The sequence below is a fragment of the Peromyscus californicus genome, unplaced genomic scaffold (genome assembly GCF_007827085.1).
Source record: "Peromyscus californicus insignis strain IS unplaced genomic scaffold, ASM782708v3 Scaffold_3__1_contigs__length_106647218, whole genome shotgun sequence".
Classification (NCBI taxonomy): Eukaryota; Metazoa; Chordata; class Mammalia; order Rodentia; family Cricetidae; genus Peromyscus; species Peromyscus californicus.
Window position 1 is genome coordinate 64,851,931 of NW_026294551.1, and position 63,432 is coordinate 64,915,362.

The 63,432-nt window shown below is 47.9% G+C and overlaps 3 protein-coding genes across 12 annotated transcripts; 1 reads left to right on the forward strand and 2 right to left on the reverse strand.

Moving 5' to 3' along the window:
* Positions 1 to 14,878: 14,878 nt before the first annotated feature.
* On the reverse strand, positions 14,879 to 29,240 carry Sh3bp5l (SH3 binding domain protein 5 like). Of its 2 annotated transcripts, none has more exons than XM_052757521.1 (7): positions 29,113 to 29,240; positions 28,043 to 28,653; positions 22,073 to 22,135; positions 21,795 to 21,923; positions 18,377 to 18,538; positions 17,138 to 17,311; positions 14,879 to 16,672 (listed from the first exon to the last, which is right to left on the reverse strand). In XM_052757521.1, the coding sequence occupies exons 2-7, from the start codon at positions 28,223 to 28,225 to the stop codon at positions 16,205 to 16,207; spliced, it is 1,179 nt and encodes a 392-aa protein (XP_052613481.1). In that variant the 5' UTR covers positions 28,226 to 28,653; positions 29,113 to 29,240; the 3' UTR covers positions 14,879 to 16,204. The 2 variants fall into 2 exon arrangements, with proteins under 2 accessions (XP_052613481.1, XP_052613483.1); XM_052757523.1 differs by having other exon boundaries at positions 29,103 to 29,224.
* Positions 29,241 to 36,678: 7,438 nt separating this feature from the next.
* On the forward strand, positions 36,679 to 52,677 carry Znf672 (zinc finger protein 672). 5 transcript variants are annotated; one of them, XM_052757534.1, is made up of 3 exons: positions 36,679 to 36,754; positions 47,973 to 48,018; positions 50,040 to 52,677. In XM_052757534.1, the coding sequence occupies exon 3, from the start codon at positions 50,259 to 50,261 to the stop codon at positions 51,663 to 51,665; it is 1,407 nt and encodes a 468-aa protein (XP_052613494.1). In that variant the 5' UTR covers positions 36,679 to 36,754; positions 47,973 to 48,018; positions 50,040 to 50,258; the 3' UTR covers positions 51,666 to 52,677. The 5 variants fall into 5 exon arrangements, with proteins under 5 accessions (XP_052613494.1, XP_052613493.1, XP_052613491.1 ...); XM_052757533.1 differs by lacking the exon at positions 36,679 to 36,754 and adding an exon at positions 36,868 to 37,282; XM_052757531.1 differs by lacking the exon at positions 36,679 to 36,754 and adding an exon at positions 36,868 to 37,247.
* A 541-nt stretch (positions 52,678 to 53,218) lies between these two features.
* On the reverse strand, positions 53,219 to 60,260 carry Znf692 (zinc finger protein 692). Of its 5 annotated transcripts, none has more exons than XM_052757525.1 (12): positions 60,081 to 60,260; positions 59,574 to 59,761; positions 59,327 to 59,358; positions 58,488 to 58,751; positions 58,025 to 58,073; positions 57,805 to 57,933; positions 57,275 to 57,493; positions 57,110 to 57,187; positions 56,952 to 57,030; positions 56,195 to 56,309; positions 53,794 to 53,893; positions 53,219 to 53,682 (listed from the first exon to the last, which is right to left on the reverse strand). In XM_052757525.1, exons 2-12 carry the CDS (start codon positions 59,747 to 59,749, stop codon positions 53,313 to 53,315), a joined length of 1,611 nt encoding a protein of 536 aa, XP_052613485.1. In that variant the 5' UTR covers positions 59,750 to 59,761; positions 60,081 to 60,260; the 3' UTR covers positions 53,219 to 53,312. The 5 variants fall into 5 exon arrangements, with proteins under 5 accessions (XP_052613485.1, XP_052613486.1, XP_052613487.1 ...); XM_052757526.1 differs by lacking the exon at positions 60,081 to 60,260 and adding an exon at positions 59,939 to 60,050; XM_052757527.1 differs by lacking the exon at positions 60,081 to 60,260 and having other exon boundaries at positions 58,488 to 58,696; positions 59,574 to 59,682.
* Positions 60,261 to 63,432: the final 3,172 nt, after the last annotated feature.

A 63,432-nucleotide genomic window follows, 5' to 3' on the forward strand; every position in this document is an offset into this window, starting at 1 on the left:
ACCTCCAGGCCTCTCCACCAAACTCTGGAATCCTATTCATGTGTCCTAGAGACAGGAGATAGACTCCAACCATAGGAACAGAGTCAGACTCTCTTGGAACAGAAGGTAGGTGTTCCTCTAAAGCACAGACTTCTCTTACATGCAGAGTTGAGAGATGGTTGAACTTAAGGATGCTCTAAAGATGGGCAGGGGAACAGGGCAGGTTGTAGAGAAAAGTCATTGGGAAGCAAACTGGTAGTAGATTCATGGCAGATAATCACCTCAAATTGATATATTGGAACCCTAATGTGATAGTATTTGGAGGTAGGGTCCTTGGAAGGTAATTAGGTCATGAAGGTGGAACCATTACAAAAGCAAGCCCTGATGACCTCTCTCCCTGTGGGTAGACACACAACAGGAAGTGGATGGTTCACAACGTGGAAAAGGCCTCACTATAGACTGTCTGTGCAGGCGTCCTGCTCTCGAGTTTCCAGTCTCCCAGGTTGTGAGAAACAAACTTCCATTGCTTGTCACCCTGTTGGTATGGTCAGTCTTCATTGTCAGCTTGACAGGGCTTAGAATCACCTAGGAGACTCACTTCTGGATTCCAAAAAATCCAGGGAGGTTTTTCTGAAGAGGAAAGACCACTATACCCACCTATAGGTGCAGGATGACCCCTATCAGGATAAATCTCTTTCTTTTAATGAGCTCACAAATCAAAGTATCACATGGCTAGATTAAGGCAGCTTCTCAAACAAACCCTTGTCCAGCCTCAAATTCCATACATCTTGGTGATCATTTTCTATACAGTTGGAATGACTGTTCTGAAACCATGGAGCTTCCCATAGGGTTTTACATTTTCATTATCAATTACATATTTAGGCACAAAGAAAGAAAAAAAACTAGGAGGAATGATTTCTAACAGAATATAGTACAGGGTATAACCATGGTTACCAACTGTCTATAGTACAGAGTATAACCATGGTTACCAAATGAATTATAATACTGTGCGTAACTATGGTTACAACTAAGTGAACAATAGAGAGGATATCTTTTTATTGTAATTGTTTTGACACAATGTCTCATCTTGCTATGTAGCTCAGGCTAGCTTAGAACTCACAAGTCTCCTACCTCAGTGTCCTGAGTACTGGAATTTATAAGCAACACCAAGGGCCGGCTTACGCAGGATCTTGAATGTTCCAACACAAAGAGATGATAAATGTCTAAAATGATATATTGCAATGACCCTAAGTGGACCATTACACATTGCATAAAAGTACTGAATGATGGCCACATGATACAAATTACTAACTATTGTTTTGTGTCCATTAAAATTAAAAATAAGGGGGACATGGGGCTGGAGAGACGGCTCAGCAGTTCCCAGCCACCTACACAGTGGCTCACAACCATCCATAGCTCCAGTTCCAGGAGATCCAATGTCCTCTTCTAGCCTCAAAGAACACCAGGTGTGCACACAGTACACATACATCCTTGCAGACCAAACACTCATGCACACAAAGTAAAAGTAATTAAATCTTCAAAAAATAAAAATAAAGATGGGGAGCAGCGCTGGACGTGATATAACTGTCACACTCATCAACTCACTAGAGTTATGGTTAGTCCCCAAGACCTGCACCAGATCAACAATATCCATCGACAGGTTCTCACTGCACTGTGGGCTAAATAAACAAATAAATGAGAGACCATAAAAGGGGATGCATAAATAAATAGAGAGGACATAAAGGAGGCAGGGGGATGTCTATGGGGAAGAAAGGGTAAGTTGTGGGTGGATAAAATTAATGTGTACTCTGGTTCTAGGAGATTTGATGCTCTCTTCTGGCTTCTATGGACAGCTACACATGTGTGCTGTACATACGTACTCTCAGGCACACACATAAAATAAAATGTTAAAAAGTCCCATTGGTGACGAGGGTTTCTGCTCAGGGCACTTACAAGGGAAAACCAGTTTGCCACAGGGTCAGTATTTATACCTGCTGAGCCCTCTTTAATACTCTGTGTTCCTTCTTTTCACAAGCAGTTAAGACGATGTGCCAAGAGCTTGTTTGGAATCCAGTGCGCACGTTTATGAGCCGTGTGCTCCCTACCCTATGAGTCACATCTTCATAATCTGTAAAAATGGTGAGCTTCAACATCAGTTATCTTACCTGGGGGAAATGAGATGTGCCTCACCCCACTCATTTATGAAATAGTCCAGGAAACAATTTGCCAGTGGACCCACATACCTCACAAATAAGACATGTGAGCCGAGCCCAGGAGGAAGTCCAATATCCTCTCCTGGTTCTGTCGGGGCAATCTTCCCATGTGGGGTCCAGTCAAAGTCAAAGAACCGGAAGAGCTTGCTTTCCTCACATGAGAGTGAACAGCATGCTGAGAAGGCCATAAGTACTCACCTCTCCTTCCCAGGAAGTGTGTGCCCCACTGCCGAGGAGCCCAACCTAGACCCACCCTCCAACCCCAGAAGGCGTGGACAGGTAACAGCTGCTTTTGCACCTGGCGGGATCCCAGGGTCAAGGCATCAGAGATTCCAGAAGAAAAGGGGAGGTGGAGGGGAGGGCTCTCGTCCCTTGGGATGCTACAGGGCGGTGGAAAGAAGGAGGAAGACTTCATAGAGGGAGGTGGGGGTGGGGAGCCAGGGAGGAGCACGGAGAGGCAGAGGGTGAGAAAGAGGAAGGAGGGCTCGGCGTCCTCTCTTCCTCCGGTGCCTCTGTACCACCCGGTGTGGGAGTCACGTGGGCTGAGGCCATCAAGGGCAGGGGGATGAGCCTGGTCTGTCTCCCAGCAACGCTACCTTCCTATCGCTCCAATGGTAATGACTTCCGTTTTGTTTTAAAGTTTATCGGTGTTTTGCCCGTCTGCATGTCTGTGTGAGGGTGCTGGATCCTGCAGTTACAGACAGTTGTGAGCTGCCCTGTGGGTGCCGGGAATTGAACCCGGGTCCTCTGGAAGAGCAGTCAGTGCTCTTAACCACTGAGCCATCTCTCCAGGCCCAGCACTGCTGTTTTTACTTGTGTTGTCTTTAACAACACTTCTTGAAAAGAAATTTGGAACTGGCCCTCAAACAGTGCCCCCTCCCCCTCTCTTTTTTTTCCCAAGACAGTGTTTCTCTATATAGTCCTGGCTATCCTGGAACTCTCTCTGTAGACCAGGCTAGCCTCAAACTCAGAGAGCTACCTGCCTTAAGGGAGGATTAGAGGATCTCCCTGGGAAGGGAAAATAGAATAGATTTCGTGGGTGGACTGGGGATGGGTGGGGTTGGGAACAGGAGGGCTCAGGTGGTGGGGGAGTAAACACTGGGAGAAACAGCTGGAATTGGGGGGCATTTCAGGGACAAGGTGGAAACCCAGTGCAAGGGAAACTCTGTGGGATCTACAAGAGTAACCCTAGCAAAGACTCCTAGCAATGGGGGACACGGAGCCTCAACCAGCCATCTTCTGTAACCAGGCAAGGCCTCAAGTGGAAAGATTAGGACCCCAGCCCAGCCACAAAACCTTCGACTTACAGTGTGTCCTGCCTGCAGGGTGTTCTGGGACCAGAGCCTAGCAGAATTGTCATCAGAGACCAGAGAGACTTCACCCAGCAACCGATGGGAGCAGATGCAGAGTCCTCAAGCCAACCATTAGGCAGAGCTCAGGGAGTTCTGCAGAGGAGGGGGAGGGAGGATCGGAGGAACCAGAGGAGTCAGGGACACCAAGAGCACACTGCCCACAGAATCAACTGACCGGGACTCATGGGGGCTCACAGAGATCAGGGAGTCTGTAGGAATCTGATCCATGTCCTCTGCATACATGCTACGGCTGAGTGGCTTAGTGTTCTTGTGGGATTCCTAGCAGTAGAAGTGGGGACAGTCACTGACTCTTTTGTCTACTTGTGGGACCCTTTTCCTCCTACTGGGTTGCATCAAGCAGCCTTGATGAGATGCTATGTGTCTGGTCTTATAGTAGCATATTATTCGGTATTTGGTTGATATCCATGGGAGACCTGCTCTTTTCTGAGGGGAGATGGAGGAGGGTGGATCTGGGGAGAGTTTAGGTAGGGTGAGAGACTGGGGGAGGGGAGGGAGGGGAAGCTGCAGTTGGGATGTAACATATGAGAGAAGACTATTAAAAAAAAAAAAGAATTGACCCTCAAGATAGCTCAGCAGGTAAAGGTGCTTGCTGCCAACCCTGATGACCTGAGTTCAATCCCTAGGTCCCACATGGCAGAAGGAGAAAATAGACTCTTGTAAGGTGTCCATTAACCACCACACATGTACTGTGGCACTGAAGTATACACCCAAACAAATACACACACAATAAATAAATAAAACAAACAATTTATTGAAAAAAAATTTCATGACCCATGCCTGTAATTCCATCTCAGGGGCAGAGGCTAGAGGGTTGTGAAATTGAGGTTAGCCTGGGCTACACAGAAATTCTGTGAGAGAAAAAGAGGAGGAGGAGGAGGAGAAGGAGGAGGAAGAGGAGGAGGAGGAAGAGGAGGAGGAGGAGGAAAGGAAATGAGCTGAAATGTTGGGGATCTCAACACTGGAAGTAGATGTAGAAGGGTCAGGAGTTCAAGACTAGCCTCTCCCAATAATGAATTTGAGGCAGCCTGGTCTACATGAGAAAAAACAAGAAAAAGAGCCTGAGAAATAGTTTAGGGGGTAAAAATGCTAGTCCTGCAGGCCTGACAACCTGAGTTCATTCCTAAGAACCCACATACAAAGCTGAATGTACACTATGCATCTGTACTCCCAGAATTCCTATGGCAAGGTGGGAGGCAGAGACAGGAGGATCTCCCAGAAGCTCGTAGGTCAGCGGGCCTGGAGTACACAACACAGCAGCAGCAAGCAATGAGAGACCCCACCTCAGAAAGGTGGGAGAGGAAACCAGACTGACTCCTGAAAACTGTCTTCTGACCACTGAACACGTGCCGTGATGTGAATACTCTCCACTCACACAGAGAGAGAGAGAGAGAGAGAGAGAGAGAGAGAGAGAGAGAGAGAGAGAGAGAGAGAGAAAATATAAGAGAATATAAATAATTTTTTTGAGAAAGAAAACCAAAGCCAGGCATAGTGGCACATGCCTTTAATCCCAGCCTTGGCTGTCCTGGAACTTGTTCTGTAGACCAGGCTATTTAGAACTCAGATCTGACTGCCTCTGCAGAGGCTGTTACACAGAGAAACCCTGACTCAAAAAAAAAAAAGAAAGAAGAAAGAAAGAGGGAAGGAAAGAGAGAAAGAAAGAAAGAAAGAAAGAAAGAAAGAAAGAAAGAGAAAGGAAGGAAGAGAGGAAGGAAGGTAGGAAGGAAGGAAGAGAGGAAGGAAGGAAGAGAGAAAGGAAGGAAGAGAGAAAGGAAGGAAGAGAGGAAGGGAGGTAGGAAGGAAGGAAGAGAGGAAGGAAGGAAGAGAGGAAGGGAGGGAGGAAGGGAGGGAGGAAGAAAATAAGTCTAGAAACTTTACAACAGTTCAACAATTTTATCTGGGGGCCACAAATGTGGCATTTTGTTGTTTTATTTGGTTTGTCATAAAGGCAACAGCTAGAATGGAGAATTGTGGAGGACTAGCAAGTCTAAAAAACACAATAAGGGCTGGAGAGATGGCTCAGCCGTTAAAGGCTAGGCTCACAACCAAAAATATAAAAACACAATAAACAGAAAAACCATTGAGGGCAGACAACAGGGAGGGACTCGCCTGTACCTGCTCCCCAGGCTTCCAGTACCTTCTGAAGCACTGGATAACTTCCTCTGGACTATGGTGCTATTTTAGGAACTACGTGTGAACTACCACCATGTGCTGTGGGTGGCATAGGAAGCAGGGAGCTGGTTCTCACATCTGATGTTTGTAGGCTGTCACTTTGATCCAGAACCAGTAAAGCCGCTCATCTGTCCAGAGTTCAGCCTGGCTTCAGAGCGACTCCAACCCAATTCAAGGCTTTTTTTTTCTGATCTCAAATCTGTCCATCTGGCTTGTGTAGAACATGAGTGGACTGTTACATAAGGCCTTTCCAAAGTTATCTTGTGGTTCAAATGTCCTCAAAAACGATCATAAGGATGAAAGGAATCCGAAGCATCCAGCACAACTACTCCACGGCCACCGATAAAGCCCCTGTTTGCAAAGGTGGGCTCCATGTGTGAAGCACCCGGTACAACTACTCCACGGCGATAAAGGCCCTGTTTGCAAAGGTGGGCTCCATGTGTGAAGCACCCGGCACAGCTACTCCACGGTGATAAAGCCCTTGTTTGCAAAGGTGGGCTCCATGTATGAAGCACCCGGCACAGCTACTCCACGGTGATAAAGCCCCTGTTTGCAAAGGTGGGCTCCATGTGTGAAGCACCCGGCACAACTACTCCACGGCGATAAAGCCCTTGTTTGCAAAGGTGGGCTCCATGTGTGAAGCACCCGGCACAACTATTCCACGGCGATAAAGCCCTTGTTTGCAAAGGTGGGCTCCATGTGTGAAGCACCCGGCACAGCTACTCCACGGCCGCCGATAAAGCCCTTGTTTGCAAAGGTGGGCTCCATGGATGCAACGGCAGTGTTCAGGAGTCTGTGCACACACTTCCCAAAGCGGGTCAGCTGAGTCTGGGGAAACTGTTTTGACCAACAACCAAACAGCCATCTCTGAACTTACACATTGTGCAGATGAAGAGGTATTTGTTCAAGAAAATCTTCTAGAACATTGTAAGGGCAGCAAGCACCTGCAGCCCTTCGAGTGAAACCCACTTGTTTTATCCCACGCCCTGGGGCAATGAAAACAACTCCAAGTGGGTGCAGGCAAGCTTGTGGGGCCCCTGTTCCTGGCGGCTCCCAACTGAGGGCTGTGGTATGTGCAGTCAGAGCTTTTAGGGCAGAGCCTGGCAGGCCCGGCTACCCACCCTGAGCGAAGAGCAGAGAAAGAGCAATTCTTCTCACAACAGGAAGAACAAATAAAGAAATTCAGTGACACATCCCCCCCCCTTCACCTCAAGTCCATCTTTGAAGTCCTAACCCGAGGTTTAGGTTTAGAGGGCCAGAGGTCTGCATTGCTAACACTTCCTGATCATGGTGTGGTCCTGCCCATCATTATCTTTTGCAAGGTGGTCTGACAATCCTCAGAACTGTGTGGAATCTTCCAGGAGATAAGCTCCCCATCTGGCTGGCACCAGGCTTCAGCTTTTTCCTTCTCCCAACATGAGATTCTTGGGGAAATTTCAACTCCTTCTCTAGGCTGCAGACTCTGAATCATGTTTAAGATTTGGGTGGTAAATAGGTCTTCTCCTGTGTTCACTGCACCGTGGGCGTTGGAAGTTCAAGCCTGAAAAAGCGCATCCCACACAGCACAGACGTCTCACAGCCCAAGAGTCTTCCAGAGAGCAGCAATGTTTTCTTGACTATTTAGAGGATGGAATAATAGCTTCTGTAGTCAAACCCACATAGATAAGAACTTACATATTTAGTGCCTTGAATTAGCTCTGTACAAGTGGGGGTGGAAAGTAAATTTAACATGTCTAAACCAATACAGCTGTTATTTTCTCTATAGTGCCAACTCAACACAGTAAGATTGGAGACTTTTCTTTTTTTACCAATGACCACACAACCAAATTTCCAAAACTTCAAAATATATGCATGTGTATATGTGTATGTGTATATATATGTATATATGTTAAAATACCAATAATATTAGTATGTTCTGCATCAATAACAGCAGCAGTTTCTAGGTTCTGCAGTCACCTGAACATAACTGTGGAGACATCCAACACATTCCATTAAAAAAAAAAAACCAGTAAGGAACTAGAGAAACAGTTCAGTTATTAAGAGTATTACCTGTTCTTGCAGAGGATCCTGCTTGGATCCTCAGCACCCTTATCAGGCACCTCACAACTGCCTCTAATTCCAGCTCCAGGACATCCGATGCTTTCTTCTGGCCTCTGAAGCGCCTACACTCATTTACAAATACCCAGACACAGACACACACACATACAGTACACACACACAGACAGACACACACACACACACACATCTATCTTTCTTAATTAAACAAAAAAAGATAAGTGAAGGAGAGATAGCTCATCAGTTAAGAGCTCTGGTTGCTTTTGCAGAGGACCTGGGTTCAGTTCCCATCACCTGCATGGGAGCAACCATCTGTAACTCCAATTCCAGGGGATCCAACACCCTCTTCTGGCCTGGCCTCATGAGCACTGCTCACACATGGTGCACAGATATACATGCAGACAAAAGACACATAAAATAGTTAATAAAAAATTTTTAAAAACCACAAAACATGAAAGTTCCATACTGAGCAACTGCATTTTGACTAGCAAATGGCATGTTTCAAGCCAGCTGAGTTCTAGGCATGTGACCTGTCGAATCCACAGGCAAATCCTCAGGCACATTCTCCTGGTCCTCTTCCGAAAGAGAGTTCTTTCCAGGAAAATTTTTTTCTTTTAATTTGGGCAATCTATTTTTATAAAAGCCCTAAGAGTATAAACAAGAATTCATATTTCTTTTTTTTTAAATAATCTATTTAACTTTATTCTATGTACATTGGTAAGAAGTTGTCAGGTCCCCTGGAACAGGAGTTACAGACAGCTATGAGCTGCCATGTGGGTGCTGGGAATTGAACTCAGGTCCTCTGGAAGAGCAGCCAGTGTTCTTAACCACTGAGCCATCTCTCCAGCCCCTCCAGGGAAAATTTGTAAGATGCTTCAGGAATGTGACTCCTCTCCCCCTTGCCTTCTTATATACTCTATTTCCCTCATGGGGTCTTCTTGCATACTCTATTTCCCTCGTGGGGCCTTCTTGCATACTCTGTTTCCCTCATGGGGCCTTCTTGCATACTCTGTTTCCCTCATGGGGTCTGGCTTCCTGTTGCAGTATTAGACATCAAACACCACTGGAGCCAGCAGAGGGTGGGGCCTGTCTAAAACTCCATTTATCAGTGATGTCCCTGACACCAGATCCATAAACCTCTTGTCTGTCAACAGCTGAAGAATTCAGGGAGCCCTAGGAACAGCCCCACACCTAGAAACCTAAGGCAAGCCAAGATAAGCGAGGGTAATAAAGCCGGTGTGACTGTGTACAGTACTGGCACTCTGTACTTACATTTATGCTGTAAGTCACTAGGCGTTTCCCTAAGGAGCCTTCAACAAGCTAATCACACACATCCTGGGACTCACTTCCTTTCTGCTGCTGCGCAGACATACTTTGCATTTTCTTAGATTGTTACCAGAGTTTTTTGTTTATTTTTGAGTTCGATCAAGCCTGAACCTGACAGCCTCAACAAGCTAGGCTCTGCCACCCAAACTCAATATGTCATTTAAAAAGACAAACGTGGGGCTAAAGAGAAGGCTCCACAGTAAGAGTGTGTGCTACTCTTCCAGAGGATGTGAGTTCAGTTCCCAGCACCCACACAGGGCAGCTCACAATTACCTGTAACTTCAGTTCCAGGGGATCTGGCGCCCTCTGCTGGCCTCCTCAGGCACACACAGAAACATACACATAAACAAAAAAAAATTAGATATGTTGATTTGACAGAAACTAAAATCCTCTGAGAGGAGGGAACCTCAAGTAAGAAAATGTCTCCATAAGATGGAGCTGTAGGACATTTTCTTAATTAGTGATTGATGGGGGATGGCCCCGCCATTGTGGATGGGGCCATCCCTGGGTCCTGGGTCCTATAAGAATGCGGGCTGAGTTACAAGTCAGTAAGCAGCATTCCTCCATGGCTTCTACATCAGCTAGGGTCTCCAGGTCCCTCCTACGCTCAAGTTGCTGTCCTGACTTCCTTTGATGATGAATTGTGATGTGGAAGCATAAGCTGAACCAAACGTTTCCTCCCCAAGTTTCTTTGGTCATAGTGTTTCATTACAGCAATAGTAACCCTAGCTGAGACACTAAGACAGGATAGAAAGATGGGGAAACGTAAAGGAATATGGGGAAGAAAAAGAGCCCTTCACTCTAGAATCTGGTTGAAGCCTCCTAAGACAGCAGCACAATTAACATTTACCATGAAGTTGAAGGCATAGAGTTAATATTTCTCTTATATGAAAATACATTCAAATAAGAATGCTAAAGAACCATTAACTAGGTTTAAGGCCAGAATATGTATGACCTCAGGTCAGGCAGGTCTCACCACTCCCAGACCATTTCTGGCAATCTCACAAAAAATCCTCTGTGTTAACTTCGGGCTGTGTCCTGCTGTAAGTCACTCCATACAGTGTAAAAGTTTTTTCTGGCTGTGCCTTGCCCTGAGAGGGTAAGTAGCTTTTGATTCCATTCTAGGATGCACTGAGCAAGGAAGCCATCTGTCCAGCTCCATCCACATGACACAGGCTGATAAATGACTTATTCCTGGGAGCAAAAGGGGTGCCACCTACAAATTTATCAGGGTGACTGAGACTGTAGATGCACATAGGTATATTAACATCCTACCAGGAAGGCCAGTGAGATGGCTCGGCAGTTAGACACTGGCCGCCAAACCTGAAGACCTGCGTTCAATATACTGGATCCACATGGTAGAAAGAGACAGCCCACTCCTACAGGTTGCCCACTGACTCCCCACACAGCCTGTGGCATGTATGCTGCTTCCCCACCCCACCCCCAACACACACACACACACACACACACACACACACACACACACACACACACACACACCTCACTCAGTGCTCTTACTGCTGAGCTATCTCTTCAGCCCCTGGTTTTGGGTTTTGTTTTGGTTGGTTCGTTGTTTGTTTTAAAGATTTATTTGTTTGTTTGTTTGTTTGTTTATTATGTATACAGTGTTCTGCCTGCATGTCTGCCTGCAGGCCAGAAGAGGGCACCAGATCTCGTTATAGATGGCTGTAAGCCAGTATATGGTTGTTGGGAATTGAACTCAGGACCTCTGGAAGAGCAGCCAGTGCTCTTAGCCTCTGAGCCATCTCTCCAGCCCCCTTGTTTTTTGTTTTTTAAGATTTATTCATTTATATTTTATGTCTGTAAGTTCCAGTTGTGAACTGTCATGCTGGGATCCAAACTTGGGTCCTCTCTAAGAGTAGCCAGTGCTCTTAACCACAACACCATCTCTCTAGCCAGGTTTTGGTTTTTTGTTTTTTTTTAAAGATTTATTTATTTATTATGTATACAGTGCTCTGCTTGCATGAATCCCTGCAGGCCAGAAAAGGGCACCAGATCTCATTACAGATGGTTGTGAGCCACCATGTGGTTGCTGGGAATTGAACTCAGGACCTCTGGAAGAGCAGCCAGTGCTCTTAACCACTACACCATCTCTTCAGCCCGGTTTTGGTTTTTTTAAGACAAGTTCTCCTGCAGCTCAGGTCGACCTCTAACTCACTATGTAGCCCATGCGGATCTTGAACTCTCATCCTCCTGCTTCAGCTTCAGTACGGGGATCTCACACTCACCCTTAAAGGGATGTCTAAGGACAGACTACTGTCCAGACACCAGGTAACAATGTCAAAGATACATGAAGAGTAACTGCAGGTTACAAAACTGTGTGATATGAGCCAAATCGAGGCGAGTTTTGCATCTGTAGAGAAGATCTGGAAAGACAGGACCCAAATAAACCACACGAAGACGTGGCTTTTTGTGAGGATGAGAGATGATGGGTCACAGAGGAGACTCAGGGGTCTTTCACTCTTTATTTCATTTTGTTTTGTTTGGATTTTTTTTTTTTTTTTTTTTTTTTTTTTTGGTTTTTCGAGACAGGGTTTCTCTGTGTAGCTTTGCGCCTTTTCCTGGAACTCACTTGGTAGCCCAGGCTGGCCTCGAACTCACAGAGATCCGCCTGGCTCTGCCTCCCGAGTGCTGGGATTAAAGGCGTGCACCACCACCGCCCGGCCTGTTTGGATTTTTTAAGCAGTTGTTACTGTTGTAATCTGAATTCCTAGTATTTTACTAACGTAAAGGCTTAGACAGAATGTGGGCATAGCTCAACGATGGGGTATGGGGTGTACATCAGAGGTGGGGGTGGGGTGTACATCAGTGGTGGGGGTAGGGTGTACATCAGAGGTGGGGGTGGGGTGTACATCAGTGGTGGGGGTGGGGTGTACATCAGTGGTGGGAGTGGGGTGTACATCAGTGGTGGGGGTGGAGTGTAGCTCAGTAGTAGAACATGAATTCAGTAGGTTCAGTCCCTAGTACTATAAAAAAGAATATTCAAGTGCCTGCAAGACTATTTTTCTCTCAGCTCTATTTTTAATCCAAGGTAGCCAGGAAGTTAGCCCTTTTAGTAGCAATATGCAATTTGAATGTTTTTCAAGTTTTATGGATGAAAAATATTTATGTGGTATTTTTTTTCCAACAAGTAGACAATATCTTCTTGTTTCAAAATAAATGTGTCTGTTTTCAAAAGAGTAAAAAGGATAGACTGCGGCCTAGACAGAGCATTCACGAGGCAGCAGGCGGGTCTCCCTTCTCTCAACCCCAGGGCCCTGCTCCTTCAATGAATCCTAGGTCTAGAATGTTCTTTTCTATTTAGGAAAGAAACTCATCTTGACAACCCCTTCCTCCAAGTTATACTTCACTGTGTCAACTGGATGTTTTTGTTTTCATACTATGTGGTAAGAACTGCCTGTCCACCCCAGGGAAGGAGACACAACACCAACAGGCATTGCCTCCCACAGAAAGCTGAACCTTCAGCAGCCGCTACTACTCCACGCTGGACTTTCTGTCTTCCCAGTTCACACCCCTCCCCGCCCCCATTCTCTGTATGACCACATTCACTACCTTACGTCACCCACCAAACGCCCCACAAGGCCTGGTCTTCACTTGGGTGCCTTAGACTACCTGAGGCTTGCTACCTAGTCCAGCCCTCTCTCTGCACACAGGAACGGGAACTGGAAGCCGAGTGACTCGCCCATGTGCCCACAGACCATCGGGGCAGAGTCATGTTCAGTATACAAGACTGGCTTCTGCTTGTTGCTTATACAGCATGACTGACAGCCGGAGAAGCGGCCTCCTGCTCCAAGTTCCAGCTGTTAAGCTGCCAACTACACACAAGAGAAGAAAATGCAAACCCTCTATAACGTTTTCTTGTCGTGCACAAGGGCAGGTGCCTAGATTTAAACATCTGAAGCTGCAGAGACTCAACAAGAGTCACGGGTAATAGTCACTGTAGCATCCATGCTACCCACAGCTGCACTGTGATAAAACTTTGAGATTTCCCCAAAAGACTGAAGCCTTGACTCTGGGGCTTTGTACCGCTCGGTATTGATCTCTTAACCACTGTGAAGGTCAAGTGGGCTGCTGCGGGTTTGGGCTGCAAGAGGGACACACAGCAAAAACACCTTTACAGGTTACCAGGTACAAGTGTGTGTGTGTGTGCTGAGCACAGGGGAGACCGAAGCCCCAGCCCTTCAATAGAGAAGACACCGTATAGAACTCCCCCCAGGGAACATGTGGTGTGACAGTGTGGAAATGAAGGAACCTCATAAATGGGGGTGTGTGCCTGGTCAGAGATGAACTGGTTACGTAAAAAGCACTGTTGTTAGCAAAGTGGGAGCACACCTTTAGGGAGGCTTGCTGTGGGGAGCACCTCAGGAGAGGCTGGTCTTTTCATTTGTAGGAAACACCATTTTCTGACCTTCCTGTTTTCTGCTCACTTACCTTACCTGGCACGTGACTAAGCCAAGGACAAACTGCGTGGAAACAATCCAAGCATTCTCCTCTGAGGCTCCAATGCACCAGGAGCCTTAAGGACCCTGCCTGTCACCAGGGACTGGTCAGCAATTCAAAAGCTCACTCCTGAGAACTATAATTATATTATTCTAAGTTTGCTAAGAGTCATTTTAGGTGTTTTTTTTTTAACATGAAAGAGAATATAACTACTCCACTAAGCTTAACTATAGTAACTATTTCACTACATCCAGCAGAACATCCCATGCCATACTTTAAATGTAGAAAACTAATTTTTAAGTCTGTCCACCCAAAGATGCAAGCCATGCACTCACAGTACTGACAGATCAGGGAAGGTGGCCTGAAAGGAAGACCTGAACAGTGCTTGTCAAAAAGTACCGTGAATGCTCAGTTGTGCTGGCTCCCGATGGCCCTGGGTATCCAGTGTCCACAGGATCACTGTTCTGCTTGTACCTCTCACCTCTGGCCTCCACCCTGCCATCTAAAGCCCTGCCACACTGGCAATTCTTTCTCTCCTGGGCTGACCCATTACCTCAATCCAGCTCTAAAGACTAGATGCCCCAGCTGTAATGGAGACCAAAACCTTTTGATCATGGCTTTGATTTTGAGACAGGGTCTCATGTAGCATAGGCTGGCCTCAAACTTACTATGTAGCTGAAGGTGACTTTGAACTTCTGATTCTCCTTCCTTCTCCTGAATGACGGGACTACAAATGTGGGCAACATGTTACCAGGCACTGGGGAGTGGCCAGGCTCAGCTCCAGCCCAATCTTCACCTCCAAGGCTCCTTGTGGACCCGACTTCCTGGGTGTTTCACAGGTGTCTCCTATCCTTGTCTAAATACACCCAGACCCCTCCCACCTATAACCAGGCATGCTCCAACTCAGGAGTCACTGTCTATGTGAATATGTCATGATACTGCAGTGGACAGAAACCACTGTCTACTGGAAATTCAAGATCCAGTGCCATGCCACATTTAATAATCAAGTCCCTCCCTTCCTTAATACTATGTGCCATGCCAGCACTCTAGAGTCTTTGCCCCAACACTGGCCACTCCAACCCTGCAGTCCCTCTGCAGCAAGCCCACCCCCGGCACTCACTACTGTACAACACAGCCTTCTGGGCACTGGCCCCCCAGCCTTGTCCACCTAGCCTATGTGTGACCACCCCAAAGCTGGCACCTGTCTCCCTCTTCTCGGGTGGTGTGTACCATCTTGACTTCTTGACTGGCCTCAAGAACCCTCTGTGTCACCCTCACTTCTCTTTCAACAGACAGTGATCATCACGGTTACATAAACTATTTTATTTAAATAAAACCAGGACTGACCCTTTCCCACACACACCAGCACATGCGCTCGCACACTCATGTCCTCATTTCTGCTCTTCCTCAACAGCCACCTCAAACCCCACAGGTTCTCATTGTGACCATCCTCAAACCTGAAACCTGGGAGAGCCCATTCCAGACATGGGCGCTCTTCTCCCAGCCCTGGGCAAGCACTCTCCCCATCCTCCTGGTGGGGCAGGAGGTCAGCTCTTCCAAGGCACCCAGATCTGGTGTGGTTTCCCTTCACACAACCCAGGAGCACCAGCACCCAGAGCTGCTCTTTGAGGCTGGGACCCCTCACTTCAGGTCAGCTCCTCAGACAAAAGAAGGGAGGCTCTGCAGCCATGCTTAAAGCGCTCCCCAAAGGTTCCTGGAGTAGGTACTATCTGGTGTGGGGAAGAGCGATAGAGAGCAATTGAGCACCAAATTCCCTGATGCCACCCTGTAGGAGGGTGCCAAGCTCCAGTTCAACCTCCACCAAGAAAAAGCAAGCCCAGAGCCACACGAGGGAGCAGGTGGGGATGGCAAGGTCTCAGCCTTGAGAATCTCACATCTCTACCCTCCAGCATAGACCCCATCAGGGGCCTACTAGCACCTTGGCAATGAGAAGGGCCCAGCCCAGCTGGAGACAAACCACAGACAGGGGCCATTTGGAGTTGGTCCTAATCGCGCGTTGATAACAGGGTTTGGCTCCCTGACCCAACACTGAATTACAGACACAGCATAGCAGCTAAGGTCACAAGGAGTGCACTGACAGAAGGTGGTGTCTTCCAGAGGCACGTGGACATTTACACGTTGCTCACAGGCAGGCTAGGACAGGAGGACAAGAGCACAGGCTGCCGGGACTCAGCAGCATATCTAGGGCACCCTGGGGAGCTGCCTTCTGGGCAGACGGTGGCAGGAACCAACAGGTGAGGGCCTGTCCAACCACTTGGGCTAGGACATGTGTGCTCCCGGGACCTTCCTGTGTCTTCTAGACCAAGTTCCCTGAGGGGAAAAGCCGGACAGAAAGAAGTCGGGTCAGAAGAGATCACAGAGACTCAGGTGCCAGGAGGGAAGAGGAGCCGGGCCAGAGCGCAAGCCTTCTGGGTGGGTAAGGCAAAGAGAGAGCTGCCTCCTGAGAAGGAACAGCGAGAAAGCTAGGGAGACAGGACGGAGACACGGCTGACCTTGCCCAGGAAGGCTGCAGACCAGCTCTGGGGCAGACAGGACTCAAGGAGAAAAAGGCCTGTGGGGGCCCCAATTGCCCAGAGTAGAAGTCAAGCCAGCACACCGGCCACAAAGCTACAGGCTGACGCTGCGCTGGTGCCGGCCCCCTCGGACTCCACCATCACTTCCCCGGCGTCCCCGGCTCTGGGGTCCCAGCTCTTGGCCATCGAGACTGGCATGGTCTGAGAGGCCACGCAGGTGCTCCACTGAGTCACACTTCTGCAGGTCAGAGGCCACGGTGCGCAGACTTAACAGGCTCAGCGTGTCTGTATCTGGGCCTGCACCGGGCCCAAGGCTGCTGCCCTCCTCCAGGCCCCCGCCCTCTGCCCCTTCAATCCCGCTGTCCCCATCCTCAATGCTCTCAAGCCCAGCTTCAGCCCCCACAGGGGAGGATCGCCGTGGGCCCAGGGGGTGAGGTGGCAAGCCCCGGCGCCGGGCGTGAATCTGCTCGCTGATCTGCTCCAGGTTACGCAGGGCCACCGAGTAGCGGGTCTTGGCCTGTGCCACCTGCTGCTCCAGCTCTGTCACCTTGGCCTTGTGCTCCTGTGGAGGGGACAAGTGACCCGTAAGATGGCTTCTGAACCCACTCAGCACTCTTCCCTAAGGTCAGGCCTCCTATCCCGGCCCCGATGCCCTCAGCACCTCTGAACAGCAATGCTTTCTCCAGCCCGACTACACCCTCCGAATGTCCCTCGTGACCTGGGCCCCACCCAGCCTTTCTCCCAGGGCTTCACCCCACTGGCTCTTCCTCCTCCCTTCCTCCATTCTTCCTCTCCATCTGGCTGGTTTGCCCCCATTCCCAGCTTCCATCAATTCTTACTTTCCTCCTTTACCTGTGCTTCTTGATCAGTGTTCTCTACCAGCACAAACCGCTCGCCCCGGCCTCCCACTCCTGCAGGGTCATTTTGAGCACATGCTAGAGTATTGGTTGGTCTGGCAAGGTTTTACCCCCATGCGTCCCCAGCACACCGCACTCCCTCCCCCTGCCCATTCTCCCCACTTAGCTACCTCCAGGATTTGGCTGAACTGGGCCTTGAGCTCAAAGTAGGGGCGGCTCTTGCCAATGGCCCGTCGGAGGGTCTTCTGCAGGGCCTGGACCCGAGCCTCAGCCTGCTGGCAAAGCCGAGTCACACGCTGATGTTCCCGTTCACCTCGAAGACGCTCTTCCTCTGCCTCGTTTACCTAGCCCAGGTTGGGATGGGGACACGCATCAATGAGCTGGCATACACAAATCTCTGGGATCAGCCCTAGGCTGCCAATATATGCACATTGACCTGGGGGAACCTGAACAGAGATGCCTGCAAACTGCTCCCCCACGCCCGCTGTCTACAAAGTGAGACGGACAGGGGTTCAGGGACAGCTAGAGCTTCTTACCATCTCTTTTGGACACAGATCTCAAGCACATGCCTCTGTAAACACTTCTCCCCCACTGTCTTTGCCTGTCATCATCTATATGACCTACCACTCAGCTTGGCTGACACCATGGGAGGGTGCTACAGCCAGCTCGTTCCCTAAGCGTGGCCGAACACCCTCAAGCACACAGCAATTGTGCAGCCAAACAATCCTGGGGCATTGCCTGTGGAAAGCCAGAGGCATGCTGGGTTCTCCTAGTTTCCACACCCTCCCTACCTGTGTGTAGCCCAGAACAGCATGCAACCAGGAGACAGGTGAAGGCTTCAGCTATCTTGTCTCCCAGAACCAGCCAACCTCATAGGTGCTCCCATCCCTATGGCTACCCAACACACCTACACTCACTCATGAGGCCCACAACTGGACAAAGTGTCTTCCCAATGCATTCCAAAAACTGGAAGACCCAGTCACTACCCAGGAGCTGATACATGAACAAGCTGCAGGAGGCAGAATGAGCCCATGCCAGGGTGCCCCCATCCCCAGTCTACTTTAGGAGCCTGGAAATGGTACACAAATGAAATCTCCAAGATACACTGGCAGAGCACAAGACCAGTGAAGGGAAACTTCCTGGAAACAGGACCAGGGAGTCACAAGGCTGAACCTAACATATAAGTACTAAATCCAGAGCCACTGCCTGGAAGCAGCTCATGGATGAGCCACACCCAGAGGAAACAGGAGAGCAGGGAAGGCACTCTACAAGAGAAATGTTATCATGGAAGCACTGGAGGCTTAGCAGGGCAGAGGTAGGGCAGGTTCCACCCTAAATGAAACCAAAGCTGAGGGAAGGCCGGAGTGGGAAAGTGAGAGGAAGGCGTGAGGAGGGGAGCAGCCCCTTACCTTACAGGTAGCATGGTTGAGCATCTCCTGCCATGTAGGGTCCAGTCGGTTTTTGTCAGCCATGACCCCCTGCTCAGCCACAAAGACCATCTCCCGTGCAGCGTTGTGCATGCTCACAGCCCGCTCATAGCGCAATGCTGCCTTCTGTGTTTCCTGCTGGGCCTGTGGGGACACGGCCATCAGGATGGGGAGCCCTGAAGGAGCCCAGTCACCCAGGAGACCCCCCCCCCCAAAGGGGTGAGGACAAGAGAAAGAGGAAGGCCCACTTATAATGTCAGCTTCATTTCCCAAACCACACTCAGGATAGATGCCATCAAAGCAACATTCTACAGATTAGAAAAAGAAATGTAGAAATATTCAGAAGAAAGATACTGCCACATGGTGGCCACATGAAATCTAGCCAGACTCACATATACACAACATAAATAAAAACAAATACTCTGAATAAAAACATTTGCATATATCAGGTTATATGGATAGGATGCTTATCCAATTGACATGAATTCCCTGTTGGAGTTCAATTGCCATCTCCACGGTATGTCATTATACATAGACACATATTCCAAAATCTGGAAAGAAAACTAAAACACTTCTTAGCCCCAAATTAAGATAAAGACTGCTTCTCACCTCACTGGCTAAGATCAAACATAGCATCTGTTACCAGTTTAGCATCTGATACATCCTCTATTCAAAATTAAGATAAGGGATATTCAACCAATACTAGCCAAGCAAAAACCTGGAAGCAAACCCAAGCTTCCAGGTTTACAAGAAACGGACTAAAAGAGCATGTCTTACAAATGGAAACAGCACAGCAAGTGGCTCTCATATGCCGTGGTCACTCACACCTTTACTCCTAGCACTCAGAAGACAGAGGCAGGCAGATCTCTGTGACTTCAAGATTGAGGCCAGCCTGGTCTACATAATGAGCTCCAGGACAGCCAGGACTACATGGAGAGATCCTGTCTCAAAACCAAAACCAAAACAAGAAAGAAAATAGCTATTGAGCTTATAAATAATGTATGACACAGGGCTAGGGTGTGGCGCGGCAGCAACACACTTCTTAAGAACTGAGCCATTTCTTCAGCCCCACAAAGCACTTCATCACCAGAAGGTGCTGTCTACAGCTTTGGTGTTATGTCACAACACAGTAACACAGATAAGATGAAGGAACAAAGACAGCACATATTATATGACTGCATTTTTGTAAAATATACAACAAAGTAGTTTTTAAAACAAAAAAAAGCATACTACAGAAGTAATAGTAAAGGGAAGAATGCATGTTTAGTTGCTTATAGCACACAAAGAAACACAGTTCATAGCAACTAACTGGCTGTTAGAGCTGGAATAACACACACTGGGCACAAACAGGGAGAAGCAGCCACGTGAGTCCAGGATTCAGTTCAAGGATTTCAGCTCTTCAAATTCTGCACATATATACTTTAAAAAAAAAAAAAAAAATCAGACTTCTCACACCAGGCAGTGGTGGCGCATGCCTTTAGTCACCGCACTCAGGAGGCAGAGCCAGGCGGATCTCTGAGTTTGAGGCCAGCCTGGGCTACAGAGTGAGTTCTAGGACAGGCTCCAAAGCTACACAGAAAAACCCTGTCTCAAAAAAACAAACAAACAAAAATCAGACTTCTCATACAACCCCATCAATCTCCTGCACTTCTCTAAAAACAGGAGTAGGTTGCACATTTCACAAAGTGAATGGCATAAATTACCAAGTCAAACACTTTGCTATAGGTTGTAGAATAAAGGAGATTTATAAATAGTATTATTGTAAAAAGACAACTGACCAAATTTGGCAGTGTCAATAATGTTGTACAAACTCAAGAAGAAATAATTGTAAAAATTTCTGAAAGCCGGGCGGTGGTGGCGCACGCCTTTAATCCCAGCACTCGGGAGGCAGAGCCAGGCGGATCTCTGTGAGTTCAAGGCCAGCCTGGGCTACCAAGTGAGTTCCAGGAAAGGCGCAAAGCTACACAGAGAAACCCTGTCTTGAAAAAACCAAAAAAAAAAAAAAAAAATTTCTGAGCAAAGAGTTTGTTTGCGTGTTTGTTTTCAAATGAATGTTAATTATCATTTTATATTGCTAAACCTATCATATATGCAAATTTAAGAACTGTCTGGAGGGCAGAAAATAGGCTGCTGAGAGAAGTGGAAGGTGAACACCGGCTCCCCTCCTACTATTTCTATATGTTGTTTAGTTCACACATAATTAGAAGCTCTCTTGGGTCCTCAAATTTAAATTTGGTTCAAAAACAAAACTCTGAAAAAATGCAAGTTACTAAGAAGTGGCTCTCACACGCAAAATCTAAGTGTGAAATGGGCAGGTTGGATAAAATGTGGTAATGACATTTGAGTTACAGACAATAGTGTAATATATGTGATATTACATATGTCAGCGTGGATATCCTAAAGACACCCTGAATCCTAACTACTTCAACACAGACGACATCTAAACATCAGCAGGTAGACTGGTGGGTGTTCTTGTCTGGTATTTCCAAGACCCTAGGTTGGATCCCAGCCCAAGGAAATAGAGAAGGGAGGGGAGGGCAGGGGAGGGGAGTGAAGCGGAAGAGAAGAGAAGGGAGAGGGAAGGATAGAAAGAATGAAGCCATTGGTGAGACTGAACAACATTTTTGGGACAAGACCCAGTGCCTCCACACAACCATTTCTTGACCATGAGCCCATTTTCTTACATTTTATGTATTTATATGTGCATGTATGTGTGTGTGTCAGCACAAATGCACACCATGCATGTGGAGGTCAGAGGACAATACACAGGAGTCCGTTCTCTCCTTTCACCATGTGGATCCCGGCGAGAACTCAGGGCATCAGGCTTGGCAGGAGGTGCCTTCAGCCATCTCACTGGCCCCGTGAACCCATTCCCTACAACTGTAAGAATCTCCTCAACTCACAGGCTATTCAGAGCATGCCCATGCCCTTAAGTATGGTGCTTTATTCTCCATTCCAAACACAGACTGAAGAGTCCAGAGACAGACCCTGCAGGAAGTCCTCCCCGATTGTAGCTCAAACTGCCCTATCACTTAGTTATGTCAACTAGACACAGCCTAGAGTCACCTGAAAAGGGAATCTCAGCTGAGGAACTGCCCAGATCAGATTGGCCTGTGGGCACGTCTATAAGGCATTATCTTGGTTATTAACTGATGTAAAAAGGCCCAGCCCACTACGGGTGGTACATTCTCTGAGCAGGTGGTCCTGGACTATATAAGAAAGCTAGCTGAGCATAAGCCTTCAAGTGAGCCAGCAAGCAGGGTTCCTCATGGTTCTGTCCCAGTTCTTGCTTGGTTGCTGCCCTGACTTCCATCAATGATGACTGTGACCGGAAGTCACATAAACCCTTTCCTCCTCTAAGGTCTTATAGTATTTGTAACAGTAGCAGAAACAGGCACACCTCCTTCGCCAGCCGTCGTGCCTCATAGTAGGGCCGGGCCTTCTCAATACAGCTCCCCAAGTGAGAGCCCTGGGTGTTAAGCTTTCTTGCAGACTCCTGCAGGATCCTCCGATAAGTGGTCCTGGCCTCCTGGACGGGAAGATAGAAAGCAGGCATATAGGTCTCAGAACCTCATTTCTCAGACACACCCCCTCCTCTACCACCGTCTCGATCTAGGGAAACACAGACAGAGACCTCTCCAGACACCGGCCCAAGGGCGTGAGGAATGAGGCACTCACGTCTAGCTGTAGCTCCACCTGGTTGATCTCCTCACTAGCCTGGTTCAGATGCTCCAGCTCCTCCTGCCAAAGAAGGGTACAAGTTAGAACAGATGCAAGTAGCCTCAAGTGAACTACACTAGGCAGGAGGAAAAACAGAGAGAAAGTCCCAGCAGACCGGGGAGTGAAGTGAGTCACTTGGAAAAGGGCTAAGAAATGCAGGAGGGACCATTCCAACAGCACCTGTCTAGGCCAGAGGACAGTCTCATGAAATCTTCACAGTTCCACTTAACTGAGTAGTCAGACCCCCATCGCAAGGATGAGGAACCCAGGGCAGGGAATGCAGTGCTACCACACACAGAGCAAGTGGCAGTGAGCCTCACTGGTCACCAGAATGCACCACTCCCTCTTGATGGAGATGAAGGATTCTCCTCCCTGGGCCAGGAGGGCCACTCAGCACATGCTTACTGCATACTTACTGCTCAGTAATTTGAGAAAAATGTGGAACACAGGGCCTGGAGAGACGGCTCAGGGTTTAAGACTACTTGTTGCTCTTGCAGAGGTTCCAGGTTCAGTTCCCAGCACCCACACGGTAGTGCACAACCATCTGCAATTCCAGCTCCAGGGGATCCAGTGTCCTCTTCTGGCCTCCAAGGGCATTGCATGAACATGGTCCACATACATATATGCAGGCAAAACACACACATAAAATAAACAAATCTTTAAAAAGACTGTAGAATACAGCGCACACAGAGGTGGTGACTCACATCAGTGAGCAAAAGGCTCTTGGCAACAGTAAACCTGTGTGGGAACGGTCCCAGGTGCCCCCTAGGCAGCAGGCTCACCCACCTGAGCAGAAGGCGGCCCAGGGCAAGACCCCTGAGGCCCCTCTTCCCAGCAAGAAGGCAAAGGGGAGCAAGTGCTCCAGGGAGACAGGCTGAGAGGCAGGAAGAAAGACCAGTGAGATGGGGCACCATAGGAAGAGCAGAAAATAGAGGCCCCACGGCAAAGCGAGTCCCCAGAGCCTGGGGCCGCTCAGTCTATGACGTAAGATGGCAGGTCTGAGCAATGGAAGGGGAGCTTGGAGGGACCACAGAAACAAGTAAAAGCTATTACTGTGTTACAAGTGGAAGAGGAGGAAAAGACCAAGGAAATGCAGGACACAGAAACACAGGGCTTGTTGGATGAGCAAGACCCAAGGGTTCCAAGAGGTTTTTTGACAGGATCCCACCCAATACAGTACAACTTTTCTTATCTATTTTTTTTAAATTATGAGTATGGGGAAAGGGTATGCATGTGAGTGCAGATGTCTGCAGAGGCCCGAGGCATCAAATTCCCCTGGAGTTACAGGTGGTTATGAGCCGCCCAACATGGGTGCTGGGAACTTAACTCAGGTCCTTGTAAGAGCAGCAGTACATGCTCTTAACCACTAAGTCATCTCAGAAGCCCCCAGTACAATGATCTTGCAGTGACAAGGAGGAATCTCAGGGAAAAATCACTAGATCTAGTAGTTTGAATATCTCACTGGTCCCTGGGTCTGAGAAAAAAGCATGGAATCCCCCTAGATCTTTCCGTGATGTGGTAGGGAGCTGGGAAAGTGCTGGCCACAAATCATTCTCCCTTGCCTAAGAAAACCCATCTAATCCCAGATCCTGGTGATCTGAAGCTACTCCTTAGAGTGCTGGGCTGTGCCGAGGGCTCTACATCTGGAAATGCCGGGTACTTAGCTACAGGTTCTACAGGGCAGGTGCTCAGCTCCAGGCTCTGACTCCACCAGCCCATGCCGTCTACCTGCTGCCTATCCATGACAGGCATTAGACAGCAACACCACCACCTTGCCCCATCTGCATGGATGTGATGTTGGCTACCATTCACCTCATTTGGCCCTTCCAGAAACCCAGGGAGGGGGGTTGGGCTGGAATGAAAGAGCTCACTCATTTCTATAATACAGACACACACACGTGCACACTTTGAAAGGATACTGAAAAACTAAAAATACAGGAAATTGCTCCAATGCATCCACTAAAATAAAAATAATAATACAATGCAGAGACCTACAGTGGAATTAGGAACAAGGACATGAAACTGTGCATAGCCTACCTCCAAAGAGCCGTGAATCTAGCTGACTGTCCTTGATAGCGCCACTCACAGAACAATGCTGTGAACTCATATGGAATGGTTCATTTTCCAAAAGCTATTTTATTAAAACTCTTGATCCTCCTGGCTCAGGATCCCTAGTGCTGAGATTAAAAACATACACCACCACACTCAGCTATCAGCATCACCTTTAAGAAGAAAAACAGGGCTGGGCATGGTGGCTTCTGCTTTTAATCCCAGCACTTGGAAGGCAGAGGCAGACAGGTATCTGTGAGCTCAAATATAGGAACTAGCAAATCAATGGCACCCCTTGCAATTAAAAAGAAAAACGTTAAATACCTGCTGCCAGCTACAGTGGCACCCATCCATAACCCCAACACTTGGAAAGCTGAGGCCAAGAGATCCTAAGTTCAAGGTCAGCCTGAACTATAGGGTAAAGCCTGTCTTAAAAGTTCAAGGCTAGCCTGGTCCACAGAGCAAGTTCTAAGACAGCCAGGGATACATATAGAAACCCTGTCTCAAACCCCACCCCACCCCCCCAAAAAAAAGGAAAGAAAGAAAAGAAAAAGCCTGCTGACAGGTCTAACTAGTGCTCACAGTGCTCAAACAGAACAAAGAGAAGCCCCCCACAGACAGACGGCCATGGTAAGCAGGGAGAAATAATCAATCTGAAGCATCATGGCAAAGCACAGGAGGAAGCCGCTGCGCACCCAAAGTGCTAAGTGCTGTTGTGGACAGTCAGCAACACATTCCATTTGGCCTGTTCCACCAGGAACTCCCGGCACTCAGCGAAAATGGAATTCAGGGAGGACAGGGTCTGAGTCAGCATGCATCATCTGTCAGAAAGCCAGCAGCCAGCAGGAGGATGACCTTCTTGGGGCACTCTGGGTGCATTCCCAGAATGCCAGGCCACTGAGTCAAAGCATGGGTGCTTGACTACAAATGTTTCTGCTCCACCCTTGGATGTTCCTGGTCCTCTTCCGCAAACCACCAAAGGCCCAGGCTGATGATGAGTAAACAGGGCCAGGGTGACGATGACTGTACTTTGAGAGTTAAACCAACACTTGAGGATGAGGACAAGGGGTTGCAAAGTCACCCTGAAGAATTGAGTGTAAAGCAAGTGTGTCCACATATCTTTAAAAAAATGTATCCGTCGAAAAGGAAGTAGAGCCAAACATGGTGGCACATACCTATAATCCCAGCACTCAGGATGCAGAGGCAAAAGGATCAGGACTTCAAAGTCAGCATGAGCTATATAGTGAGTTCAAGACCATCCTAGACTACATGAAACCCTATCTCATAAAAAATAAAATAAAAGAGGCAGAGAAAACCAGAGCGGAGGCCAGGCCCATCCCAGCACCAAGCCACTTCTGTCCACTAAGACCCTCTTTCCAAAAGCTGGAGGACGTGAGAAACTCCAGTGATCCAATGAAACCTTGATGGAGACAGCCTTTTCTGAAGAGGTAAACACATACTACAGGCAGGTACAGGCTCGTCTCCAGTCTACTTCTAGAGACATCCCTCCAGATGATGCACATGAGCTACCTGCCTGCCAGCCATGGAAAAACAGGCCCACATTAGGGAGCCTCACCCAAGGATAGGCATTTCCAAGAAATTTTAAAAATTCCAAAACAGATCAGAGCCCTGCCTCTGGGCCACCCCTTGCCTATTGGACTCAGCCCTGAGTGTGCTTTAATTTCACATCTTATCCTATTCAGCAGAGTAAATGAAATGTTTTTTAAAACTCCCTAGTGGATTTTGATGGATCTGTTAATGGAGACACATTAAATGCGTTGAGAATCTAGAAAAACAGACACTCCCTGAAAGAACTGAAGCACATTTTCAAGGCATGTGATACAGACCACCATCAACACTAAAACCAACTCCAAACACATACTATCTCACCTCCTCAGCACCCAGAAGAACACAAAAATGGAAGGGCAGAATGTTGTGGCCTCCACCTCAAAACTGTGGTATTCCTCACATCAGGCTGCTTTTTCCATACGGCAAACTCTGAATCCCTAGTGAGGCTGAAGCTGACCTATCTGTGCCTGTGCCATTAAACGAGGCAGAATGTAAGACCTTCCCGCCCCATGCAGCCTACCACAATCTACCAAGTATACAGCTTACACAGCTTAGCAAGAGAAATAAGGGTCTAGTTTGCCCCTCTAGTACCACACCGCAAGCTCACCGGAGGCAAAGTAGACCTTATCCTCAGGGCATTCCAGCACTCCCAGAGCTCATCAGTCAGAACAGTGATGGCAGAAATTTCCCATCAGCACCATGACTACAGCACAGAACTTGGGTTTTTATTTTATCTGACTCTGTTTACATAGGGACTCTGGTGGCACCTCCTGGGCAGCGCAGCTCAAGTGTCTCTTCATTCTACTGCCTTTGCCTACATGAGCACTAGAAAAGCACACAGAACGAGAGGCTGGTGGAAGAAGCCAGGAGAGGAGGCTTTTCCAAGGTAGAACAGGGGATATTTCAGGAAGGTATAAGAAGTGCATTATGCCTGGCGGTGGTGGCGCACGCCTTTAATCCCAGCACTGGGGAGGCAGAGCCAGGCGGATCTCTGTGAGTTCAAGGCCAGCCTGGTCTACAGAGCTAGTCCAGGACAGGCTCCAAAGCTACAGAGAAACCCTGTCTCGAAACACCACCACCACCCCCCAAAAAGAAGTGCATTATATGCCCTTCTCCTCAAGGAACAGAGAGAGCTCCTTCTTAACCATCTATAAACTCTACCAAAGAAACGAGCAAATGTATTTATAAAAGAAAAGAACTCTAGACTTCTGTGTATGGTGAATGGGAGCTGTGCAACTCAGACAAATCAAATCCCTCACTTTACAGACAAATTGAAGCTCAAAGAAGTTAACCTTCTAAAAAAAAAAAAATCACAACTCATGGGGCTGAAGTGGCTTGAATACCTATCCTGATTTTTTTTTAAATGTATTTTCTCAGTGGAGGACAAGTCTTTAGAATGAGCAAGAGAAGCTGAGCTGTTTTCAATTCAGCACCAGGAAGCACAGCAGAAACAAACTACTGACTCATGCCAGAAAAGAATAGCTCACCAAAGCTCCATTAGCCCAGGAGGAGCCTTACCCCCCCCCCACACACACACACACACACTCAGACCCACACACCAGGCCCAGCTTTGCTTGCTTTGCAATTCATTGGCATTACCCAGTAAGGTTTGTTGACAGAGAGGCCCAAGAATTCAAGCTCCAGGATGCTCTGGCTATCTCCAGCAGGAGAGAAATCACTTCTCCAAATAACAGAACTCCAGGACTGCAGTCTACACAAATGGCGTTCCCGGGCCCCCAACACACAGGCACATGCTGGCTGTGATCTGCCTGAGAAACCTCCCCATAGAGTCCGCCTTAGACAGTAGCCTGAAACACTACAGATAACTCAGCTTTACCTAGCCAGTCATCTCTCCCCCACAATCCCAGTCTCCTTCACAGCCACCTCCCTGCTGTCTCTTACACAACCATCTCCCTGTCTTACCAACTAAACTGCTGAGAAGGCAGAAAAAAAGTGAAAAGATCCCCCCACTCAGCCTCAAAACTGCCTCCCAATCTCAGTCACCTCCTCTTGCCTCCAGTACATGCAAGCTATCTGGGCGACCGGCCCCTCTGCTTATTCAGAAAGAAGGACAACGGTTCTGTGCCCTCAAGTGTACCACCATCCAGCATACCTCAAGCACCCCGGCAGGGTCCCCACTCTCCCATGGGCACTTGTCATGATAAACTGCAATGTTTTGTGGACATACTTGTTTCCTTCTCCCTCCCAGTCCACTGAGAGAGAGTAGGTCTAAGGCCTCATTCCTCTGACAGTTCTTCAGCGAGTCTGGAATCTGGGCTTCTCTCCCCTCCTCCCACCCGGTCCTCTCACCTGTATCCTAGGGTCCAGTTCTTCCTCCTCTCTAGGGGACAATTTGGTCTCACTGCTGTTGCTCCCGCCTCCTCCAGGCTCCTCTGCGACGGGGCTCCTAGGGACTTCATCCTCTACCATCTCAGGCCGCAGTTCCCCCTGTGGTGTCTCTCGGCCCCCTGGAGCCTTTTTGAAATCAGCCATGCTGGCTGGAAGAGGGCAGAGCCCTATGCACAGGAGAGGGCTGACATGCTGGGACCAGGGCCCCAGCTTGAGGCTTCCTGGGCTTTGGATGTCAAAGAGAAGGGTTTCTCTTCTCGAAGGCAGAAAAACAGTGGGCACAGGAGGAGCCTCACGCTCGGTTAGAGGCTGAGAGTCAAAGTGTTGGTGAGGTCCCTATAACTAAAGCCTCGTCTGTGCAAAAGTTCTTTACACCCCACCACAGGGAGTCCACCAAGAGACCCCAGCAACAACAGCCCCAAATCAAGGAGCAAAGGGGGCCTGGATCCTGGGCCGAGGCCTGCGAAGAGGGGCACCATTCGGGAGGGTGGAGGCAAGCGCCTCCAGGCTGTGGTGGCAGATGGAGAGAAGGCTAAGTCCGAGCAGAGGCTAAGAGATGAGCCTCTGGGGAGCTGCAGGAGAAACAAAGGCCAAGTTATATATGATGTCAGCATCAGAACCTTGGCCAGCAGCCTTCTCCAAGTCCGGGGTCTCCCAAAGACACCACCCTACCCACAACACACACTTGTGTGGTCCGACCAGTCCCCACCTCAACTTCTTTCCTCAGGCCTCAAGGACTTTAGGTCCGACTCTGCTCCTCACTCCAGCCCCTCCCCAGTCAGCACTCCCCAGACTTCCCTCTGAGCCCCCACCCTCACATCCACACTCTCTTTCTGTTCAGCCGGTCCCCCACCACCCTCTCCGGCTTAGCCATTCACCTTCTAACCCTCAACCTCGCCTCGCCAGTCCTGCGGACCATCTGAGCCCCCAGGCTCCAACCCCACACTCTTCCGCAGTCCCGAGGTCTGAGTCCCAGCCACCCCATATAGCCAAGAGCAAAAATCCCCCTTCCCGGCTTTACCTCAGTTTACCTTGTTGTGCGGGGAGCGTCTAGGGAGCAAACAATCTTCCCCCTCCCTCCCCGCAACAAGACTGTCCAACCAAAAACGCCCCGGCGGCGAGGAAACGGAAATACGCCATCACGTAACAACGTTATCCCGCCCTTCCTCACGGACAAGCATTGCCCTGTGCAGGCTCAACGCCCGGAGGGCTGGGCTTCAGCGTCCGTACAAGATGGCGCCGCTCTATGTCCAACGTTGCCTTTCCTAGCTTCCAGTTCACCCCACCAAATCTAAGTGAAATGAATGCATGAATAATAGAGTCCTAGGAAAACTACAGCGGGTGATGGAGACCTATAGTCCCCTCCCGACTAGGGAAGTGCTCGCAGTAGTGTTGTAAGAGAGAGCAGCCATCTTGCTTTACGGCATAGAGACGGTGGCTGTGGACAGTCATTTCCAGGCGTGAACTGGAAGTGGTGTTGTGGACTTCCGGTTTCGGTGGCCTCAGCTCTTTCGGATTTGGGGATTGCTATTAAAAACAGAAGTCGTGGTCCAAAGGTGCTTTCTCTCGATTCAGTGAAACCGGCGGACTCTGGGTCAGGGAAAGTGAGCGAGCCTCTCCCGATACCTGTAGCCGGCGCCATCGCTCCCGCTAGGTAGCGAGCCTCACTGGACGTCAGCTACGCCGGGAATGTCGAGGATCTCAGAGTTAGCTCGCTTTCAGGAGGAGGACGAGGAGGCTCGAACTTCGCCCAGTGCATCACTCCCTACTCCGAAAATGGGTGGTCTGGGTGCCCCTGCTACTTAGGCAAGAAGGACCGAAGCTAAGGGTTGCAAGGTGGAGTGTTTGATTGGTACACTAGCCTGACTGCGTCAGCCCGGACAAGCTTTTCCCTGGAGAAGAAGCCCGCACCTGGGCCGAGTTCCCTTTGGGTTCTGTCAAACATAGCCCGTGTTTGGTAAAGCGGTTAAGAAAAGATTTTGTTTAGTCGAGAGCTGCATTCCTATTTGTATAAGGGTCTTCAGGTGTTTTAAGGGGAATGTGAGTGAGGAGGGAGAACGGGGGTTCTGTAGTCAGAGAAGTGAAAGGAATTACAGAGCTGGTCACCGTGGATGGCATAAGGCCAGCGTGTTTCTAGTTGGCAGTGACGTTAGGATTCTGCTCCGTGTTAAAAAGTATTCCGTGGTTTGTTAAAGAACGATAAGGAAGACTGTATAAGGATTGTAGAACGAGATATAGGGGCCAGTACAGTAGGGGAGAGATGGGACTCACTACAGCGTGAACAAAGGGAAATGTATAGCCAAAGATCGATGTTGGGATCAGTGGATGGAAAATTGGTAAGAGGAAAAAGTAGGGTAAAACGGGACTGGTTAAGCCAGCCTAACTGGATTCTTGGTGAAGACAATCCTGGAAGGCTTGTGTCTATACTGAGGAGCCTGACATGAACGACAGGTAGAGGAGTGGTCTTGGTAAACTGACTTCACAAAGTTCTTTACTAAAATAGGTTTTACAAAATAGTGTACAGAGGCCAGTCTAAAGTTAGACCAAAGAATCTTTTTTGTGTCTCCAAGACTAAGAGATGGAGGCCCTGTCTTTCCTAATAACTACATTGCAAAGATATGTATGGCCCTTGGTTCTTTGAGAAGTACACTCCTAAAGTGTAAGAAATATGAACACTACCATAAAGGGACAAAGGAAGGATTCAAAATTCTAGGCCCTTTTTAGTAAGTCTTTAAGAAAAGTAAGTTGGGAACCTGTTATTGGCAACCAGATGTTGCCCAAAATGAACAATTCGTTCTCCTGGCAGCATTGAGCTTTCTCAAACAGGCACTTCAGTGGAATGTAAAGGGCTGGGTCATCTTCGGGACAGGACTATTGGTGCTAGAACCATGGTAGGATTTGGTGTTTCTATCTATCTATCTATCTATCTCTCAAGACAGTGTTTCTCTGTGTAGCCCTGGATGTCCTAGAACTCACTCTGTCAACCAAGCTGCCTTCGAACTCAGAGAGATCCATCTGCCTCTGCCTCCCAAGTGTTGGGATTAAAGGTGTGTGCCACCACTGCCAGGGCAGATTTGGTTATCTCTGAAGTACAGAAGTTTGCACGGAAGCTGCCAAGAGTTCTTCAGTTCTCAATTCTCTCCTTCCATTCTAACCTTGTAAATAACAGCTTAAGAGTTGGGGATGTAATCCGCTGATGGAGATTTGCTTAGCATGCCCGAGACCCTTGATTCAACCCTACCACCACCACACACACATACCTTCAGAAATAAAATGTGAAAAGGTATGGACTGGGAGATAGCTCAGCAGTTAAAAGGCCCCTTCTGCCAAACTTGCCAACCTGAGTTGGATCCCTGGAACCCAAACGGTGGAGGAGAAAACGGACTGCGTGCGTCAGCACATTCGAGTATACACACAACTGTAAGAAGAAAGAACTAAGCTAGTTGTGCACACCTGTAATCCCAGCACTGAAGCAGACTAAAGCAGGAAGATTGCCACACTGGACAACAGTGTGATACTGTCTCCAGAAGAAAGTAAAAATGGCGCGTGGGAATACAGCTCAGTGGTACAGCACTTGTCTACATGTGGAAGGCCCTAGGTTCTGAGTTCAGTCCCTGGCACTACAAAAGTTGGAAGTTTTAGTTTTAAAATTCTTTTCAGATTTTGTTTATTTTATGTGTATGAGTATTTTGCCTGCATGTATGTATGTGTACCACATGCATGCCTGGTGCCCTCAGAGGTCAAAAGAAGACATTGGCTCTCCTAGAACTGGAGGTAGGGATGTTGCTAGCCATCATGTGGGTGCTGGGTACTAAATTCAGGTCCTCTACAAGAGCAAGTGCTCTTAACCACTGAGCCATTTCTCCAGCCCAAGAAAAAGTAGTTGTTATTGTTATTAATATTATTATTTGTTTTTTGTTTTTTTTTTTTGAGACAGGGTCTCACTTTGTAGCTCTGGCTGCCCTAGAACTCACAGAGATCGGCCTGCCTCTGCCCCCTCCCCAAGTGCTGGGATTAAAGGCATGAGCTACCACGCCTGGCAACAAAATCCCTAGTTTTTAATGAAGATAGTTTAGGGTATGTTGTGAGGGAAATAAAGGATGACAGCAAAGGTCTGGGCTGGTGAGAGACCCAACGGATAAAGGCATTGATGTGCTAGCCTGACGACTTGACTTGTTCTTGGAGAGGACTCCAATTCCCAGAAGCCACATGTGGCTCACAACTATCTGTAACTCCAATTCTAGGGGATCCGACACCCTTTTCTGGTCTCTGTGGACACTGAGTGCATGTGGTGCACATGCATATAGACATAAATTTTTTAAAATTAAAAAAATAAAGTTTAAAAGCATTAAAGAGAGAAGGGGGGCATAACTGTGTCAGGCCAGAGGTAGCAAAAAGGACCCCAGAGGGCTAGCAGCCGCAGCAGCAGGTTGTTGGGAACTTTTTGAGATGGTTTCACTGTACTCCAGGCCTGGAACCGCCATGACCCTCCGCCTCAGTTTTGTAAGCACTGCTGTGTACATTAGTTTGGGACACAATTTTCCCCCTAACTTTATTATTTGCTTACCTTCACCCTTAAAGACTAAGCCATCATGAACTAGTGAAGTTTGTTTCCAAAAGGACTGATCTTTAAATACCTTACCAGCGTTACATCATCGCACTGTACCAAATTCATGGCGCTTACCTGTCTGGTTTATTGATGGTCCTTCACAATTAGTTCACTTACAAAAGTGTTAGAAGTCATTCTGTTGGAATAAGTGTTTGACACCTTGAAGCTGACCAAACCCTGTAAGCAGCAGGAACCCCAATCATTTTCTATTATTATTGTCTAAGAGCTGGAGAGATGGATCTTCCAGAATGAATTCAGTTCCTAGTGACCCATGTCAGGAAGCTCACAATTACAGCTTTAGGGGAGTCAGCACACATACTCATACCCACACACAGAGACATAGTTAAAAATAAATATTTTTCTTTAAAAGACTCCTGTCTAACTTAATGTTTTAAAAGATAATTGTCAAGCAATTAGAATCACTTGTATGGTTGATGTTGTTTGTAAGTTTTTGCTTCTTTAATTTCCTGAAACCTATTTTGATGTGCTTTCCCATTAATAACAAGATTAATTAAAACCATTCTGTAAAAAACTGAGGTCTGCAATTCAGGACTTAGTTAACCCAGTCTTTCTGTTCTAGTTCTAAATTGTTAACATTTCACTTTGCTGTACTTGGTCCTTCCCACCACTGGAAACTCAGCTGACCACTATAAAGTTATTCAAAAAAGAATTAGAAGCAGGAGGCAGACATGTTTCACATGTGGAACTGAAATTGAAACACATAATGGAAAACCTATTTAGTGATATAGTAACATGATGAATGAAACTGGACTTCACCCTTACACAGTAGTAACAGCAAACCTTCTACATTCACAGGGCTCATGTGATGCAGCTGGTTCTGCCATTCCCAGTGAGAGATGCTCACACTCTTGGGTATGGGATAGGGCATGTGATGTTCTATTTATATTCCATTAGCCAGCCATCTGCAGACACCTTGGCACCAGTGAAAACTTCTGAAAAGTTGAGCAGGTAGCTCTGAGATAGAGCATTTGCCAAGTATATTTAAGGGTCTGGGTTCCCATCTTAGCCTACTAGAAAAGAGGGATCCCATGATTTGTTAACTCTCCCAAAATCTTTACCCTCTCCACTTCCTACAGCTCTTGCCCTGCTCCGCTCAGCATGCTCAATATCTGGTATCTAACCTTTTGTCTTCTCTGGTCCACATTAGACAGGAACTATCATTTGGGGCCACCCAGTAAATACACAACACTAGCAAAAAAGGGGGGTGTCCATGTACAATTTTGATGATCTCTGCTAGCATATATAAACAAGTTTTGCATAATGATTCTAATTATGCAGCACTCTGTTCAGAGTCTTAAAATCATTGGGCAGGTCCCAGATTTGCAGTCACTAATAATTAAAGCATAGTGGGATATTTGAACACCTAATACATAATATCTGGTTCAGTGAAAGTAGTTCCAGTTCTCAGGTGTGGTGATATTTTGTTGTACCCTAATAAAATTTGCCTGAGGATCAGAGAACAGAATCAGCCATTAGATTAAGCATAGAGGCCAGGCAGTAGTGGCACACACCTTTAATCCTAGCAGTCAGGAAGATTAAAGGTCTCTGCCAGTTCAAAGCCACCCTGGACTACATGAGATTGATTCAGTCTAGGAGAGAAACAGAGCCAGGCAGTGGTGGCACACACCTTTAATCCCAGTACTTGAGATCTCATACCTTTGCTAGCAGTATTTTGGGAAGCACACAGGCCTTTAATCCCAGCACTAGGAAGGAAGTAATATGGCTGGGCAGAGAAAAGTATATAAGGCGTGCGGAGACAGGAACTAAAGGATTGCCTTTTCGGCTGGACTGGACCCCTTTCGGCTGAGGATTCAGAGGCTCAGGATTTGTGGCGTTGGCGAGGTGAGATGTGGCTTGTTCCTTTGTCTCTCTGATCTTCCAGCATTTACCCCAGTATCTGGCTCCGAGTTTTTTTTTTATCATCAGACCATTTTAAAATTCGAGCAACACTCAGGTGTTCATCAGATTTGTGGTCTAACTTTACTCTTAATTGTACTTCATGCTTGAAACTAGTTGCTCAAATGTAGCTGCTGGTATGAATAAGGTTTGATCCTAAGGTGAGTGATATGGGTATCTAGGAAGATAAAACCTATAAAAGTCAGACATGATCTAATTTTCCTTTGACTTGAATGTCAGATTGCAACTCTGCATTCCATTGGAAAAATGGCAGGTAATGTGGTAACTGAAAAGAGACAAGGTGTACCAAAATGAAGTTTTCCAGTTCTGTTTTTCCTTACAGTACAACCCTTGATAAGCACCTAATTTGGCAGTGTGTCTTTGCATATAATGCCTTTCAAGTCATAGTCTTAGGAAACTTGCACGAATTCTCTGCAAATTAAGCAGAGTGCCTCGACAAAAACGTAGTCATCTGTCTGTCCATGTTTTGCTGAACAGCCATCCTTCCTATGCAGTTTGTCTCTGGAGCTCTGTTTAATCTTTACTTACTTTGCTGTGGCGGAGGCAGGTAGACCTCTTGTGAGTTTGGAGCCACACTAGTCTACGTTGCCAGTTCCAGGCCAGCCAGGGCTACATACTGAGACCATCCCCAAATAAAACCTACCTGTTCTGCAACAATAGGCTAATACCTCAATAATCGCTGCCTTTCCCTCAAGTCACTACAGCATATGTAACATCCAGTGGTGCCAGTTTCACTGTCTGTACCTAAAAGATAACACCCTGGAAACAACCATAAAACTGAACCCATGCTTACATACAAGTCATATTTTTATTTTGTGTGACATTTCAATCTTTGTTGTCTAAAGAGTAAACTGTGAAGTCGTTACAATATAAGTCACACACGCTAGCAACTTTTAAGCTACACTTTTGTTATTTCAACACAGGGTCTTTCCTAGTTTCATGTCTGATGCTGTAGTAAAACACCCTGACAAAGAGCAACTAAACGGAGCAAGATTTTATTTTAGCATACAACCCTAGGTTATAGTCCGCTATTGCGGAGGAGTCACAGCAGCAGCTGGTTGACCCACATCCAGCTATGAACAGAGCAAATGGAAGCCTCCTGCTTTCTCTTAGTCACCTCTCAACACTTGTACAGTGCAGAACCCAATCCATGAAATGGTGAAAATGTCTCACAGGTTTGCCCACGGGTCAACCCAATCCCTATAATTCCTAGTTGAGACTGTCTTCTTAGGTGATGTTACATTCTATCGAACTGACAAAACTAACCATCACACAGTCTCAGGTAGCCTATGCTGGCTAGGAATTGCAGAGGCAAGGGATGACTGAATTCTGATCCTCCTGCGTCCACTTTTGGTGTGCTTGGATTTTCAAGTCTGCGTACCACCAATCCGTTTTATGTGGTGCTGGTAAATAAACTCCCGGCCTTGGCTAGTCTGCCAACTGAGCTAATTCCCCAGCAGGTTTACGTCTGGGGATTGAGCCGCGTTCCTAGGCGTCCCAGGCTGCATGCATCCGCGGGTTGGACGCCCTTGCTCTGCAGTGTTGGGAGCCTTCTCCACTCACCCTAGTCTCAACCTGAGGCAGCTGGCCAGCAGAACAGGAGTACCGCTGTCCCTGTTAGTGCTCTTGGGCAGGCCATTAATCTATGGGGAAGATTAATCAAGATAGTGGACATCCGGTCTGGCCTCACTGTATAGGAAGACACTACCTTGGGAGCGGATTTGGGCGATTGGCCTCCCTCAGGTAACCTACTCCGGGCTTGACCCGTCTCCAGGTGGCCCTGGGAATGGCGCTCTTTCCTCTGAGTGGCAGGAAGGGGCCCACGTGTGGACATCCAAAAGGGGAGGCAGGTTAGTTGAGCATAGCAGGTGACCCTGTCGCCAGGTCGGCGCTCTACATGAACTTCCAACTCAGCCCGGTCAGGTCAATAGTGCGCTTGCGCGGGATCGTTGCACCAGCAACCAGCCACAGCGAAGTGGTGACCCTGCGGGCAGAGCAGGCCAATCAGCAGGCTGTCTTCTGGCCCCGCCCCCACGCTGCACCCGCCCCTTCCTCCGCACGCCGAGCCCAGCGCCGTCCGCAGCGCGTTGAAGTGAACGCGGCTCGGAGCGGCCCTCCGGCGACTGGTGAGGGGACTGAGGGCCTCAAGGCAGGGCGGGCGGGCGGGCGGGGCCGCGACCCTCGACGGCCGCCGTCTCCCGTCAACCCGGGGTCGAGCGGCCTGGCCGGAGGGCGACGAACGGCGCAGGCGCGGCGGGCCAGTGCGCCTGCGCAGGCCGCTTAGGACGGCTGGGCTGTCCGGCCGCGCGCCCGCGGAGTCGTCCGCCCGACGGAGCGGGTCACGGGGCGCCGACAGCCTCGGGCCTGGAGGGACGGCCTCGGGAGACCCGAGGAAGCGGGTGCTGCGCGCCGTGTTGCCTCAGTGCTTCCGCGCCCCGCAGTTTCGCGTCACTCGGGGGGCACGGGCGCACGCCTGTGGCTAAGGAAGGGCCGCGTGCGCCTACGCGGTGGGAAAGGGTTCCGGGGGGCCGAACGGGAAAGCCAGAAAGACCAGGCAGGCTGCAGTCGGCCAGTAGGCCCCCGAGTCAGGGTCTGCTTAAATAAGGACGGCCCTGAAGAGTAAGTCGCGAGTGCCTCACGACTTGAGTTCTCAGGTTAATGACTGCTTTGACCTTTCTCTTTTCGTAGAAAACTCTCATGGTTTCCTGTATTGAGTTATCCCAGGCTGTAGGTACAGGTAACCTAAGTCCTGTCCTCAAGGTCGCATAATTAGTCATGGAAGAAGCAGAATTTGGATGCTTGCCTTTCTGCTCCCTCTGAGCAGGTTTGTCAACATAAAACGAAACTCCCCAAAGGTAACGTGAGATGTAGGCAGGCTACAGCAGAATTGGGGAGATACCTGCTGTAAGTTTTAGATGCTATGTGATTATTATAGTCTTAGCTTTCAGGTTAGTGGAAGTTAATGGTATAGTTAATGTCTTTCAAAGGCTGTTAGATACAGAGGTGAGAGATAAATGACTATTAAAGATGATTGAAGATGTCGGGGCAATGGTGGTGCATGCCTTTAATCCCAGTACTCAGGATCTCTGAGTCAGAGGTCAGCCTAGTTTACAGAGTGAATTTCAAGCGGGAGGGGGGAGCCAAGATTATCACCCCTACCAGTCTTTCAGCCTCAGAGTAACAGTTGGTTTTTTTGTTTGTTTAAAAACAAAACAAAAAAAAGTAAGAAACAAGTTCCTGTATCATGTTATTAGCCACCATGATCCAGGTAACAAGTTGAGGACAGCTTTCTGCTACATGAGACCTTGTCTCCAAAAACAGTATGACCTAACATAAAGGTAGCAGATGAGAAAAACCTGTAAGCAAAGGGGATGGGAGGACTCGTTTTGGTTTGGGTATGTATGTGCATGAACTCTCCCCTGGAGGTCAGAAGAAAGCTACAGTTAAAGGTATGTGAGCTACCCTGCGTGGGTGCTCAGAACCAACCAAAGTTTGGTCTTTTGTAAGAAGAGCAGGCTCTCTTAAAATCACTGAGGCATCTTACCCAGGCTATAGGTTTTAGATACTATATGGTGACATACTTAGCTTCTAAGTTGGTAGAAGATAATAGTCTCCTAAATTGATAAATTCTAAAAGAACTTAGGTAAGATGCAGAGGTGGGTGACAAATGGCTATTACAAGACTAAAGATGACACAGGATGATTCGGGCTCTCCATCTGCTGCATTCCAAGTCTTCATATTAATGCAAGTTCTACTCAGTTTGCATATGTGTGCCTTTCCAGGGAACTTCACAGGTTTCAATCCCAACTCAGTTATCCAAGGCAAAGTATACATAATATATATGGTGGCCGGACCATAGAGAACAGATTTGGAAGAGCTGGGTACTAAACTAATACAGCCACTTGCCACAAAACACATTTTAGTCTGTTTGTATATTGGTGATCCCTTAAGATTCAATCACCTTTTAATGTCATAATTGAATTTGTGTAAGTAAATTGTGTGATAGTCACAGTAACAAGGCCACATATTGTGGACTCATCCCATTGTTAATTGACAAATGATTACACATTTTTTTTACCCCCTAGAGTATGTTATTTATGTCCAATTCATTGATAGTCCCAGAGAAGGTACAAGAGACCTAATAGTCTCTTCTCTCGTGTTCTCCCTGTTCTGAGACTTCTAGCCTTCAGTTTTGCCCAATTTGTTAGAAAGACAGAGGATAAGCTCTGGCTGTCTATATATTTTCCCTACCTACATAGTAATCTCTAACCTTCCCAGATTCACAATCTTTATAAAAGCAAAACTTTGGGTTTGTATTTGGATCATGATCAGACTTGGTTCTTGAGGTAGAAGCTTTTGTCACTCCTATTTTTGCCAGCTCCTTGAATATGTCACACTGGCCATAAACCTTTCTACTCACATATCGTCCAGTAAGGAATGGGTAATAGGCCTCTGCCTGATTTCAGGGGTCAAGGTCACAGAACCTCCAGGACAACAGTGTCTCAGCTTCCTAGGGGTGGGAAGAATCCAACAGAAGAGTCACTTTCCCTGGAGAGAGCCACAGCCCACATTACTAGTCCTAGTTGCTGTCCCGTCACTTGAGTTCCATTTCCTGGGCCAGGGCCCTAAGATTAATGTAGCTGATCTTGGGTGAAGCGTTCGTTATCCTAGTTGTTCTTTATCAATAAAAATTCAGGAGTCAGATATCAGGGTAAGACCCTGAAGGGTCAGAGAAGCCACCAGGCCTCTCCTACCTGCTCTGTTTCTTCCTCCAAAATGGCTGAGATCCCTCTCTGCCCTGCCTTACTACTACTACTACCTGTCCATATTCCTCCAAAACCTCTGTGGCTAATTTTGGTCAGTTAGTGGCTAGCTGTGCCCTCAGACTCCAAGCAACTTTCATTTGTCAGAACACTATTAGAATATCACAGAATTTTTCTCCCTTTTTGTCTAAAAAAACCCTAAACTAACATAGTAGAACTATATATAATAAGTACAATAACTTTATATAAATACATACAGGTAAGAATTACATTAAAAATGTCCAGTCTATTTGAATATGACAAATTCAGAGAAAATGCTCCATTATCCTATTTTGGTGAGTCCAAAGTGTTGTGCCTAATTTGTTTTCTATCCTAACTTGTATTACCATGCCAAAACTATCTTTTTATGTCTCAACTTTATACACTCTACACCTCTTTTCTGAGTTTCTTTACTGAATTTGGTAACAAGAAAAACTATAACTATCTAGTCTTCAACTCCATCAGAGACCTGAGAAGGATATAATATTAACTGAGTAAAGAGAAATTGCAGAGCAAACATCTTCCAAATCTAAGAAATGACAAACAGCTGGCTGTCTGGACAGTCACCCAAGGCACATAACTATAACTTTGGGACATCCATCTTCAGCCTATAGGCATAGAATATCTGACAGACTTTTCTGTGAAGCAGGAATTTTGAAGGACTGTCCCACCTTGTCTTGGCGGAGTTCAGGTCACTTTCTTTTGTGTCCTGCTTGTCCAGTTTGGACACCAGTCAAAGCAAGAACAATTTCTTGCCCAGTGGCTAACTTTAGCCACAAAGAAAGTAAACTCCATATGGAGTTTCTTTGATGTCCATCATCTTCTCTGAAGTAGATTAGTGCTGCCAGGAGCAGACATGTCTCATTATAAAAAAAAACACGCCGGGCGGTGGTGGCGCTCGCCTTTAATCCCAGCACTCGGGAGGCAGAGGCAGGCGGATCTCTGTGAGTTCGAGGCCAGCCTGGTCTACAGCGCGAGATCCAGGAAAGGCGCAAAGCTACACAGAGAAACCCTGTCTCGAAAAAAAAAAAAAAAAAAAAAAAACACTTGTTATTAAAACATCTTAAATGTCATATTCTGTAGATCTCTGAGATATTTGAAGACCACCTGTCTACCTAAAATGTCTCTGACTTTGAAAACATACCTAACATGACTACAAGTTTGATTGTAATAAGTGACTAACTACTGAACTGCATTTCTTTATTATCCTAAATAGTTTGTAATAATAACTTTCAAGGACTAGAAATTTACATTTCTCTACCTGCCCATATCACTTCCTGTCTCAACCTCCCTAGTGCTAGGATTAAAGGTGTGTGTGTCTCCCAAGTGCTAGGATTAAAGATGTGTGCCACAATTGCCTGGCCTCTATGGCTAGCTAGTGGCTGGCCTTGCCCTCTGATCTTCAGGCAAGCTTCATTTGTTAGAGTATTCACAAAATATCACCACAGCCTTCTAGTGGGCTGACACCTTGAACTTCAATTGCCACCTGCTGCTCTTTCTCTTTGTAAACTGAAGTCTCTTGCTTTGGGGATATTTGTTGTTAATTTCTTCTCAAAAAAATTACTGCAAGCTCTTTGCCAGTGTTCAGTTTCTGTCCATAATGAGGAAATTTCAGCATTAGTAAAATTCCTGCTAATTGATGAAATCTTAGTTTTCGTTTCAGAATCAACTCAGAAACCTTTTCTACATAGGTCTTTAATTTTTTACTCTGTGTGGTAAAAATATCCATTCTAAGATATTGTCTTCTCTCTGCATTTGAATTCCAGGAGGGGAATGCATAGAAGGTAAAATAACCAGAATACAGTCAAGCAGTGGATCCAGATGATCCACATGTTAATCCTGTAATTTCTTTGCTACCAAAGCCATTTCTCTCTCAGCCTCAGCTGATAATCTTCTTGAACTATTTAAGTCGTTATTACCTTGTAAGGTTTGGGATAAATTACTTAGTTCTTGAGTTGTCAATCCAATTGTGGGCCATGGCCAGTTAATATCTCCCAGCAATTTTTGAAAATCATTAAGATCTCGTAATTGATTTCTCCTGATTTGTGCTTTCTGTGGTTGAGTTTTTTTATAAACTTATCTTATATCCTAGGTAACTAATAGAATCTCCTCTTTGTACTTTTTCAGGAGCAATTTGTTTCAGGAGCAACAAACAAAATTGTCTTTACTTCTTCATTTTATCTAAGGTATCTGCATCTGAATCAGCTAGTAAGATATCACCCATATAATGTTAAATTATAGATTGAAGAAACAGCTATTTCTAGTGGCTGTTGTACAAAATATTGACACAAGGTAGGACTATCTAACATTCCTTGTGGGAGAATTTTCCACAGATATCTTTTAGCAGGCTGGGAATTATTATAAGTAGGTACTATGAAGGCAAATTTTTCTCTATCCTGTTCTTGCAAAGGTATAGTAAAAAAAAAAAGCAATCTTTTTTTTTAAGATTTATTTATTTATTATGTATATAGTATTTTGTCTGCATGTATGCCTGCAGGCCAGAAGAGGGTACCAGGTCTCATTACAGATTGTTGTAAGTCTCCATGTGGGTGCAGGGAATTGAACTCGGGACCTCTGGAAGAGCAGCCTGTGCTCTTAACCACTGAGCCATTTCTTCAACCCCAAAAAAAGCAATCTTTTAAATTATTAACTATATTAGGCCGTCCTTTAGGAAATAGAAAAAGCAGGGGAATTCTAGGCTGTAAAGAGCCCCTTGGCTGAATCACCTTATTCATAGCTCTTGGATCTGTTACCGTTCTCCATTTTCCAAATTTCTTTTTAATGACAAATACAGGAGAATTACAAGGACCAGTGGATTCTTCAATGTGTTGAACATTTAGCTGTTCCTATACCAGCTGTTCTAAGGCCTGTAATTTTTCTGATGTCAAAGTCCACCCAGACAGGTTTGTCAGTTAACAATTTTAAAGATGGGGCTTTTGGTACCTCTGAAAGATCAGCAGCTGTTGTGCCCTGTTTATATACAATCTGAATTGTCGGTGGCTATTCTTTATAATACCTTTTAATATTTTCCTCAGAAGCATGTTAGTTTATGGTTTGTTTCTGAGACTGGAGGAATGTTAACCTGGGTATTCTATTGCTGTAACAATCATGTCCCATAAATTCATTGCTTTGTTAGCCACATGTGGCTTTAATTTTCCTGTCTTTCCAGCCCTATACATTCAACCCATCTTGTGCTTTGTTTTACTTGAGATAAAGTTCCAGTCCCTAAAAGCTGAACATTTACCTCTGAAGTGGCTGATTTGGATGACAAGATCTTGGTGCAATTGTTGTTACATTTGTCCCTGTGTCTACCAAACCCTCAATTACAATGCCATTTATTCATATTTTTACATTGGTCTTTGATCATTTATAGAAGTTTGCCAAAATATTTGCTTTATGGTTTTTCCTGAAAATTTTGTTTTATCTTCTAAAGATGTTCTGTCATTCAGAGCAGTATAGTTTTTCATAACAGGCATTAAGTCTTCTAGTTGCTCTCTGGAAGAGTTTCCCAAATGCTGACAGGGAATGACTGAACCACATTTGATACAGGGGACTTCCAAGAGGCCCCTAATGCCAACGGGTTACCTTGCCTGTCCCTTCTTGATCTGCATTTATTGGTCCAATGTCAGCCTTTGCCACACCTTCTGCATATTCTAGAAGGCTAGGGCCTTCTGTTTAGAATTTCTATAGGAAAAAACATTGTTCCTGGGAACACCTTGCTTGCAAACCCTTTTCAGATGACCTGGTTTACCACAATTAAAACATCCAACCTTAAAGTTTTTCCTTAAAGTTTTTAGAAGTCACTTCTATCCAAGTATCATCATAAGCATGAGATCCAATATCAGCTGTATTTCTTTTTTTTTTTTTTTTTTTTTTTTTTTTGGTTTTTCGAGACAGGGTTTCTCTGTGTAGCTTTGTGCCTTTCCTGGAACTCACTTGGTAGCCCAGGCTGGCCTCAAACTCACAGAGATCCGCCGGGCTCTGCCTCCCGAGTGCTGGGATTAAAGGCGTGCGCCACCACCGCCCGGCTCAGCTGTATTTCTAATCCATTCATCTGTGGATGCTGATCTTGGCTTTAAAGGCCTGATCACCCTTTTACATTCTGAAGTAGCATTTTCAAAAGCCAAAGAACAATTCAATTAATATTCTTCTAACTTCTGGATCTGATGGCATTCTATTTACAGCTGAAGTCAACATTTATTTATTTATTTATTTATTATTTTTGTTGTTTTGTTTTTCGAGACAGGATTTCTCTGTGTAGCTTTGCGCCTTTCCTGGATCTTGCTCTGTAGACCAGGCTGGCCTCAAACTCACAAAGATCTGCCTGCCTCTGCCTCCCGAGTGCTGGGATTAAAGGCGTGCGCCGCCGCCGCCGCCTCCTCCCCCCGGCTCAATCTTTATTTAAAAAAAAAAAAAAAACTGATGAAGGCTTCTTTTGGGCCTTGTATAATGGGCCAAGTAAATGGCTCAGTTCTCTTTCCTGCTTGTTCAATCTTGTCCTAAGCATTCAAAGCTGCTGTACAGCACGGGGATAAGATGTGATTGTCAAATGTAACCTGTCTTTCCACATTAGCATAACGGCCCTCCCCAAGAATTTGATCTTGGGAAATCTCATAACCCTTAACTCTACCTTGCTGTTTGATGGCCCTAGCTTCATCTCTCCACTGTGTAGTCCACTGTAACTGAAGACCAGATTCCAATATTGCTGTAGCTAAATCTTTCCAGTCTTATGGAATAATTCTGTTCTAAGTGGACCATGAATTTAACATCTGCTACACAAAAGGTGAATGCATACCATATGAAACTATTGCTTCCTTAAATCTCTTCAATCTAAAGTTTCTAGGGGTTCCCAGTTAACTTCTGAATAGCCTTGGGGATGCCTATCATCGGTGGTCGTTCTTGAATGGTAACTGGATAAATAAAGGTTATTTTCTAATAACCTTGGGCCGCTTCCCTTCGGTTTCATAATGCCGTGGTGTCGTAACTTCTGCTCTAAACTCCTCTATCAGTATGTGAATATTTTTTCTTAATTCCATTAGTCTGTCTTTATAGAGATTTTATTTTATCAGTCAATTTTTCTTATTTGGCACTGATATCAAACAACTTTTGGGGGATAAAATAAGAATTGCTAAAATGATAATTGACATTATGTCAGTTCCAGCTAAGTTAATTAATTATCCCTTCATTTAATTGTTCAATTTTCAGACCATTCATTGCAGAACTATACAGAGACCTAACTCCATGCATCATAATGTTTCCCATTTTTATCTTGGGGGGTGAAAAACCTCTTTTCTCTTTTTTAAATTTGTTTTTTTATAACCATTTCCACCCTTTAAGAATTCCCAGGTGTCTCCCCAGTTCTGCGGACGATGACAGTGAAGTGTGAGGCTGGCTCAAGCTGTGTAGCATGCCTGGCCAGAGAACACAGGCAATCCACAGCTTGGCTGAGTGCAGCTGCAGCTGCTTGCACAGAGTTGTGAGCTGAGAGTATGTGGTAATTGCAACAACAATAGAAGCCAGAGCTGGTGTCCAGGCAGCTGACCTAGTGTGACAGCAGTCACCTGAGGAGGGGGTCCAGGGGAAGCCCTCAACCCATGGGGAAAAGGAGTCAAGGAGACAGCCATCTCAAAGGCAACACAAGGGAACATGTGGACTCAGTACATGTGACGGGCAGGGAGTGAGAGCACAGAGCTGCCTGAAGGCAGAACCAGCTGGTAGTGGGCTGCTAACTCCAGCAGCATTTGGAGCCCAGGCACCTGTGGAGTTAGGGGCCTATGGAGACTGTTGTAGACAGTTGTTAAATTTTTTTTCGTGTGTATGAAATGCTAGGGATTGCACCCAGGGCCTTATGCACATGATATAACAACCTAGTTAGATCTCCATCCCTAAACCTTGTTGATGAGATTTTACATGTCATTTTCATGCTAAACTTTTAAATAACATCACAACACTTTCAAATGCCTTGTAGCTACATGCAGCTCTTAGAAAGCACAGCTCTGAGCAGTTACCCTCAGCTTCATTCCTACTTGGTCGAACAAGTTATACTTAACTCTGGCTTCAAGATAGATATCGTCTATGACTCCTAACTTGGGTCTCTCAGCCTACCCAAGAAGTATTGGTATGGCAGAATGAACCCAGACGGAAACTCTCCATTCCGACTGGATTTGTACAGTGGATCATTAATAAATGTACTAAATTGTGATTAATTTTCATACTCCTCACTTACAGTTATGATAAGGTATGCTTGAAGGATACTAAAATAGTAAAGTATTCAACAGTTAGGACTTGTTTATCCTATGTAATTACCCTTTTACCATTTTTCCAAAGCAAAACATATTCGTTATATAACACTTCAAGACTCACCTCGGCCAGCGGGAAGACAGCCACCCCCACCTGATATAGTTCCACTCAGTCTTGGACTAGCCAGCCAGGGTCCTCAAGGCCTGCCTTGCAGTGCTGGGCAGGTGGGCTTCATTATGATAAGGAAATAAGTGGTTGAGAAATGATAGAGATAGAGAAGCAGAATGGGTCATACACTGTGGAAAGATACAGAAAGGAAGAAATGATGATGGTGAAGAGTGGGCAGATGTTGGAGGCCTGCTTGCTACCTGGGGCCATGGTAGAAGACAGTGAGGAGTAATCTGAGGGGGCAAGTCTGCACACCACCCAGGGCCATGGTGATGTCCAGGCCGGGCTGCTGCCAAGGGCCATGTCTGAGTCCCCAGTCTACAGAAGCCAGGGTCAGTGTTAATGTCCATGGTCCTGTTGCCGTTGAGTTCCATGTTGATTCCAGTGGGCTGGGCCACCTCCTGGAGCAATGTTTGGGTCCACAGGCCACGTTGACACTGGGACCATGCCAATTTGGGTGGCCTTTACCACCACCTAGGGTCATGGTGACAACCAGACTTCAGCTGCTGCCAAGGACCATGTCTGGATCCATAGTCCTACCGCAGCCGAGGTCTATGGGGATGTCCATGGCCCATGTTCCCACCTATGGTATACAGGGGCTATGCTGCTGCCAGAGCCATCCTGATCTGAGTGGCTGGGGCTACCACTTGGAGCTAGGATGTCAACTGGGCCTAGCTGCTTCCTGGAGCCACGTCTGGGTCCATGGCCCAGCTACAGCTGGGGTCTGTTGAAGTCTGTGACCCAGGTTGCTACTTGGGCCTACACAGAGGCCTAGGATCCAGTGCCTTGGGACTGATTGGAGTCTGGGGACCACATCACAGCAGGAGTCATACAGATATAGGTGTCCTGTGTTGCCCCCCACGGCCATAGTGTCATCTGGTTCCAGGCTGCTGCTGAGGGCCATGTCTGGGTCTATGGCCCTGTAGGGGCCAGATTGATGAATGTTGCTCCTGTTACCACAGAGCGCCATGAATATTCCCAGGGTCAGATCAGCCACCTGAGTCCAGGTTTGTGTCTGAGGGCTAGGATGCTTGAAGAACTGAGTGATCTGTGCTGCTACTCAATGTCAGGGTCTGTGGTGATGTCTGATGCTCTCCATCAAAGGCCATGCAGACACCTGAGATTGAGGGCCATGTTGGTGTCTATGGGCCATACTGCCTCTGGGGCAGTGGTGACATCCAGACCCAGCTGCTGCCAAGGAGCATGTCAGGATCTGTGGTCCTACCTCGGCTGTGGTCTGTGCTGAATTCCAGGTCCTGTAATGCCACCAAAGGTCACATAGAGGCCCAGGGATGAGGCCACAACCTGAGTCCTTGGTGGTGTCTGGTGGCCACCTGAGTGGCCATTCCTTCCACCCAGAGCCAGGATGTTTTCCAGGCCCAAGCTGCCACCAAGGGCCGTGTCTGGGTCTGTGGTCCAGCTGCACCTGGGGTCTGTGTTGATATCTGTGTCCTGTGTTGCCTCAAGAGGGCTTAGAAACCATTTGAGATGAAATCAGAGGGCCATGCTGAGCCAGCTCCACCCGTCAATGGCCATGGGAAAGTTACCCTTGCCCCTCGCTGGACACTACAACAAGAGAGCACTTGGGAGAGATGGCCCACACCCCTCACCACAGGCATGGCTGAACCGACTCTGAGGGCATGCATGTAGCCGAGTTGACTCCACCCCTTCATCCAAGACAGGTGGCCCGGGCGACCCAGACTGACCAGCTCAATTACCACCCAGGCCCACAGCTGGGCCTTGGGTTGGCCTACCCTAGCATCTACCCCATTTAGGACCTGCTGGAGCTTGTGAAAGGACTGGTCCTGTGGAATGATAACCCACAGGATCTCCAAGAACATTGCTAGTAAAGCTGATGGGACAAATGGGTTTACTGCGGCACACCGAAGCCCCCAACGCCACCAGGATGGATGGAGAGGCAGGAAAGAAGGAAAAGCAAAGAGGTTTTTTCTGTTTCGTTTCTGCTTTTGTTTACTTGCTTATTTGTTTTGTTTTCTTTTGTGGGGGACACAGCAGGGGTGAGGAGAGGATATGGAGGGACTAGGAGTTGAGCAGAATAAAAAAAAAGACTCTCAGATCAGTGATATTTAGGTGATTTCTAAGTGTTCTAAGCATTATAATTTTTTTTTTACAGGTTTCTACCCCAGGAACAGACCTCTTTGCTCATATAATGGGATGAGGTAAGGAAGAGATGTGAAAGGGCCAAGCAGCAGGCTTACACCCTACACTCGTGTCTGTTATATTGAAGAGATGGAATGGGTTTTTTCATCTGCCTTTTGTATACATGTATGTGTTGTGCATTTAGGTTTCTTTCCTTGGACATGTTCCCTAGGAAGCACTGACCTGGGAGAGGATGAGCTCCCAGAAGCATGGGCTGAGAGATACCAGGCACTGGATTTTAGTTTCATGAAGGCAGATACTCCTTTAAATGACCAGTGCGTGGGAGGTGGAGGCAGGCAGTTCTCTCTGAGTTCAAGGCCAGCCAAGACAACATAATGAGACCCTGACTCAAAAATAAAATTAAGAGGCTGGAGAGGTGGCTCAGCATTTAAGAGTACATACTGCTCTTTCATGAGATCCAAGTTCAGTTTCCAGCACCCACTTCAAATGTCTCAGAACTACCTGTCACTCCAGTTCCAGAGGATCTGATACCTACCCTCTTCTAGTCTCTGTGGGTACCTGCACTCTCATGCATATATCCTTACATAGACACATATGCATACACATAAATAAAAATAAGATAAATATTAAAATTAAGTTAAAAATAGAAGCAAGACCCCTAGAGGATTCAGAGTTAGCTACTCTGAAGTCTGCTCTATGGCTGCAAAAGTGTCCCTATTTTGCAGGGTTTAAAAATCGTCTTTGAATAAGGTATCTGATGTTTAGTCCAGATTGGGCTAGAGCAGGGGAAACAACACATAAAAAGTGAAGTAGTATCACTGGTAAGATGAGTAGCAAATGATCGCTTGTGGTACTAGTCTCAGGTTTTGGTTTTGGTTTTGAAGATTTATGTATCTTATGTGTACAGTGCTCTGCCTGCATATATGCCTGCATACCAGGAGAATGCACCAGATCTCACTACAGATAGTTGTGAGTCACCATGTGGGTGCTGGGAATTGAACCTAGGACCTCTGGAAGGGCAGCCGGTGCTCTTAACTGCTGAGCCATCTCTCCAACCTGTTTTGATGTTAAGAAATACCTTCCTCCTGCTGGGTATGGTGATACACCCTTTTAATCCCAGCACTGGGGAGGCAGACACTCTGGGCATTGTGGTGCATTCCTGAAATCCCAGCACTCTGGAGGCAGAGGCAGGTTTAGCTCTGTAAGTTTGAGGACAGCCAGAAGTACACAGATAGACCATGCCTCAAAAATTAAAAAAAAAAAAAGTCCTTCCTTCAGAAAAAAAGACACAAGAACAAAAATGACATCCCTGGTGATACTTCCACCCAGCATGGAGGACCTGCAGATACTGAGTTCTCCTGGGTGTGCTGTTGGCCAAGCATTTCATCTGCTTGACTCCACTTACATACAGATGTAGAGGCCCAGTCGGGTTTATTTAGTCAAGCCAGCACTGCTGGACGTTAAGGATAGATTTCCATTTCCCACAAGAAAATGGCTGTTGGCCATTTTGTTTGCTTTTCTTCGATGATCAAAGAGCACATTTAACTAGAGGTTGTGTGATGCCCCATGCCTATAAAACCAGGCTGGCTGACCTCTCACCTGGTTGACTTTACAAGTGACTACTCTCTCAGGGCCTGGGATCTGTCACTAGCTCAGGACACCCATTATGAGGTATGATCCATAGGTCAGTGTGGCTGTGTCACCCATTGAATCGGCAACTGTCCAGACCTATTTTCTGGTAGATAGGGGCTCCCCCCGACCCGGGATGCATTAGGAATGGACAGAGGAGGAATGCAGGCAGTGAACTCCCTAGGGGCTTAAATCACACCAGAAAACAGGTTGGACACTTCCTCTCTCCAACAGTGTTGAGTGTTCCTAGTTCTAGCAAGGAACCCCACACACTCCTTGGAATCTATAACTGCTTGTTTCCTGGACAGGTGTGATCTGCCCCTTTTGCCTTTCCAAGCATTACAGGGACACCCCTCTGAATTTCTGGGTCTCATGGCTTTTTTCTCGAGAGCTAGACTAGCTAATATGTTACAAGCCTAGAGAGTTCAAGGTGCTCTTTCTGTGTCCCCAGCCAGAGTTGTTGCAGCCAGTGCTGAACTCAGGGTGACCTCCCTGCAGGGATCACAATGATGAGTCCAGCTGCTGCCTGCCATTGGAACGGCAGGGACATCTGCTCTTGAAAGAAGAAACCCAGGAATCTGCAGATCAGTTTTCAAGGCCACAGCCTTTCCCCCTCTGGTACTTTCCGGACCTTAAAACTAGAAATTACTGACTGGGAAAGGCGGACATCATGTTCACAGCGCCTGGCGTGGCGGCGGTTGGCGGAAGGCCTTATTCCTGCAGTGAGTGTGGCAAAAGCTTTCGGTACAGTGCAGTGCTGCTGCGGCACGAACGTGCCCATGGTGGTGACAAACGTTTCCGCTGTCTCGAGTGTGGTGAACGCTGTGCTCGAGCCTCAGACTTGCGTGCACACAGGCGGACCCATGCTGGCCAGACCCTCTACGTCTGCAGTGAGTGTGGCCAGAGCTTCAGTCACAACAGCCTGCTGGACCTACACTTGGGGACACACCGAAGGCGTAGCCACACCTGCCCCTGCCGCCTCTGTGGCCGTCGCTTCCCTCACATCCCTGCACTACTGCTGCATCGGGTCCGACAGCACCCACCTGAGAAGCCCCACCGCTGCCCACACTGTGCCCGCTCCTTTCGGCAGAGTGCTCTTCCTTTTCACCTGGCACGGGTGCACCCCCCAGAGACCACCACTGCCACCGCTCCTTCCCCCAGCCCGCTGCACCACTGTACACAGTGCCCACGGGCCTTTCATAGCAGTGCTGGGCTGCGGAACCATTCCCGCATCCACGTCGTCCTCAGCCTCAGCGACCCTGGCGCTGAGGCCCACCAGTGTGGTGTGTGTGGTAAGAGCTTCAGCAAGAGTTCCACACTCACACGACACCTCCAGAGGCACTCAGGGGAGAAGCCCTACAAGTGCCCTGAATGTGGCAAGGGCTTCTTGGAGAGTGCCACGCTGGTGCGGCACCAGCGAACACACACTGGAGAAAAGCCATACGCATGTAGCGACTGCGGGCGCTGCTTTAGCGAGAGTTCCACACTGCTGCGCCACCAGCGCAGCCACCAGGGTGAAAGGCCCCACGTGTGCCCTACTTGTGGCAAGGGCTTTGGACAGCGATATGACCTTGTGGTGCACCAGCGCAGCCACACGGGGGAGAGGCCTTTCCCGTGCCCAGAGTGCGGCCGGGGCTTCACAGACCGCTCAGACCTCACCAAACACCTGCGCACACACACTGGGGAAAAGCCTTACCACTGTGAGCTGTGTGGCAAGCGATTCACCTGCATCTCCAACCTCAATGTGCATCTGCGCAATCATGCCGGCCATAAACCACACAAGTGCCCAGAGTGTGGCAAGTCCTTCAGTGTTGCTTCCAAGCTTGCACTGCACAGAAAAACACACCTAGGTGAGCGGACAGCAGAATGCACGGAGTGTGGCAAATTCTTTAGCCATGGCCGATCACTGTCACAGCACCAGCGGTCCCACAGACGTGCTAGAGCAGCTGCAATGGCAGCCACTACCACCACCGCTGTAGTCACTGAGGTGACAGTAGGTCCTCCCCTTGCCCTCACAGGGCCAACGGAACAGGAGAGATCAGGGCTCCTAGTGTCTCCATTTCAGGAAACTTGCTAAGCAGGCCCTATAAGGTGGCTGGGTAAACACATTCAACCCTGAGGAAAAGACAGCTCAGATGGTTTGGAAGCCAGACCTACTGCTGTTGTTGCATTGTTACTAGGTACTCACCTAGGTTGCCTTGTCTCTAAACGAAGATCCCTAACAGCTCTTCCATCATCCATCCTTGTATTCCCCAGCTCAAAGTCCTAGGAGTCAAGGAACCAATACCACAGCCCTATGCAAGACAGACGAGGTGTTTCGTGTTCTGTTTCTGCCACTCTGCTCTCCCTTGGTGTTGGGCCTGAGCTTTTCTTTCTTGGCTCTTCAGGCAACATATTTGGTCAGTTAGGTCTCTTGTTTCTTATCTGCCTGTTAATCTCTACTGCTTTCTCTTGCTTGAGACGTAGTTGCAGTATGGAAGGGTGGAATGGCTCCCTTCTCTAAAGGACCAAGATCTGTGGAAGTGACTCCCTTCAAAAGGTAAAACACAAAAGTAGGCACTCATCAGCCTGGCCATCCATATGCCCTTTTACAAGATGCCTCTTAGGGCCCAACAAAATGGTTCAGCAGGTAAAGGCACCAGCTGACAACCTGAATTTGATCCTTTGAACCCACACATGTACCATCCATGGCACATGTGCACACAAAGAACTAACCCTCCCCTCCCCCAACAAATGCCTCTTCGAACAATTTTCTCTAGCCAGGTAAGAAATGTTTGCCTTGGGATGCAGCCCAAGATTGTGTAAGTCCATAAAGCCCAGTGACACCATGTGAAACAAAAGAATGTTCTTTCCAGATGAAGCTTCAAGGCATGAGGAAACAAGTTCCCTGGAGTCCTGGGCAAGGGCAGGATGTAAAGCCTGGAATTGGTCAATGACTGCTTATAGCTGGTAACATTGCTATTTGTTTGGGTTTGTGACACCAACAACCCCTTTGTCAAAATGAGTTCCAAGTTCTCATCCCTTTTGGTGGTGGTTTCTTCATTGCTGTGACAAATGCCTGAGAAAATCAACTTAAAGATTTATTTTGACTCGTGGTTTCAGTAGTATCATTCCGTTGTCAGCTGGTTCCACTTCTGTGAGCCTGAAGCAAAGCCGAAAGGCATGGGAGGCCACCCACTTCAGGGCAAGGAAATATGGGAAGTATACAGGAACAAGATTACCCTTCAAGGCATTTCCCCAGGACTGTGGCCTCACTACCTAATAGGCCTTCAGCTATGAACTTATCAAAGGAGTAACTCCTTGACAGGTCATGATCTACAGTCCAGTTACCTGTCAAAAACCCATCCACTATAAACTAGTTCAAACTTTTGCTGTAGGGCTTGGTTCTATACCAGAAGGCCAGACTGCATGGCCCACCACAGGCAAATGCTAGACAAGAGGTCATCTGCCTCCTGGACCAGCCTGCCCCAGACCAAGGCAGATGTTACACTCTACAGGAAAGGTCTAGAAAGAAGTTGAGCTTGTGAGCAGGGTCGTCTTATACTACATTCTGGCATAGCTAACATCCTGTTTTCAAAAGATTCCCAGATTCTTAAACCTGTAGCACCAAAGCATATGTTCTGCCCACACTTGTATAAAATACCATTTATTGTTTCCTTGAGGAAGGCTAAAACAAGGTATCTGGAGCCCAGTTGTGCCATACCCTTCACTTCACTCCTAATACCTAGTTCCTGGAGACCACCATCTGACTTCTCTCTGCATCCCTAGGGTCTAGCTCACCAGGTTGTGAAGAGCTGGCTGTTGAGGGGGCAAGATTAGAGTCAGAAGAGGAAAAGAGGCCAGCCCCCTCAGGAGATTGCAGGGGTTCAGTGGCAGATACGCTGGGACTAGACTCCAAAGAGCCAGGTGACTCGTGTGCAGGGAGCAGAGTTGGGTGGCTTTTGCTACAGTGAGCTGCCACACTGTCTGGCTTCTCAAAGCGTTTGCCACAAAATTCACAGGGAAAGCGCAGGGCAGCTGCTGTCTCTGCATGCTTGCGTCGGTGCCAGTTTAGAGAGGCCTTCTGACGGCAAGTGAACCCACATATCTCACACCTGCAGCCAGAGACAGGAAGAAGCCTTGGTCCACCTTCACCTCCCTGGAGGTTCTGCTGCCCACTTCCTGGCTGCCAGACACCAGCTCCCTCCTTGGCCCCTGGCACTCACTGCAGGGGCTTCTCTCCTGTGTGGATTCGTCTGTGGATGACAAGGTTGCTGCTAGTGCGGAAAGAGCGAGCGCAGAATTCACAGATGTAGTCCCGGGTGTCTGTAGGCACACAAGGAACATTCAGTCATCTTCAAGCTTTAGCCTACCATCCCCAACAGAAGGTGAGTACTGGGGCTCAGGAGTCTTGGGTCCTAATAAGCACCTGGACATCCTGTACCTGACTGGTCCTGAAAACTGAGATAGACAGGCATCTAAAATTGCACTCTCGTCACCTTTAGTCCCTAGCTCCAACTGTCTCCTAGGGCACAAGTATACCTCCCCTATCTGGAGCCTTGGGCTGCATCTTTGTGGAAGGAGTAATGAATAGGGAGCTGGATGGAGCCTTGTGTGGATAGGAAGTACCAAGTAGCAACCACATACAAGCCTGGAGTCAGAAGTTGGGGTTTCAGTCCAAGCTTCAAGGATAACCCTAGAACCAGAAATCCTGCCACTCCCAGGACCATGTCTGCAAGTGGCCAGTCTTCCTTTTACTGAACCTACTAACTCCAGCAGCACTTGCTGTCACCTTCATTGCTGATCAACAGCTCTCAGGCTGCTGTGGTTCTTCTCCTGTGCCACTAAAGCTAAATGCCCACAGCAGCAACACTGTCCTTGCTTCTTGTGGTACCCTTCAGACTGTCTCACCAGCTCTCTGGAGACCTGGCCATCCTCACACCACAAGCTATGGCTTCAAGTCCTCTACTCTCCATCTGCTATCTTAGGGCAGCACTGTACTCCTGTCTCCTCATCACTTCATCCTCCACTCTGCTCAGACATCACCAAGCACCATACCACCTCAAACATTTCAAGCATCCTGGCTCCAACCAGATCCTTGTGCCTTGTTCAGTGTGACAATCTGATGATTCCAGGCCACCATTCATTGTCCCTACTACCTTTTCATAGCCCCTTCCCCTTTCAGCCCCATTTTCACAGCTGTCTTTATGGCCTTCTTTCATATTACCAATCTGTCCTGTCCCTTAGTAGTACTTGGTTGGTGAAAGTCCAACTCTGGCCAACCTAACCCCTGGCCTCTGTAAGATGGGGAATGAATACTCAACCCTCCCCATGGTCTTTCCTCTCATTGATGGGCTCTGCCGTGGCCACTGCCCAGAATCCTGAAGAGCTCTCTCCAACACTCCTGGTGCCATTCTTTGCCCCCCAAATCCAGCAGTTATTTAGTACCCTCTGCCCATATATACGAGTATGTGGATGCCTTCACATGTCTCTCAGAATTCACCTCTTCTCATCAAAGTCAGTAAGCCTTCCTTTCCCACTCTACACCTTAAGCTTTTAGCCTTCCATATGAGACCTTACTCCTCTGCTCATCTGCACAGCAGAACTCCAGCATCTCCCACTTCCTCACCTCTGCTTGCCTTGAACACACTCCACTCTGGCTGTCATCCCCAGAGTAGAGTCTTGTCACACGGTCTTGTTATCTAGTACCCTCTCCTTCCTTGGCCTGCAGCTTCTGTCAACCTGTTCTCCCTCCTTCCTGGAGCAGTTTCTGCACTTGCTTTCTCAAGTGCCACTTTCTTTGCCTCCCCCCTCCACCCCAGCCTACCCTCTGAAGGTAGGTGTACCATGTCAGACCTCCCTCCCTCCCTCTCTGCAGGCACACTACCCATGCTCATGACAGATTTCTGCTAACGCTAAAAATCCCATACTCACATCTTGACATCAAATTAACATGTATTAACTCAGATTCCTACCCTCCAACCCCTTCCTTGCTTTCAGGGACTCATCACCATTTACCCAGCTGCCCAGGCTGGTATTGTCTTAGACACCCTCTCTCCCTGCCAGTCCCATCTGTGGCTCACTCATCCTTCTCACACAGCCCTTTTGCACTCTCATAGGCGCCTCAGCCACTGCTCATCAACTATGATGGGCAAACCCAGGCCATCACCATCAGTGTGCACCCACCTCTACTCATCTACAGTCCCTGATTCTCCACATAGCTGCTACAGCCATCTCTGAAAGTCAGCTATCTTACCACCTTGGAAGACCTCACAATGGTCTCATCCCAAAGTAGAAGCCACATCATCCGTACTATGGCCTTAGAGGCCTCCTCTCCATTCCTGGAACATATAGATTCTTTCCACATGTGCTGCCCTGTGTTCCTCACTTCGCTCACATCTTGCTGCAAGGCTTTGACCACAGAAGCAACTGCCCTTCCTGCTCTCCACCCTCCCCTTCTTTCCCATATCTTCATGGCCCTACATGACTAGAGTAAACATTTCACAAGGGTCAGGCTCCTCAGAACCTAGTAACAAGCTCAAGCTCAAGCAGGCAGGGGCTAATCAGGCACCCAGGGACTAAGGGATTCAGCCCTCCCCAGGGGAGCTAAGGGTTTCCAGCACTCACCACTGTGCAGCTTCACATGCTCCTTCAGATGCTTTTTAAAGTTGAAGGACTTCCCACAAGCTGGCTCGGGGCAACAGAATGACTTCTGGTGGATGTGCTGGTACTTCTTGTGGTGCTAAGAATGGGTGACAGACGAGAGAGAAGAGGCAAGAGCATGGCTGCCTCCCCAGGGAGACTGACTTGAGCGGGGTGAGCAGGCAGGCTCCTCTTCCACCCTTGTTTCCCCACCACAGTTCTGTCACTGGGCCACCATCCTGTCCCACCCCCATGCCCTCAGTAGCACAACTATCCTCCCACTCTGACCACTAACTGCCCTCACCTGTCCCCTCTGGATGCCCAACTCACTCCCTTACACACCATCACTGCAATGTCCACAGAGTTCCCTGATCTAGTCCTAGATCATGCATTCTTGGATGCCTCCTGCATTCTAATCCTGTGTTCCCATGGTTAATGGCAGCAGCTGCTGCAATCTTCTACATAAAAGGCTCAAATCTGACCTGCAGACGCCCTTCTCAGGTCCATCCTGTCCACCTACACCTCACCATCTCTCTGGCCCTCTCTATACTTGGGGCCAGAGGCTCTTACTAACTGTGAGCATTGGCCTTTCCCTCTACACCAAAAGCTGTGTATGCTGCCTTGCACATGCTAGACAATTGCATTACAACTAAGCTATATTTACACCACAGCCTAGGGGTGCCTTCCCCTCCCCCCATCCCCAACCCCAGTGGTCACACAAGCCTCAACTTGTGTCCCTCACATTCAAATACTGCCGGTTGGAGAAGATCCTTCCACAGCCAGGGAAGTCACAGGGCATCAGCTCTCTTTTGGCAGCTTTCCTGTGGGGAGAATGGGAGGACTCTTGTCTTCTCTGCCTCACTCCTGACTCTCCCCAGAGTCCCATCGCCCCAGTCCTACCTAATTCTCCTGAGCCCAATCTGGGCAGTGTCCTCATCCCAGGTCGGGTTTGGAGCAGACTGGGCCTGACTCCCAGGACTGTGGGTAGCAAAGAAGTAGCCAAGGGCCTCAAGAGTGACACATTCCAGGACATCCCTGCCCTCTCTGTCTCAGCCATCAGGTTACCTGTCCAGAGACTCGGTCATTTGTAGCTCTGCAGAGGTCTGGGGGGTCCTGCTGAGTTCCGGCTGCACCTCAGCATCTGCTGTCAGTGCAGCTGTGGAACCCAAAGAGGCAAGAACAGCACAAGGGGTGGGGAAAGTCGCAGGTGCTGGCGGGACCTCTCCCTCCTTAGGTGTGTGAGTAACAGGGGATGGAGGCGGCTTAGGGATATCTGGTTCACTGCTGGAAAGAGAAGCAGGAGGAGGAGGGCATTATCCCTCTGGGCAATCAGCCCTAACCAAGTCCTAACCCCTAAATGGGAAAAAAAATCCCAACTCCCATGGCAGGCTCTCATGCTCTCAGCGTCCCTCAGAGCCTGACTTCGTCCCTTTTCCACATTTCCCAATTCAAAGCCTACAGTTTACTTTCCCCAGCATCTGCCCTGCCCACCCTACAAGTCCATCCCTCCAGCTGACACATCTCTGAATTATAAGGTGCCAGCTGCCTCTCCCCTTTCTCAATCTGTTCAGCATCCTCCCTCAATCCCAACTGGCTCATCTGGGGAGGAGCTGTAGGTCCATGGGCTGGCATCACTGAGCAGCTCTTCATCCTCATCCTCATCCTCTTCCACATCCTGTTCCTCTCCTGGGGGTGGGAAGGTCTCCAATGGGGATTCTACTCCCCTGCAAGCTCAAGAAAGACAATCCTGAGAAACTGCCACCTCACCCCCACTACCAGTGCAGGTCTGTCCTGTCCCTCACCTCCCATCCTCACCTGGACAGCCTGGTTTCTTGAGTTCTTTCATGCTGCTCACATTCCAAACCTGTTGGCAGAAGCAGGTCATAAGAGAAGGAGGCCTGTGCTCAAAGATTGAGGATGGTTTCTTTCCAGTGGTAACCTGGTTTACTAGGTGGTACTTTCTACAAATGCATTCTCTTTTAAACCTTATTTCTAGTTTCTGTCAAAGGTAGCATACCATCACTCTACGGTTTTGCTTCCTATACCTAACAATGCATGTGAGAATAGATTTCCTTGCTAGCATAAAAGGGTCATTATTAGTAACTCCAGCACTTGGGAGGTAGAGAGAGGACCAGGACTTCAAGGCTACTTGGCTACATGAGACCCTATGTCAACCAATAGATTAACAAGTAAAACAACCATCTTTATAAACCAGTTCTAAGCTAAAGAAGATTGGAAAGCTCTTTTCTTTCTCCACAACCCTTTTTTCCCTACTCACCTTCAGGCTCCTGCTCCCTTCTGGCCTCTGAGCACCAGGTTCTCTCAGTAGTGTGTGTAAGGGGGTGCTGCTTAGGCACCTCTGAAGGTGTAGGAATCAAAGAAGGTTCCCAGGAGAATGTGTGGCCTGCTGAGCACTCCCACACAAGCTCCCCATCTCCACCTCCAGGCCCCCGAAGCCCAGGCACTAGGCTGCACTCCCGGCTGTGCCTATGAGACAGGAGCACCAGGTACTGCAGACCCTTTTGGGGCAGAGGCTCTGGACCTGGAGGTAAGATGATGCAGTCATGCAAAGCTGGAAACCCCTCTCACCCAGAAAGCCACTCAGAGCATCCTAATCCTCTAAAGCCCATGGGCAACCTCATTCCAAATCTAGTTTATCATTTTTAAAGTGTTCTTTTTAAAAAATACCTTAGTTTTAATTAGCTTTATGTGTGTGTGTGGGGGGGGGTGCACATGAATACAGATGCTCCTGGAGGCCAGAGGTGTTGGATCTCCCGGCAGCTGTAGTTATAGGCAGTTGTGAGTCCCCCTGCCATGAGTGCTAGGAAATGTACTTGGGTCCTCTGTCAGAGCAGCACCCGCTCTTAACTACGCAACCATTTCTCCAGCCCCTGGAGAATTTGAGTTTTGTTTGTTTTTTGCTCTTGTTGTTTTGGTTTGGCTTTAAGCCTAGACACACACGCCCCAAGGTCCTGAGACAAAGCTCCCTTCCCAAAGGCTGCTGCACCAGGCCATTTCAGGCTCGTCCCCTTCCCAAACACATTAAAGGCCTCTGATCCTTCTCTTGGGGCATAAGTTTCTGGGAGCCGCCACTACCTGTTGCCATCTTTTACCTACCTGCACAGAGGACACATCCTGAAGAAGTATACCTGCCAAAGAAGAGCTTGAGGTCAGCTCAGAACCCAGGAAGCCAAACACCCTCACTCAGGCACTCACACACTTAGGGGCCAATCCTACGGACCTCCCATTCGCTGGGCTGAGAGGGGAGGAGCAGCCTGCCCTGCCCAAGCGAGACACGCGAGGCTATAGGAACAGGTCAGGGGCTCTGCCTCGGTGCCCACCCCAGTCCCTCCTGGCCCCTAACCGGTCCAACAGGAACTTGGCGAGCTGTGAATGCAGGGAGAAGCCCAGCCGCTCCTTGAGGAGGCACCACTGCTCCATGTGGCCGCCCAGGCGGATGCGGCACTTGCTGCGGCGCGCGTCCAGCTGCCTACGCTTCTCCCGCCGCCGACGGGATGCATCTGCCACCGGAGAGGCCATACGCGCCCGGGCCTGCGGGAGGACATAGTGCCGTCGGGGCGTGCCGGGCAGACACAGCCTCAGCTCCAGTTGCACTGGGAACCAGACCACACTGCCTCCAAAGCACTCGGGGCTCTCGGATCCAGCCACCCATTCTTAGAGCCAGGGTGGGCACTCGGGGTACGGAAGTCACAGGCAGGGGCAAGAGACCTCCACTGGGAAACTTGTCCTCCTTGTCCATGGGTAGTGGGGTCTGCGTGCAGCCGCGCCTGGGCCTCTTAACTGCTTCCAATGCAGGGGAGGCCCGCCCAGCACTGCCTGGGCACCAGGCTGGCCCACGCCAGGGTCTTACCTGCGCACCCCAACCCGCCTTCGCCTAGACTGCGCGTGCGCCTCCCGGTCCCGCGTGCTCCCTCCGAGAGCCGCGGGAAGGCCGGGGCCCACCGCGCGCGCGCCGCTGCTGTTTCTCCTTTAAGAAGAAACCGTCCCCTTTGGCGTCCGTCGCTGCAACCCGGACTTGCAGCGGGAGGCCAGGGCCCTGCGCTTGCGCTCCGTGCGCCCCACGCAAAGCCTGCCGGGAATTGTAGTTAGCCCTGGTCCTGTATGTTTGTCAGGGGATCCTGCTGTAAACGCTCCTTTCTCTACTAGCATCTCTGCCTATTAATTGCCACCAAGCAAAAGCGAGCTGCAGTATCCGTCGCCAGAAGTCAACTAGAGCCCTTTCTGAACCGCTAGACCACCCTCCAGCTGCAGCCCATAACCTGCTACTATCAACATTTCTTCAAGAAGTGGCCTAGATTCTATGCAGACTTTCATTTCACGTTATCTACAAATGGCTCTGATGGAGTTATTTCCATCAAGCAACCGCAACGGGGCTTTCCAAGGTCACTTTTTTGTTTTGCTTGAGACAAAGTTTCATGTTGTCTAGGCTATTCTCCAACTTCCTATGTAGCCAAGGTGACTTTGAACTCCTGCCTCCACATCTGAAGTGCTAGAATTACAGGCCTGCACCTCTGCATTGCTAAATGAAGTGCCCATCCTGCTTCCTCTCTGCCCTAGACTGCAGGAGCCTTTAACTCTCCCTCCTCGGCTACTGTGTTCCTCTCACTTTCTCCTCAGCTCTGCTCTCTCCCTTCACCTACTCCCGGGCTCCTCCCTCCTCAACTGGCTTTTCTTCTCTCTTGGATCCTTCTGTTACCAAAGGATGGAGTGTTCCAGGCTCAGGCCCTGGCAAGCCTCTCTTTTAGATATGCTCTTTGGGGGTGATCTAATTAGGTCACCCATTGATGACCCCGGGTTTATGTTTCTGGCTACCCTCTTTGGATTCCAGACTCCTTTGACTGCCTAGTTGGCCCTCCATGATTAACTGAGTTAATACACTTCATGCTTACAAAGAATGTAGGGTAGTGCCTGGTACAATATCAACTATGATCAGCTGCAGGAGTGAGCTCAAACCTCACTCCAAGCCACCTGCGCTATTGACTGCTTTTCTATGGCAAATCACTATGCACTTCAGAGCTCAAAACTGCAGACATTCACTCCTTACCGTTTTGGAGGTCAGAAGGCCAGCACCAAAGTGCTGACAGGGCCACATGTCAAGTGAGGGCTGGAGGGGAGAATTTTCTCCTCTCCTTTTCTATCTTCAGCATTCCCTGACTTCCAACCATGTCACATCAGTTCTTGACTCCAAGGTCACATGGCCTCCTTTTAGGGCAAGCCTTCCTTTGCCTCTTCCAAACACAGACTCCACTTGGGTAGCCCATCTCAATGCTTCAAACAATTCTCTGCAAAGTGTTTGCTACAGAAAGCAGTTTTCACGGATTCCAGTAGTTAGAACATGGATGTTTGGGGAGACTTGTTTCGGTGTACAAGACCCTCGTCGTAGACTGTGAGGTAGCTCATCAAGGAAAGTCTGGAGGCCTCAGTTTAATCCCTAGAACCTACATAAGGGTGACAGGGGAAAACGGACTCCACAGAGTTGCCCTCAGACCTCCACAAACATGAGCCATAGCACACATGCCCACACATGTTACATACATACAAAACACTAATTTTTATTTCCAAAGATGATCACCACATGTGGTGATGCACACCTTAATCCCAGCACCTAGGAGGTGGAGGTCAATGGCTCTCTGTGAGTTGCAGACCAGCCTGATCTAACATATCAAGTTCTAGACCAACCAACCAGAGCTATAGAGTGAGACCCTGTCTCCAAAAAAATTTTAAAAAGACTGTCTTCATGGGGCTGGAAGAGTGGCTTGGTAGTTAAAAGTGCTTTCTGCTCTTGCAGAAGACCAGAGTTGGTTCCAAGCACTCACATCAGACAGATCACTACCACTCATAACTAGCTCCTGGGGACCCAACACTCTCTTCTGGTCTCTGAGGGCACCAGCACTTCTGTCCACAAACCCACACCCGGACACATCCCCATGTAATTTTTTTAATTAGTTTGTTTTTTTTTTTTTTTTTTTTTATCTCCTGCAGCCAGGCATGGTCACCAGACACAGTGGTGCACACCGTTAATCCCAGCACTGGGGAGACAGACAGAGGCAAGAGGATCTCTATGAGTTCAAGACAAGCCTCATCTGCATAGTGAGTTCCAGGATATCCAGGGCTATGTAGAGAGAGACCCTGTCTCAATAATAATAATAATAATAATAATAATAATAATAATAATGAAAGAATTTTTGATCTGGCATTAAAAACAAACAAACAACAACAACAAAAGTTTTGCCTGGTGGTGGTGGCGCTCACCTTTAATCCCAGCACTGGGGAGGCAGAGGCAATAGGATCTCTATGACTTTGAGGCCAGCCTGGTTTGAAAAGCTAGTTCCAGGACAGCCAAGGCTACACAAGAAACCCTGTCTCTAAAAACAAAACAAACAAAAAAGACAGCTTCAAAGAAGAAGCAGTAATGTCACGCATCACTTATTACATACAATGAGGACATGAACTCACCTGAATCTGTAAGCAATCTCTTTACACCATGTATTTACTTATTCGTCCACTAATTTGGGTACATGGATTACTTTTTAAAATCTCTTCAAACTCTTCTTCAGTGTGGTTTTAGTGTCCTACAGATCCATCATTAACCAACTTTTAGTTAAGCTCCTCTGAGCCCTTGATTTGATTAGGCCTGGACCTTAACCCCCAACTGAATCTGGCACTAGCCACCCTTCTGGATTCATGCATGGATAATTCCCTCACCCCTGCTCTGAGAGACAGCCTTCTGTCACTGTCAAGTTCAGCACTCCTCACCTTTGATGTCTAAGTCTTTGGCTTGGTTTTCGGAAGAATTCCATAGGGCCTTGGTTTTTGGAAGAATTCCACAGGGCGTGTTTAGTGGGAATTCCCTTGCCCTTGACATCTGCCCTTAAGAACTTTCCACCCGCAGGCGGTGGTGGAGGCAGAGGCAGGCAGATCTCTGTGAGTCTGAGGCCTGTCTGGTCTACAGAGCTAGTTCCAGGATAGCTAGGGCTGTTAAACAGAGAAACCATGTCTCGGGAAGAAAAAAAAAAACCAAAAACGTTTCACTCATGCAGGCCAGCATTTCCCTGGCTACAAACCCCAGCTGTCTTTGCTAGTTTTATTAGAGAGAATCTCTTTCTCTCTGCTTCTGCGATAGTCTGAATAGAATAATCTTCCTCTCCGTTTGAACAAGGGCAAGATGTTTTTCCTTAGCATCATTCATTAATTGAATAGAA

Excerpts from the sequence above, each read along its gene's own strand:
- Znf692 (XM_052757525.1), bottom strand. The coding sequence starts at position 59,749 with ATGGCCTCTCCGGTGGCAGATGCATCCCGTCGGCGGCGGGAGAAGCGT. Across the intron at positions 59,359-59,573 it reads GCCAAGTTCCTGTTGGACCG|GTATACTTCTTCAGGATGTG; the intron begins GTTAGGGGCCAG and ends CTTCTTTGGCAG. Across the intron at positions 53,683-53,793 it reads ACAGGAGAGAAGCCCCTGCA|GTGTGAGATATGTGGGTTCA; the intron begins GTGAGTGCCAGG and ends CTCTGGCTGCAG.
- Sh3bp5l (XM_052757521.1), bottom strand. The coding sequence starts at position 28,225 with ATGGCTGATTTCAAAAAGGCTCCAGGGGGCCGAGAGACACCACAGGGG. Across the intron at positions 17,312-18,376 it reads TCAACCATGCTACCTGTAAG|GTAAACGAGGCAGAGGAAGA; the intron begins GTAAGGGGCTGC and ends AACCTGGGCTAG. Across the intron at positions 16,673-17,137 it reads AGTTCAGCCAAATCCTGGAG|GAGCACAAGGCCAAGGTGAC; the intron begins GTAGCTAAGTGG and ends TCCCCTCCACAG.
- Znf672 (XM_052757534.1), top strand. The coding sequence starts at position 50,259 with ATGTTCACAGCGCCTGGCGTGGCGGCGGTTGGCGGAAGGCCTTATTCC.